The 72,089-nt window shown below is 37.3% G+C and overlaps 1 protein-coding gene across 3 annotated transcripts; it reads right to left on the reverse strand.

The window, feature by feature from the left end:
• Positions 1-7,167: 7,167 nt before the first annotated feature.
• OLFM3 (olfactomedin 3) lies at positions 7,168-32,187 on the reverse strand. 3 transcript variants are annotated; one of them, XM_026067325.1, is made up of 7 exons: positions 32,055-32,187; positions 30,356-30,365; positions 27,309-27,444; positions 24,438-24,593; positions 20,253-20,472; positions 9,513-9,619; positions 7,197-7,874 (listed from the first exon to the last, which is right to left on the reverse strand). In XM_026067325.1, the coding sequence occupies exons 1-7, from the start codon at positions 32,185-32,187 to the stop codon at positions 7,197-7,199; spliced, it is 1,440 nt and encodes a 479-aa protein (XP_025923110.1). The 3 variants fall into 3 exon arrangements, with proteins under 3 accessions (XP_025923109.1, XP_025923110.1, XP_025923108.1); XM_026067324.1 differs by lacking the exon at positions 30,356-30,365 and having other exon boundaries at positions 7,168-7,874; positions 27,309-27,455; positions 32,059-32,187; XM_026067323.1 differs by lacking the exon at positions 30,356-30,365 and having other exon boundaries at positions 27,309-27,449; positions 32,035-32,187.
• Between the last annotated feature and the right edge of the window lie 39,902 nt (positions 32,188-72,089).

Raw genomic sequence — 72,089 nt, forward strand, 5'->3', positions numbered from 1 at the left:
CTATAAACTCATCTCTTGCAATCTCTTGACATCCCTGCTCAAGGTAGAAAGGCTGCAATACTTATAGGCTGCTTTGCCTAATTTAAGTTCTTCCATCTGAAGATTAAGCATCAGTAGGAGAGGGTTCCCTAACAACTCTTTAGGAGGGAATAGACAAAAATGCAAATACAGTCATGTGTTGGCAGTGTTGTACAGTGCTAGGAGYGTGGGGGCCCTTAGATACTGAAGTGAGGGGAATGGACAGTTGTATAACTCCAGAACACAACTAGGTGCCTCCTCAAAACATCTGTAGAATTAGGTAAAAATAAGAAAGTAGGAACATTCTTGGAAAATGAACTGAATTTCATTAGGCAATTCAGTTGCATTCTTCTTTCTGAAAGCTTTGTCTGAAGAGAAGCAGAATAAATGTGCAGAGGAGAATGCCGCAGCAAGCAGGTGCTCCCTTTAGGTTATGGTCTAGTAATTAAAACTCAGGCCAGGATATCAGGGTTGCTGGTTCTTTCCTGACAGTACTAGTGGGTGACCTTCTTCTGCTCATTTTAACCATTCCCATCTTCACTAAAATAAAGTGAGTTTGAAATAAGACCTTCCTAACAAAAGTGTCATGAGTCCTAATTCACTGTCGAGCTATTTAAAGTTTTTTAATAGATGCTTGAATAAAAGGTACTACATGCTGCTTACCATAATTTCAGACAGTGTTCTCCTTTCCTGTCCTTATAAGTACAGTGACTTATGCTTTCTCTTTCCTCTTTCATCTAGAAATATATTGTGTTGCCTAGTGGACATCTCAGGAAGCAAACTGAAGGATCAGTATGAGAACTCCRGAGAGGTAATCTAAATATTTTAATGGGAAAGAGGTAAATGATCTTTGGGGAATAAAAGAGTCACAGTTCTATTGCCTGAATGAAAACATTTTTATATAATTAACAATATTTCCCTTATCATGCAGGCAATTTTTTTTTTCTGGATTATTAGGAGCTTGTCTATACTAGAAGTCAGTACAGTTAAAATTGTATAGATATGCCATTGTAAGTACAGTTTTGGTAGTGTGAATTCTTTCAGATGAAGAACAAAAATAATCCCGAATGATGTGAAGCATATTTAACTATTGGTAACTGTATTTGGCAGTAGAACTTTTTTGGGTGTAACAGTGCTTGAAGATACTTGACTCACCAATGAATAGGCAGTTGCAGCAATGTGGRGGCTTACATGAGCTCCTTCAGTCTTCTTCAATGGAAAGCTTGGGCTGTAAGTGTGTGTACCCCAAAGTACTCTGGCACATTGTGATCACCAGAGTGAGAAGAGTCTTTGTCTTACCTTTGTGACACTGTGTTAGCTGTTGTAAATACTAAGCAAAAACGAGAGAAGAACTGTTAGTGAGAAACATTTCATGAGCTTCATAAAGATGTAACTGCTGTTGAGAGTTAGTGCGAGCTTTGATGAGGAGAGTTACTGCAAGCTTTTTTGGGGAGATGTCAACTGCATTCTCTGCAGGGGGCCAAAGGCTGGGAATATCTGTTTGGGGTCCAGAGCCTGCAACGTGAAGCAACATGAACACTGTATTATATCTCTGCAAGTTGAAGTAAAGTGAGTATTTCTGACCCAGTGGATTCCTACTGTTCACAGGGTAGGTGAGAAATATATACTGTGTAAATATGAATTCAAACGTCTATGTGAAAAGCTCAGTAAAATGGACTGTGAGTTAAGATGCAGAATCTGACCTTTTAGCTATCATTCTTTCATGTATCTTTGTATACTTTTGTGTGCTGCTATGGTATATCAGTCAAACAGTTTTCAGGAAACCAGGATTTCTATACCATGAACTCAAATGTGGGGGCAGAAGGCAGCTAATCTGAATATTATCTGCATTTATAGTGGGCTGTGCTTCAAACTCTACCTTTTTTAAAGRAAATAATCCTGAGCAAGTCCAAGTTTCACTTGGACTGCTGAAATGTTTCTTCAATGTAGTTATTTTAATTGAGTGATCTGGAGCAATAGATACAGGCAAAGCTCCACAGGCTCTGCTGCTGGTGCTCAGCTGACAAGCTGCATGTGAGTCTAACAAAAATTTCTGATTCTAAAGAAAATGTGAATTTTCCTCCCTCCCTCTGTTTCAGAGATACAAACCAACATCTTCCTTAGTCTTTAAGAGGCTGAACACTTTTATGACAAGCTGCTGCAACTCCCATTGATATAAAATCAATAAACATGATTTGTGTTTTAAGAGTGAGGATTTCCTCCATGCAGTGTTTTCAGAGGAAATATACAGATTTGATATCTGGGGCCAATCTCTACATTTATGAATAATCCCTATTGACTTGAATGAGGGCTAAGCACATGGTAGCTGCAGAGAGGATGTGTCCCTCGTGTTTATCACCCTTGCAAGCCGTTTGACACAGTGTCTGCTAGTTATGTGAGACATGTCTGAGGAAAAAGAAAAAACTGTGAAAAGGTTAGAAGTGATCTTGAAATGCTTACTAAACACAGTGACTGACAGCCACCGAAAGACTACAGGAGTTCGCAGATTATCAGAGTGGAGACTAATCATAATACTAAACTAACCAAAGCTTGATGAKCTGTTTGCAATTTGGACAAAACTTCTGAACATCTTAAGATTTGTGAATCTGTAGTAGTATCTGTCAAATGGAAGCAGTATGTGTGCTTTTGACAGCCCAGCAAAACCCATACTGAACAAAACTTTTGTTTTTGTATGGTTTCCAGAATTTGGTGCTGGATGACTCTGTGTCTTCTCAGTTGCATAGTAACTAAATGTAAACCCTTGTAATAATGATCTCTCTCTAATCTAAATGGTCTGTTGTCCATTTTCTGCTCTCTATAGGGGAAATAGCTTTATTGACTCTATGGTTAGTTTACCTTTACTTTTCAGATGGTGTCTGTTTATTCTTGGGTGGGGAAGCGAGTTTCAGGACTTGGCTCTGTGATCTGTGGGAGTTAGTCTTTGCATGCTCAAATCCTTTTGATAACTTGGAGTTTGTGGTGGAACACAGTTGTTGCAGGGTGTTGTGGAGCCAGAGTCGGTCTTTTCAGGATTAGCGCAGTGGAAAGCTTGTCAGCACAGCAGCCCGAAACGCAGCTCTGTGCCAAAGCACTGCAGGTGCAGCCCTCATCAGCCCACTGTTATCCAGACCAAATACCCMACCTTGCTTCCCAGATTCTGGGGACTTAGAGTAAGATTTGCAGCAAAAAATGTGCGAGTGATTTATAGGGAAAAATATGTCCATCCAAGTGATTTCCTTAAAGATTTTGACTAGCATAGAAATCAGAACGAATCATAACTGTTCCCTGGCAATTCTTGAACTGGAAGAGGATAAAGTTTGCCAGATGAATAATTTGCTGTGAATGGTTTGTTCATCTCTGCTCCTAGTCTTTTCTAAGCAATTAGATATCATGACAAATTACTAGGTAATGGATTTATTCAGGCTGTGGTTTGAAACATAGATCATGTCTTCCTTTGCTGTGGATCCAGCCTACTGAGCTGAGTAACAGTTAGTGCTGGGCTTGTCTGGAAATGAATATTCTCCGATCTAAGCAGTCCATGATTAAAGCATTGCATCATCCTGTCTCACTCAATACTTAATTTTTTTTTTTTTTCAAATTGATTACTATCCCCTACTAGTAGTGACTACAGTGCCAAGTAGACTACAGAGTCACCCTGCCAGTGGTCTGCTTAACACACTGTGACAGATAGGACTGGCTGAACAGCCTGTGTGCATAACAATAAACGTGATAGTTACCCACTGGAAAAATTGCTGGAAAGGACTATACGGGGCGATTACTATCCAGGAAGTGGAGGTTTGTTCTACACATTTTGTCATGGGGAGGACTAGCCCATTCCGGGGAGAAAGCGGCGGGCTTTGCAGTGTGCATCATTCCCATTCCTCTGGCCCTCAGGAGAGACATAACCAGTGGATCGGCAGACTTGTGTTTCTGTGCTGGATTTGTGGTCCTTGTGCCAGCTTTGTGAAATTTAAGAATGCAGGAATGATACGATGCTTTTACATTCTCACCCCTGCTCTCACTCTTGGAGCAGGAGTCTGTAATTCATCACTAAGATATTAAAACAGGCTCTACTATTACTTTTCCCATATTTAAAGAGAGATTATTTTTCCTACAGTGTCACTACCTCCTTGTAACAAACTGCCTACCCTTCGTCTATAAAAATAAAGCTTTACTTGCTGACATGTGCGTTTCTGCTGTATTATGAAGATATTCTGCGTAGTTATGAAGACAAAGTTTGTAACACTTAAATTTGCATGTATTGAGCGATGGTGTTTGCAGCCTTTTAAGAATATGACTTTGGAAAAGACATTCAGGTGATCAACGCCGATTCACAGAAAAATGAATACTCATCATCAAGAAGCAGTGTTATTTACTTGATAATGTCTCATGATCAGATTTTGTTGTGTTGATGCTTCATAGGCTATTATTTCACGTTTAAAGGTATTGGAATCCAACCTCGTGTTACTCATTTAGCAGGGCAGGATTTATCTATGTGTGACTTTCATGCCTTAGTGCTGTAGCTTCATCAATAAGACAAATCGCCCTTCAAAGGTGCCTATCTTTCTTACCCATCTCTGTAGCACCCTTTAGTAGCATATCTCTTTTTCTCTCCCTTGACTAATAGAAGGAGTCTAGATGATTGTCTAGTGTAGRCATGTTAGCTTTTAAATGGCTAATTTAATGGTGTAAAAAACAGGTGAGATTAATCTTATTAAAAGAACTGTTACCTGCTTGTACTAATTAATGTATTTGTACTAATTACACTGTATGAAGTTCTTATAAAAAACATGGTGGTAACCATTTTTTTTCAAATGAATTAATCCCCATGACATGAGTATTAGTTTCTGATAATAAAACAGAAAAGTTTAATTTCTCACTATAATAACTTTAAGATTAGTGTTTTTAAGAATGTTGTATTTGTGGGGAAAAAAAATACTTGGTTCAAGTTACTAGTGTGGAGGAAGAGTCAGAGTTTGTTTAAAGGCATTTGATAAAAATCTGAACCCATTTCATTTTCATAAAACATTCCTATATCACATAAAATACCTTTTAAATCAGTAGTGGCATACACTTTCCTGCGTCACAGAAGTCTCATTGTTAACACAGGAAAATGTGCAAGCTGTTGTGGGAGTGGTTTAACTGGTGTATTTACCTGAAGTTAGTGTCTCCAAATCCTGTGTAACTGATTTTAAGGAACAGCAGCTATTGTTTCAGCTAGACAGGAAGGAAAATGGAGGTAGGTCTCTGGTCCTGCTGTAGTTTTTTTTCCCCCTTATCAGTTCTTGAAACCTGTAAGTAGTTTTTTGTTTTGCAGCTGGTATGAAAAATAAGACAATTTGTTGTGCAGCTCTTCATGGGCTTAAATTGTAAAGTAAATGTTTGTAGACAGATGTATTTATAATAATGAAAACATTCCTGAGACTTAAGCTGGTATCAGCTGATTTGTTGGAAGAATAAATGAAATGGCTTCAGATAGATCTGCTAAAATGTCAGTGTCTTTAAATTTTTTTCATGTTCTTAAACAGCAACATTTTTGTAAATGTTTTTGCTTTTCTATGAGCTCAATTTCAAAGGGTTTAAAAGAGGAGAAAGGAAGARTTTGGGAGGAACAAAGCTTTAACACAGTGTATTAGATACCTGGCTTTTTCCAGTGTGTGACAGCCCAGCTGAATACAAAATCTTTACTCTTTCTTAATGTTAGCTTCTTTTCCTTTATGCCAAAACAGACAAATAAATAGCACCTCATTCTTTTTCCTCAATAAAATGTCCCCCCTGCCCACAGCGCAATTTCTAATGAAAGCCACATAGCTTTCATAAATATTTGTTTACAAAGTCATCAGTTTTGGCTGTAAGTAATGATATTATCTCTAGCAAAACCTAAACCTCTTTGCAAGAGGTTGGCCTCAGTGTTGTGGCTGCTTTCTCCCAAGTTGACTATCAGGTGTCGCACCGATCATTTTGAACTTGAACCTTTTCCTTTGTTTTTTTGTTTTTTTCCACCTAATTACTGCCATCCCAGAGAAGCCCTTTGTCAACAGATACCTGTTTTTGTATTATGGGTGAGAAGATAGGTAGATTTAGTAAAGCAGTTTGCCTTATAACTCTGTTCCTTGCTGCCCCAGAACAGAAGCAAATACAGAACCTGCTTGGACATTCAGGCTGGAGGCACAGGTGGCAGCCCACGTTCAGAGTCTCTCTCCTGCAGCCCCCATCAGGGAGTGAGCTTAAACAAGGGAAAGAAAATGATGGGAGGAAAGAGAGTAAGAAAGGGAGAAGAAGGGGCATGAGATAGAAGTTGGGCAGGGTGAACAATTGTAAAGTTGGAACTGGCATGAGGCTTCAGGGTTGCAGATTTGCCAGTAAGTACCAAGGGTGAATGAGAAAGTGTCTACCAACCACAGCTGAGAACAGGGCTCACGCATCTAACAAACTATTGATCCGTCTTTCTCAGAAGTAACAGCCATTTTCAGATTTACCACTTTCAATTGACCCATAGCCAGAACTTCAATTAAGCTTCAATATATTTTATAAAAAATAGTACTTAGTTTACTTTCACATAAGTGAAGAGATACAATTGCACAATGGTGGTTACAATGGTAGAAATACATATTGTCAATAAAATGTTTGCAAGAGATTTAAAAACATACTGTACAGCACCACATCTGAAATTGGGTGATGGCAAAATGAATCATACTCCATGTTTAAGTAAATTAAATGTTTAAGTCTTTCATTTGGAATAAATAAAAAATATGGTGTGCAATTTGTGTCAGATTGCAACCAAGAAATTTCCTGAAGTTGAGCAATATATAGATGGAAAAAAAATGATGAGGTAAAAAAGACATTCATGCATTTAAGCCACCATTAGTCTCTGACTCTAATATAAGGCAGATCATAATCTTTTTAAAACTATGTCTTTAGCCACTTAAACTCTCTTTAGTGCTTTTCATGACAAGGCCTTGACAGACCTTGTAGAATCATGAGTTAAGATGCTTTTATTTCCAACAGGTCTTTTTTGACAGGCTCAGCCATGTTAGAAATGTATTGTATGGTAGAAAATGTTTTTCCTTGATGGAAAAAAAAGTAAATTAAAAGAAACCCAGAGGGATGGATGCTTTAGAGTTATCACAAATGACACTGTTCAGGAGTGGGGTGAGGAGAGGGAAAGGGGAAGAAAATTATGTGTCATCTTCAGTCTTAATGACGTGGAAAAGAGTGACATTAAACAGGACTTGGTGTCCATTATTCCAGGCATAGAGAGCTCTATCTCTTGCATTGTAGTCAAGCATGGATATATGAAAATATTGATTATGGAACGGAATGTCTGTATACTCGTAAGTGGAGGTTTTTGTGGAATAAGAGTAGTAGACCTTGGCTCCTGTTAAGTGAGAGTTAGTAACATATAAGGTGCCACAGATCATGAAGGATTCTCCAGCACTTCTCTTTGGATAGCCTGTACTCCAGCTCTTCAGCACTTCCAGTGTATCCTGGTTTAGCTGGCTGATGACAATGTTGCCTGCATTCTGGTTGGTGGCATACACAGCCCATAGCCCAATTTCATCTGCCATCAGGTCAATATCAGAAAAGCCACCCCAGGTATAGGGGTAGACATTGTGAAAGCCAGCATACTCAAGGCTACGCTGTGCAAGCACCCGCCCAGTGTCAAAGCTGTATTTGATGATGATGTTGCTCTGATACTTGTTGAAATAGAGGGAGCCRTTGTAGACAACATGGTTGGTTCCTGCCCATTTGAATGGAAGGTTGTATGTCCTTGATTCAGCCCCGCTGACAAAGTCTGCAATTGATTTATATTCACGAACAATTTTATTGTTAGTATAACTATCCATGTACCAGACCTGGAAAGAAAACAAAGATTGGGAGTGAACACCTGGAACACAATCCGTGATACACGGTCATGAGACTGCATGACCGATACATTACCAAGAAAGAAAGGAAAGGCTTTTAGGCATGCAGAAGGCTACCAAGTACAATATTGTTCATGTTTCTGTTACAAAGCCATGAGGAACTCGTGAATTTCTAAATCAGAATTTACCTATAAAAAATGGACTCTCTAGGAAACTATTAAAACCACAATGTCTACAATTTCAGATAAATTCAATTTTGGATTATTTAATGTTTAGGTCTCTGCTATATGGGGCTTGCTTAAAGATATTCCAGACACTAATAATCTAAGAGAGAGATAGAAAATGTTGTGTGAGCTAAGCTTGGTCTTATGCTTATGAATAGATTTGGTTGAATTTTTTCAGCTGAACCTCTAATCAATGAAAACCAGTGAATTTTGAGGAAAGAAACCAAATATAGTAGTGATGAAAACAGTGGAATTTTAGGAATCATTCTTCCCCTTAAAACAAAAGAAAACAAAATCAATTGATTTTTTCATTTTTGTGTGCCAGCTACCATTTTCCTCTATTTTTCTTTCATGTCTTTTGCCTTTTCTCCCTTTAGTTTATCTCAGAGGAAAATCAAATCCTGACTAATAAAAGAACAGATTAATTTTTGGAGTTGTTTGGTCTGCTGATTTGAAAAGTGTTGACAAAATATTTGTTCAGATGCCAGTTCAGCTCCCCATGTTTCTAGCAGCTGAGATCCTGTGCGGGATATGATTTAATTTGCATGCACACGGGAGTGCATGTTGCTCCGAGAGGGTGGCTGTGAGGGGGATGTGGAGCATCCCTGGTGAGGGCATTGCAGGGCTGCAAGTGTGCGGGAGGGGGCCGCAGCGGGGAGCAGAAGAGACGTCCTCAGGACCGATGGGGCTGGGCAGTTTGCTGCGCTCCAGAAYGTAACCGAGATGGCTGGGACCTAGGCGAACCTGCAGGGACTCAGTGGGCAGGGGAGAGCTGCACACAAACCTTTAGTAATTACTATTTCTATGTTGCCTACCCTAGTTGCTTTGGTCTTTTTCTTTATTTAAAAAGTTTCTGGATCTTATACAAATGAAACCTAGTGTTTTGACTTCAAAAGCCCTTTGGTGTAAGGAACACCTCCACACAGCTCTGGCCAATTTGGGATCCTATCACAGATCCAAATGATAACAAAACTTGGATCTGAGCAAGTACATGATCTGAATACAGCTCAAATTGGGCCTAATCCTGCAAATTTTGATTGCCCTGGGTTATGGATTGTGTTCATTGGTAAAATTATTCATGTTGGTGTTAAATTACTTGAGTTCTTAAAGATGGTCATTAAAATATAATGTAAGGAAGAAAAAATTTGTATAGTGATTTCAGACAAGCATGCATCATCCATGAAACAGTTTAAGGAAATGGCACAGTAAGCTTAGCTAACTTTTGTCTTTGAATAYTTTTGCACAAATGCTTTTAGTTTTTTTTCTAAAAATATTAAACAGTGAAAATGACGGAAGTACAAGAAACTTGCTTGCAAGTGTGACCTAAGGGAAAAATCTCTCTTTATAGATTAAAATAATGCAAGTAAAACTCCAGGACACAAAGGTATTTAGTGCTTTAACATACTCGGTTATTTTTCTCAGATGCTAATGGATCTGTCATCCAGGCTCCAAATCGAGTTCCGGATATCTTGACTGTAATGGGGCCTGTAATTTTCATCAATTTGCCACATGCTGAAATTAGAAAAACAAATGCATTAATGCAAACAATTACACAACTCTCCTTGACATCACTCAGAGCACAAGACCAATTGCTCTAAACTAAATAGTGGCTCCAGGGGATTCAGGCTTAGGTTGAAGATGAATTGTCATCTTCACAGTATGATCTTTTCTGTATTGAGTAACACAGATATGTAAAAACATAAAAAAACCTAATAAAATGTATTTGTTTATATATTTTTTGTATATTTTAAAGCGCAGATACATTTTCTGGGCATAGATACAACTTAATAAAATATCTTTCCAGATGCAGTTAATAAAATTTAATAATAATTAAAAAGAAGACATAACCCCCCCTAATTTTAGGTCTCCAGWGGGTAAGAGAAATGTTTCTCTGAGTTGATGAGTGTTTGAGTTTTCCATTGACCAGGATAACAAGAAGGTTAGAAGGTTAGGGGTAGACCAGGAAAAAATGGTTTGATGTGGGAATAGGTACCCACATGCCCGTGTCTGACTCTTCGCCACARTTACACACACGTAGCTCTTCCATGCCCACATACAGTATTATGGGCCTGTTTGATGCTGAGAACGCAAATGTGAGAATTATTCAGGAACTGTGGCTGTATCAGTTGGCTTCTAATCCATTAGGCTGTCTCGTAGTAGACTGTCTGGGAGGAAATAATGAGAGTCGATATGATCTTGAATGCTGACCTTCCTAACAATCCAAAAATCTATATTTTAGGGGACATTAATAACATACCCATTAGCAGCAAGCCCAAGGTGGAATTCATATGTTTGCCTAGGGGCTTAATATCACACAGTGGTGTAGGTGATTAAGTGAGATAGCATGTTGTTGAAGAAAAGATTTTCCATATGAATGTAAAAAAGTGACGCATTTCATTTCTTTTAATTTAAAAATAAGTACTTCTCCATGATACATAGTTGTGCTATAGTGTATAACGCAATCTATCTAGGAAATGTGACAGACAAACTGTATATAATTTTGAGAGTGAATTTATTCAGTTCAGAGGAGAAGGTCACATCATGCCTGGATTTTCTACTTTATGTAGCTGACAGGGAATGTATTGTACCAGGCTGCTTCAGTCGATTAGCATGGGGTGATGCTGCGGGAACAGCTCAGGGACCGCTCGTGGGCATTTCGTTCACGGCCAGGGAAATGGGCTGTAATGAAGCTGACTGAGTACATGCTGAGACCTCAGTGAGCAGTGGGGGTTGGGCCTATTTTCTGGGTCAATTTAAAGGCATTATTATTTACGTCTCTTGATWTATGTATCTTAGAATCTTTTGTTAATATTTTGGAGTTTAGCATTTTGAAGAATCTTACGTGTTTTTCCCCAGTTACTTATCATATTACAAGAGATTTTTGTTTAGGACTTTTTTGAAGATAATGCTGCTAGTGTTGCATGCTGAGTGCTGTTTTTCTACCATGCTGCTAGTATTCTGTGCTGCGTGCTGTTTTTCTACAGCAATAAACTGCAGTTAGTCAGTTTGGGAAGCTGAGGGCTATATTCTAGCAAGGTGTCTGTCTGTCTGTCTGTCTGTCTCTCTTTATTTTTAGGTGGTATGTTAGTAAATAATCTCAGAAATGGGCATGAGATAAACTCAAACCTTTGAAGAGGGCTGAAACAGTTTCTAATAAGATTATTAAAAAACTAACAGTGCATAGAAAGAAATCAGAAAAAAATCACTTGTGAATTTGTAGTTTTTAAGGTAATTAAAATACAAATTGAGTGAATGTGTGAGTTAGGAGGGTACACTAATTAGTATCTTTAAAACATTGCATTGAAATTAGTAGTAAAACTGAAAGTGGCAAAGAATTTGGAATTCTAAAACATCTTGTTTTTTTCATAAAAAAACAAMAAAAAAATCCGGGAAGCTAGATATGGAACCAAAAATGAGCCTTGAAATTTTGCTCCTGGACTGCCAAAACGTAAAGAGCCCACGGCGGAGCTGCGGGGTGCTTGCACAGCCCACCGGCAGCCTGGGTGACACCCTGCTTGGGCAAGCCTGGGCGCGCGCAAAGCTGTCTGTGAGGGTGGCTGTCCAAAGTGCAGCTTGGCGAGGAGGAAGATGCAATAAGCAGTAACAGGGAAATTACAGAGAGACAGCAGCAGTGCAAACCTGGTGTGACGCTGCCACTGAGAGCAGTCGCCCCACTGGCAGCACAGCTTTTGCCCAGGCCAGGCAAAGCAGCCCCGTGGGACACCCCAAGCAGCTGCTTTTGGCTTGCTGCAGGAGCCGGGGCAGGGGCTGCGCACAGGGAGCCCTGGGGGCTTTCGCAAAGGCTTGCACGGTGCTGACTTGTAGGGGGCAACAGAGAGAGCTCAAAGCCCCCTATCTCCAGCAGGAGGGGGGTCAAAGTATGGGGGTGCTTGTAGCCCCCACTGTCCGTGGGAGGGGGGTGCACTCATAACTCTTGTGTGCGCCTGTGTGTGTCACTGGAACTTTTTGAGATTAGTTAGAGAAGGCTGAAAATTCAGAAATTTGTAGGTTTATTATCATTTTGTAAGTGTCTAGTACTGTGGTTTATCTGTTGTATTACTTGTATTGATCCTGAGTGTATAGTACACTGATTGCCATTTAATTACTTGTCATTAATAAATCAATAAAACTCTTCAATCCTGATTTAGTTTAAACTATGTGAACTGAGCAGTTTCCACCTGTGACAGGAGTTAGATGTTGCTAGAGAATGGTCTTTCAAAATGTATTGAGATATTGTTCAATGGGAAAGAAGAGATGGCATTGTACTTCAAGGGCTAAATGATCAGCAGTTTATGAGTCCAGGACATATTTATGTGATTAAATATTTATTCCTAGAGAGAAGGTAGTAGTGTCAAGAAAGGAAGACTGTACGCAGAGTTACTGTTTAGCTGAGGGGCAGATGACTGAAAAAGTGACAAAACCTCTCTTTTTCAGCCTAATAAAACAGAGCATCTTCTGAGACACACAAGGATTTTTCTTTCTCCTGCGCTATAGCATGTCCCATTTTTCCCTTGTTCATTAAACAAAAACGCACAAATCTGCTGATGTGATATAACCTGATGGAATAGGTATTTAGAACTAAATAGTRATATTATGTATACTTTTTCTGCCTATGGTAAGTCAGTCCAATTGTAGTGATGATTTGTATCCCATCAGCAGGTTTGTGCAGTAAACCTCAGCAGTACACAAGGGACTTTTGGCTTGCTTAGGACAGCATGGGCTAGAGCGTTCTCTTCTGTGATTTAGAAGGAAGTGGTAGAGCAGTCAGTGCCCACCTCCAGTGACTAAAGGCTCTGATCCTTTCATGTCCTTCAGAATAAGTCTTGTCATCACAGCCCTCTTACAGCTGGGAGATACTCAGGAACAAGAACTTAACATATGACGTCTCCTACAAAGTTCTAGGCCAAGTAAGTCTAGTCCCCTCTTATTGCAAACAGTATATTTATGTCTTGCTCTTCGTAAAATTAGTAACATGATTGTAAAATTGGGGAAACATTTTTTGCCCTTGCCCACCCTCACCCTTACTCCAGCTGATTATTGTTTCAGAACTTCACTCTTCTCTTCGTTTGAAAACTTGTCAGGGCCAAGTGTATGGCTGGTGTCAGTCTTCTCTTGTTTTGAGCAGTCCGATCTCAAACCTTTGCTTTTAGAAGCCTGTGGACCAGAATCCCCTCTGAGTTGAGATAGAACTCCTTGGAAGAACAGCACAGGCCCCAACGCATGTCTCAGCTGGATGGTCAACTTGATAAATCAGCTTATATTATTTCGAACTGTTTAAGGCTGCCACAGGTAACCTTTGTAGAAGAAAATTACCCCAAGTATTCCACAGATGAACTGGCTTGCTAAATACTGGTCTTGAGAACAGAGTGAACGTATGGACTGTTTGATGATTAGAAGGGAATTGTAAGACTAGGAAAAGGTAATTGAGGCCAAATCCTCCTCCCCTTCTCATTGAAATCCCTCTGAAATTCATTTCAGATTTTATTCTGTCAAACCCTGAGACAGCCCTCTAATGCAGTGCTGCTTCTTCCAATATTTGAAGGTAAGAGAATCAAGTGAATGCAATTAAGGAAACACTAAAACTAAGTTATTCTTTTTCTTAGAGACAAAGGTATCATTGTTTTCTTCAGTTTTGTCTTTTGGAGCTTCACCTTCAAATACGTTTACCCATTTGTTAAAGCAGAACTATAAAATATTGGCAGAATCGGGGTCGTTTATGGTTTAGCTCATTATAAAGTTGCAAGTGTGCTGTCTGCACTAAAGTCTTATTGAATTACTATTACAAGTAAATAATTTATTCTAAATGCGCAGCATTTTGATGACATGTTGCTACAAAATGCAGTTTATTGATCTTTTTAACACTGAAATAATTAGTGATACTGACTTTAAAAAGATAACAATTTCCTTATAGCTTGGCCAAGCCTGGGCTTGCATTTGGTACAGAAGTTAAATGAGAGCTCTTTCAAGACTAAAACTTAATATAACATTTAACAGTTCACTAACAAAGCAAGGTGAGTTTTCTGGGTGGTTGTAAGCACTTTGAATTTTGCATTCAGTGCAAGAAGTTTCCTTCACCCCTCGTCTAGTGTTGGAAACAGCTTCTTCTTGCCTACTTAAGTGTAAAAAGTGTTGCTCTAATGCCAGCCTATACTCTCATCTGCAGCACAGACCCTATAATTGTTCGTGTGGCTGTATTAGAATTCACCTTGCATGCTGAGGTTTTTTGCTAGGGAATGGTGACACTAATGTACTGAAAAAGCAGTAACATCTACGTAAAMGTTCTGTGACATGGCATGTTCAGGTTACTTTCAGAGTTTCACTTTGCAAATAAAATACAATTCTATGTTGTGTCATACCTTGTAGCTAACATAGGAGAATAACAACRACTGGATAGGTATTAAGAGAATGGGAGTCTAAAATAAAAGAATTCCTAATAATTTCCAATTAAGAATTTTCTTTAGCTCATTTTGTATCTGGGGAAATGGAACATAGACAAATGTCATGTGAAATGTGCAGCATTCTGCCCTAGCATGTGTTAAGCCTGTTAGGAATTCACTTTGCCAGTCTGGGAATTCCCAGCTGCCTTGGTACCTTGGTAACCCTTTGGAGGTGACTCTCAAAACATCTTTAAAGGAGAATTTCTGCCTAGGAGATGGGAACTGTGGAACAGTTCTGTCAGCTTCAGGCTTTGTTCCCCTTCAGGTTGTTTTCTATGGTCCTTGGAGAGGGAGTCTTCAGTGCATCTTCAAACAGATGCAAATACTTTACTGCCATAGACTTTGTGTTCACAGGACCTTCCTGCCACACAACACAGGGCGGCAGAGTTTGCTCTTCTATCTAAAGCCCCTGTGACATGTTATCAGGCAACAGGACGTTGCTGGTAGATGTTCTTCTCACATTTAGTATGGGAGATGTTAGTCGGATGTGTGACTTCCAGTGAGTTTTCCAGTTTTCCAGTTTGTCTGGACCTCATTAAATCAAAAGGAAATTTGAGGTACAGTAACTGGGGCACTTGCAATGCCTTTTTTGAACCAGAATGGCACCCCATGAAAAAAAAAMCAAACAAAAATTCTTGAATTATTTGGCTCAAAATTACAAAAAGATAGAATTTTGCTACTCTCTCTGTTTTTCTCTTGCAGTGAGCATAAATAAAGGAGCTCTTGCTTCTGAAACTCATCAGATACAAAAGATAGGCTTCTTGTTTCCTTTAGAAAYAATATAGAAAATGTTTTTTCTAAAAACAGCCCTGGAAGGCAGACCTGGTGGCCAGTGTGTGTGCAGTAGAGGAGATGGTAAAATTATTCTCTACTATGCCCTTCTGCCAACCCAAAAATGAGTAACACATTTGCAGTGATTACCCTATTTGAGATGCATGACTTTTTTTCGTTGAATCTTTGTATCTACAATCCCTCGTTATTAAGCAATTTATGACAGGGGTCTTTTATAAGCAAGGTATTACTATTTTTCCCATACCAGTATTTACTGGTTGTGAATTTGGAAATATAGTTGGGATAGATCTCAGTGAAGCAGAGAAACCATCTGCCACATGAATTTTCCATAACAGTGAAATGGCTGAGAATTAAAACTGGCCTGTGCATTTCTTTACATGGCCAAAAGCTCCCTTTTTGTTTACTTTTTTTTTTCCCCTCTGGCAGAAGGGAATGTATGAGGATGTGGAGATGACTCCTGTCATGGCTGGAAAGCTTTTTTTTTTACTGGTGGAAAAATTCTGGCTATAGCAAGCCTCTGCTCTTTAATTCCATGACAAGGGAAGGACTAGATGGTAATGAGAAGGTAGGTCATATGCATTTCCATACTAACAAATGTCAGAGAGTTCGGAAATGTTTAAAAAACAAATAAAAAAACTTTTCTGAGTTTTTTAGATTTTTTTTCCAGCACAGAAAGATTCGGATGGGATTACACACTCTTTTAGGGYGGGGTGATTTGAAGTTCTCAGTGATGACCTCTTTCTCTTGACTTCAAAAGAAGCAGCTCACCAGGTTAGAAAATCCCAACCATTACTGCTTAGAGTAATTGGGAAATCAAACCTCTTGAGTGTTCATCCATCCTAAATGAAACTGTACAAAGAGCATCATATAGTGCACAATCTGGATGTTTATTGCTTGATTCTATCTTAYAACAGTTTTCCACCATGGACTTAGTAAGTCTGCTTGTGCTTTCCTGTACTGATATTAAGGAAGAAGTGGAGGAGCATGTGGTCGCCATTAAAAAAAAAAAAAAAAAAAGCAGAGGTACTACTTCTGTAGTCTGGGAAAGTCTGTGGGGCAGAACGCATCTGAAAATTAGCTCCAAAGTGAACAAATACCAGGAGAAGGTTGTGAAGACCAATTGGACAGAGAACTATTTTGAAAATAGGTAGGAAWGGGTAGTTGGTATTCCCAGTTTCTGTGATGTCGGTGAATATGGGTAGCTGCTATATATACCAAGCAAGTGTATGAATTATTGAAGGGCTTGCAAGTGAAATAAAATCCATCWCAACCAAAACATCCTCCTGTAATGATCTCAAGCATTATTATTCTATTTATTGTAGCTAATAAACAGGGGAAAATGAAGTGAGTATTTTTTTTCAGTGTGCACAAGCCATTTCCATGTGCTTCACTTCTTTCACTTTGCTACTTATAATCAAATTTGTCACAACATTACTTTATAATGTGAGGGAATGAAGAGTTACTTCTTACTTAATGGCTGTATTTCTATTCTCCTACATAATGCAAATCCAGGAAACATTGCCTACTTATTAGAGCTTGCTAAGAGGAAGCCTGTGGATTCTACTTTAAGCGTGCAATGTCTTGCTCTGTAATCTTTGAGAAAGTGACTTCTTCTTGCCTTTTTGTTTCTTTATGTACAAAATGGAGATAATATTTATCTCCTTTGAAGAGTTTTGTATTAAAAGATATTTGTAAAGCTCTTCAAATCCTGAAGGGAAAGATGCTTTGGAAGTGCAAGTGTCACTACARTCAATAAATGCCTGCACTAATACCTCTTTTGCCATGATGTAACAGCATTTCTTTGGCTAAATACGATATTCTACTTTTCAAGTCCTAAGGAAAAATGTTAATGTAAAGTGTTGTTTAGATTCTACATTATAATTAGATGTAGCTACAAATGAATCCAATGTGTATCTACTCTAATTACTTTTTCATGTTTCATAAGCAATGGTTGGCAGAGAGTATTGGCCTCCATGAATGCTAGCCATATCTTTTTTTCCCAATTTGTTAAACATATTATTACAAAAATAAGAGAGTCCCAAACATGTGCATTTTCTTATGCATGCACATACCTCACATGTCTGCCTGCTAAAGATTTACATGTGCATAAGTGCATGCAAATTTGTAGTACGGGCAATTATATTCCTACACTCTATTCCTACATGTTTAATAGCATGCACCCTTTCAAAGTTCTGTGGCCAAATATTTTAGCAACTTCAACTTGAATTTTCTCCTATTCCAGGGAGAGGGAACAAGTCTGACTCATCACAACTGCTATAGTAATCATTAAACTTCAGTGAAAGTAAGAAAACTGYTCACTGTATGCTAATGACTGTTGCAGGGGTTGCCAGTGCAAATGGAAGATCCCTTTTAAGTGGCCATGACCAAATAAATAATGCATTATATAGCAGCTATATTGCTGAATAACACCTGCTAGGGAGAAGAATGGCAAAATAGCTATTATACATACTGGTTATATAATTATATTGTGAAACTCACCAAAAATCTTTGACAATTCAAGACAGAACCTGTGGCACATTGTGGCCAGTCTGCCTTCTCCTGCCATAGGTTTCTGGTTATCAGATTGGCATGGATAGCCTTAATTGGATCATCTCCAGTGTGGTGAATGCGGCTGGGGAGAGGGGGTAGCCATGAAAGCCTATATGCTCGCTGATCTGTACGCACACTACCAGCTTTCAAGAGTTACTCACCGTAAGCCTGACCTAAGGTGTTTTTAGAAGAGKCAGATGGGTGGACCAGAAATGCAGCCAGTTGCTTATTAGGAGAACATAAAAGTCATTTAAGCATCTAAGCCCAGAGAATAATACCAAAAAAGATGAATAAATCTGTATTAGAGCTTGAGAAGGCCAAAACCCTTTTAATAATTGGTCGGAAGCCCTGCTTTTGACCACTAAAACATGTGAAGAAGCTCTAACCCTATTATGAAATATCAGATTGGTAGTAGTTCTCCTAAGTAACGCTGTCTACCATTGTTGTAACTTCAAATTGCACTTGTATGGGGTGTTGGAAAATGTACTTTGTTATAAGACTTTAGAAAGTTAATGGGGAAAGGAAGATGCCCAGGGAGGCATCAACATGYTAGAAAAAGGGTATCATGTTTATTTGAGTGCACTAGGGGCATGGATGTGTAGAGTAATCCGTTTTGTGCAAATATTTTCTCTCTGTTGTTAATATGCATTATTTTTATAGATTTTTTTTTTACATTAACATATTGAGAGAAATAACATGTTTTGCAGGATAGAGAGGAGGGGAGACATGGATAAAAAAATGAGGGAAATAATTAGGAAATAAAAGGCGAACATCTATCTGAATACACCTGGTCATTCTGATGTTTAGAATGTATCCTGTACTGTAGATACTTTACTGATCAGTGTTACAAGTACACGCCATAAAAGCAAGGAAAAATGAGATACTCATTAAAGATGAGATGATGATCTTTTGGTGCCTAATACACTTACTGGAACATTCAGAAAATATTGGCTATTTATACCATTTTTCTTGTTTGCTGCAGTATTGTAATGCAGCCATTTTCTTTGACTGCAAGTGTGCCTCCAGTCAATGCAGTAATGTGCTATTATGTCTGTGTACTGAGGGGAAAATAGGATCATAAGAGATTTCTGTTTGAAGAATTCTTTCATGTCTTTTTGCCCATCATTGGTATGCTATTTCTAATGGAAAATAAGGAAATTAAAAAAAAATAATTTAAGAGGATAACCCAGCCCAGATTTTTCTTATTCTATTGCCTCAGAAAAACAAAGAGGCACTGCTTATTACCTTAAAAACATGTTTCGTGTCATGTGCAGCCTTTAAAAGTRAAACCCCCAACCTGGTAACTAAGACATTGATCACAGGGTTGAACTTTGTAATTTCTATTTTATTCAAGTTCAGTTTGAACTTATAAAATATTTATTTCTCACAGAAGGGGCTGCAGTGTTGGCTGTAGAAGTCAARATTTTACTAGTAATCCATTGCGGTTTCTCAGAATGGATGGAATGATTGATTTCCTAGTGAACTAGTCTGCACCTGTGAGCTGGTGTGTGCTTTGTCCCTGCCTTTAAAGGAGACCAGGCTAAGGGGTAGACTTTGCATCATGGTTGTAGAGTAGGTACTTACTGATCACCCCTATTTGGGAAATGGAAATTAAGGTTGGCATTTAATAATGATAGTTATGGCTTCTAATTTTGGTAACTGATACAGAGCTGGTGCTGATTTTCAGAGAATGTTCATGCTGAACATTCACTTTTCCTAAATAAGTCAGCATGAGAACAACCAAGGTGGAGACTGATGGTCCTGCAGTAGTAAATCTGTTGCATTGCTCAAARTGGATCATTGCTGTGCTTCCCGCAGAGACTGTGCTTCGTTACTCTGAGTTAGGTGTCATGCTAATTATGCTGTATTGCAAATTGCAGAACAGCACATCTCTGCTAAATGCTAATGTTACAGGTCTACAGACAGCACAGTCTAAAAGGCCTCTCAGATGTTGTAGCGGCATTTGAATCAAGGTTGTGATGTGGACACCTCTAAACTGATCCCAGTCTACTTTCCACTAAATTTTTTTCATGCCGACATCCCAAAGATGACCTGAGTAGCAAGCCTGACAGCTCCCTGATGAGTTGTAAATCTCTCAGGGTTTAAAGTTGCTGTCTTTTATAATTTTCCATCTTAATTTCTCCTGTATATAGTAGGGCAGATTCTCCTCTATGATACAATGGTGTAAACTTAGAATGATATGGTTGACCTTGGTGGAGTTACTCTTGATTTTTATTAGAGTAGCACAGATCAGAATAGAGTGTAGTCTTTCTTCAGACAAGAGAATAGAAAACTTCATCTTTCTACAAAGCCTACTAAAAATACACAGCTGAGGGACCAAATTTGACAAGAAATTGTTAACTTACTGAGCTTTTTCATGCAGTCTCGAAGCCTGGTTTCTAAACTGAGTACCCGCTGATGTAGTTCCTCATAGTCATAGGCACCAATTTCTTCCTGAATCCCAGTGAGAACGGTAGACAGATTCCTAATTTCCTCCTTGAATTGGATGATTAATTTGGCATCAGTTTTGTATTGTTCCAGAACTGGGATCAGTGGTAAGAGCTCATCCATCTTTTCCTTCAACTCCTGTAACAGGCAATCATATGTGCATTAGAGCAGTTTAAAGGAGTTCAATCCTCTAACTCCCATTAATGTAATATTTATGCATGATTATTAAAATGACTTGAAAATGCTTATTGATTGTAGTTACAGATCTATTATTAGCATATTGTGAAAGTCTTAGAAACCTCGGGATTAATGGCAGTAAGCAGTGGATAAAATGCATGAGAGAACAGTCAGTTTTTCCTGAAAGTATGCAATTACCTTCAAGAGGCTCGAACCAAACCTCTTGAAGGTCTGACTTTCCATTGGCAGGGTGTAAGAGCCCCAGTATATTTCAGGAGAGAAGGTGATTAGGCCTGAACACACAGTGACAGTCAAAGATGTCATACCTGTTTTACAGTGCTGTCATAGTTGGTGAACTGTTATTTTCTTTTTCATGCCTTAAAAATACTGAGTTCGCTTTTTCCGTAATGGCTGTTAAACTCTGTTTAGTGCTGATCTGGCCACAGTGATATATACATCTTTCTTCTGAAGTAATAAATTCAGAACCTATTGTGCATATGTATAGTTCAAAATGTACTTTTCTTAACCATGAGTTGTATTTGTCATCCTGCTATATCACTACATGCCTTTGAACTTCCTCAATTGTTCTTTGAGCTTGACTATCCCAGATCATTTTATTGTCACATGCAGTTGGTGCTGCCTTGCCAATCCTATTCTTAAACGTTGATTAAACAAAATAAGGCTCTATTTTGCAATCTTGGGTTGCARTCTCTTCGCAATCTCAGATTTCTGCTATGTCATACACTTTGAGAATTTGTCTCAATCAGTTTGTAACCTATAATGGCTGCTCATCTTTTGTCTTGTAATTATTTTTTTAAATGTGCAAATCTTAGAGACTTTGTTAAATTAATTTGGATAGTTAGAGGGTCTTTTTTTTAAATTTGTTTGGTTATTATTCTGTAGTACCATCAAAGTATCCTTGCAATCAAAAGGTTTTGCTTTATGAAAAGCGTGCAGGTTTGCCTTGATGTATCATCTGTATATAARGATTTGCAAATCTGTTTGCAATTTGASGGAACAGCAGGACTTCCGTGAGCAAATGCCAGAGGGACCAGAGGAGATGCAAGCCTGGGCAGAACAAGAAAAAGCTGGAAATAGAGATCTGTTAGGTGCTAGCATTTGGTGATAATAGACACTGGGAGCAGATGAGGACACCCAGGGAGAGGCTTTTGAAGGGATTAGAAAATCAAGTCCTAAAGAGTAGATGGAACAGTCAGCAGATAGAAGGGAAAGCAGGAGAGAACTAAAATGGAAGCCCAAGCAAGAGAAAGAGGTGCAGAAGCAAATGTGGTCAGAGATGAGCGGAGACATGCACATAGTTTATTATGTCATGTGTATTAAAGGGTGTAATAAACTATAAAACATTTCCAAAATAAATAATATTATGATGCCAAACAGAATACTTCTCTGCTAAGATATGAAAGAAGCTGATAGGCATGGTCACTATTAGAGCTGCTTGAAGATCTGTCTCTGAATTTTTCCCTCTCAGACATGTTCTATAGACAGTTTGAGAGTTCAGCAGTATCAGTTCATCACCTAGCGAATATATTCATATAGTTTTAAGAAATGCTTTCATATGGGAATTATTCTTTACTCAAAATGAAGACTTGCATGTTTTGTTAGGAAGTGTATTTTACACACAGGTCATCTTAATAGCTAGAAAACTGCATTTTAAATTACAAGCAGATATGTTGTTATAAATGGATCTAAGAGTATCAGGAGTTCTCTTTGTACCTTTGGTTCTATTTTCAAGGGGCTTTCCAATTATGGTAGGTTAGCAGAATTACTGAATTGAACAGAAAGAAGTGGAGACTCATTTTTGTCTGCTGTTAAAACTATTTTTATTTGACTGTTCTTATTGAAAACTTAACTTGAGCCTAATTTATACCTGTTAAAAAGAACAGTTATTTTGTGTGTGATGATAATGAGAGTAGGTTTCATGATTTAGAAAGCAGAGCTCCAGAACCCAATATTTTTGGTATTTAATTTTGAAATGAACTTAGGCTTTGGTTCTGTGAAGCAGTAAGCTATCAAAAATCATGGTTAAACCGTGATGGGAAAAAAGAACAAAGCCTGTAAAAATTCAGCAAGATAAAATGTATTTAAGAGAATTAGTAAAGGTAACTTATTCCTAGTAGGATTTATGCCAAATAAGGTATCTTTTGACCAAACTGCTCTAACTTTTGGGGGGATCAGGTATCTTGTGCCTGGCATAAATGCTGATTTGACAGAAGTATAACCATATGCTCAAGTGTGATCTGGATCAAATTTGTACTCTTTGGTTCTCATAAACATGGAACCACAGTGTTGGAACATTTCACTTTGGTAAAGGACATACAGATGTTTCTGGTATTTTCATGACAAAGACAATAATTTTCTTGGAATCTGCTGGCACTCTTAGCTTGTTGTTATGATAATGATGCAAGAGCTAATTTGCATTGCAACACTAGTAGGTGGTAGATGTATTTTGGCACTTCACGCCTGGTGGTATGAGGGGTAATGCTATATCTAGAATGAGTTGCTTTGTCTCAGGAAAGATAGAGCACTGGGATTTTAGTAAATCAAATTTCAGAAAGCCAGCAGCATATTGTATTGTGTTGACCTTTTAAATTACTCTGTAATTTGATTGGTTGGAAATCGGTTTTATACTCCTGCCAAATTGTCAAACTGAAGTTAAATGACTGGCCAATACAAATATCGAATGTTTGAAAGGTTAGAGTAGTGCTGAAAGCTGCTACCTTTGACATCCTATATCAGACATTCAAATTTTGATATTTTGTTTCCAAGGAAAACTATAATGGGAATGCAGAATATATAATGGCACTATACAAATGTGTTGTTACTGTAGCGAAGAGTGCTAAAGAAAGTTGGAGACATTTCTTACTGTCTGAAAATGGCTGGGACTATATACTCAAACTCTAAGCTAAACTAAGAATGATAACACAGACAATAAAGTTTTGTAGTCAGATCATTAGTATACTTAATTCCTGGCATTATTAAGACCCRTTGGATCTGAATGGATCTGAAGAATAAATTAGACCCCTCGTTATGTACTTGCTGATTTAGGTATCTAACTTCAGCACTGATGAGAAAATTAAGTCCATAATTGTGTGAGCTTTCATGAAACACTTCAAAAGTATATRTTAGGTTAACATAATTTAGTCCTCAGAATATATTTTCTAGATCCTATCTGGCTTTCTTGCAGGCTTGAAATATCCATTTATCAGACTTGATATTTAAAGTACTTGAATATGCTCTTGTAACATTTTCTCCTTAAGAGTACTTCARATAGCTTTTTCAGAATACACAATGCTATTTTGTAATCTCTGCAACCCCTCTTCTTTGCAAAAAGATTGGCTTGTGGTTTCTCTTGTCATTAAAATTCTTTGGAAGTCTTTTTTTAATCACACAAATATGACTGGGGTTGATTTCCCTCCTCCCCTATCCCAAACCCAAAATAGCAAACCCTCAAACATGAAATTAGTTCTTAATTGTACTGGGTAAARATTACAATAACCTGATTTATTACAGGCTTTCTTCCCTTCAACTGCACTAAATGTCAGGCAACAGTAAAATTGCAGAACTCTCTAGTTGTTTGCTATTAATTCCATTGGATCTCCACATTAATCACTGGTGCTTGCGTGAATATAAATTTCTCAGTATGACATGCACATTGGTACAGAAGAAAACAGGAATCTGTTTATAGTGACATTTCTGTAATGTCTTAATAATTAATGGTTACTCCCTATTACAATTAAATTAAACGGAGCAAAAGATTATCATCATAAAGGAAGCTTTATTACGCTTTTCTTTTTAATGTTGCCTTTGTGTGAGCATTTCAAGCTGAAATCTTAGCAGTCCATGCATTGCCGCCTAGTACATTGCTTCCAGCAGGCTTTCAAAGTTATTGTTAAAATAAAACCTACTTGAAAATGCTTTGTCATTAATGTCTTCCGATCATCTTCAATTTGCCGAAACTTGGCCTTCAGCCCTTTCATTTGTGTTTCCATTTTTAAAACATACTGGAAATCCCTCTGAGTCCGTAGATTTAAAACTTCAATAGATTGGGACATATTCTGAACCTGTTAAAGAAGAACACTCTCTAAATGCACTTTTTGTTGCTTTACTTTTTTTCCTGGTTAGGTAGTTAAATGTCAGGCAATAAAATGTGCTTATGTCAGTGCTTTACTTGTGAGTCATTTATACCACAGCATAGTTTTAAATTCCATAACCGCATGACAGTACAAAAACTGAGCCACAGGGCTAACAGAGGACTAGCAGGAATAAGACCTTAAAGGCAGAGAGGGAGAGGGAGGGAGAGAGAAAAGGAGAGAGGGAGAGGTCCTTTCAGTCCTGTTATAAAGACAGGATCAACAGAGGCTATTAAGCACTAGAATCTACTTTGTCCTCCTGRTCCTGACTGTCCTTCAGGATGTGCTCTGTAGCACGACTTTTCTCTCAAGCCCTTCAGGAGGGCGGGCACTGAGAGCTGGAGATACTTTCTTGGTTAGTATGAAGAGCATGATTTTTATTGCTAGTAGGCATTTGTATAGTAATTCAGTACAAGCAATCCATGAGACTGTTCAGAGATAAGATTGGATGGTCCCATCATTGGACAGGTGTTTGGCTATGATTTCATAAGGACATAGAAAATTAGAAATTTTATAAAATTGTCTCACTGGTACAAAAATGCATGAAGTGAGTGTTCAAGTAACTGTTGTAGAGCAAGTGAATTTGTAGCTATAGGTAGCACTTTTGCTACAGTGAGACATGAATAGAAAAAATAATACATGAAGAATAGTTTACTCTTATATCTAGAGTAGATTATATGTATTTTTAACTGTACCTGATATAAAGGCAATTCTTTTGTCAGTCATAAAACCAACACGATATTTTGCAAGTGCAGTTATTCTGTTTCAAAAGGTGTTTCGTCTTCCCAAAACAGGAAGAGGAGGGGAGTACTGTAAAAATATTGGGCATTACGTTGAAGTTTTGTCTCAAGCCAAAAAAAAAAAAGTACACCTTCCTAATATAGGACAAAACCAGTAGTATTCCTGCTGTTTACAAAATGTAAACATGTAATGTTTGAACTTACATTTGTGACTGTAGTTATATATTTTGATAAGGACTATAGCACATTGCACCTACTTGTTAAGAGAACGTGTGGATTTAGTATAATGTGATTCTCTATGATCTGGAGCTCTTAAAATAGTATAGATTAGCTATTAGACAATTGCCATTGGCAGTTCTTAGAAAGTATTTTTAATGGAAAAAATTATTGTTTCTCTTTGCTCTGCTTTATAATTGTTGAAAGCAAGCAAATAAAGTCCTTCAGGGCTTGGAAGAACTTTGAATGTTTCCTTTTGACAGAAGCTGCATTTGCAGAGAGGCTCTAATTAAATGACTCTTTGGATTTATTGGACTAATAATATGGCACTACATACCCATGTTTACCACAGTTCTAATCATAAGTAAATAACTTTTAGAGACTGATGATTTAGRTTCCTCTGTGACAGCTCAAAAGCTGTGTTGTGAACTTAACCTCTCCCCCTGCCCAAGAGAAAGTTTTATTCATTATTATTTTAGTGTTTGGGAAATATGGTAGAGCAAAGRCTCTGGGCCCTGAAGTCTCCCTGTGTTTTGTTAACTAAACAGGTACAATATGAGGGGTAGCACATCCTCTGTGCTGTCCCTGGGMCCTGAAGGGACGTCATGTGGTGACAAAAGCCATAGCTTTTTCTCTGAGTTTTCTGACACAACATTTTATACCAGTTCCAAAACTACATCTGCTGAATGCCATGAAACTGTTAGGAATGGTGAGTCTACCCAGGCGTTCAGAGGGCTTGTGGTTAAAGATAAAGAGCATAAACTTGGCTTAAGAATTAAAACCAGGCTGATTGTCATTTATTCTGGAATTCAGTGATCACCCAGGTTGACTTCAGTGATAGAGTTACAGGTGAGATAAGAACCTGGCTCTGATTTTGTAAGAGTAGCATGTTAGCTTGATTTGGTTTGGAAACTTGATGTGCAGGCAGACATATTTAGAAATGTAAGGATTTAATTTTTAACTTTGGCAGTCATAGCTGAAACATTTCTGAATCAGATCTAATCCTGGCTTCTCTCTACTGTCATGCATAGTAAGTGGAAAGCCAACTAATTCAATTTGGTTGAGACTTTTCTCAAGTTTAGAATACTACTCAGGTGATGTAAACCCTGTGTAGAAGATTCTACCCTCACCGAGTCAGAACACAGAAGAAATATAATGTATTTAGCTGGGAAAAGGAGGAGGATGTATTATTTCCCAGGGATTCTGAGATTATAAAATGGTTCATTAAGACCTGTTAATAGTCTGTAGACAAGAGGAGAGGGCAAGGAGAAGTGATTGAAGTTTTGTGCCAGGAGCAAACATGCCCCCTGATCTTTACACTTCAACTTTCATTTGAGACAGGGATTGTTTGTATTTGAAATGTTTCCAAATTAGCTGAATCTCATGCTATGGACTCCTTTACAAGCTGAAACTAAGCCTCTGCTGAAGTTCACAGAGGTTTATGGAGGAAAAACTTGCAGGATCTGGCACTATATTAGCACTGGCATGATTTTTCTGTGGATAGAAAAGTATTGAAAAATGTATGCTGAAAAATAGATTTTTAGGTCTACATTTTATAACAGATAACTCTTGAATAACTAGTTAGATAACTCTTGTATCCTCCATTATGTATTAAATTTCAAGAGCAAAAGGAGTAGACTTCCATGGGAAGCTTAATGATCAAATGGAGGAATTTGTTGGGAAGACTTACCTTCTCTAGCAGTTGTCTAAGTTGCCTGCTTTTGGCATCTCTTGAACATAGGTTTTGTTCAGGTGCAACAACAGTACAAATGCATCGGCCGTCAGGATCCTGGGCTGAACTATAAACTTGCCACCCTTCCTTGGGGCTAATCTGAGTCTGTAACAACACAATAATAATAACAAAAATAAAGGGAATTGAATTGATGTTTTTGTTTGAAGAAAACCCCCTCAGAATATTTTTGTTTATTTTTGCAGTATATGTTTGGAATGCAGTTCCTCCTGTTTATCATTTATTATTAACTAATTAGACTGGTGATTTCACACAGTTTTGTCATATCTCACACCCTTGTATTACTTCTCTAGAAGTGTCCTGCAAACATTGTTGCTGGTGGAGATGAAAACAGTTTTCTGCTTGTGATTCAGCACAAGTTGGTTGATATAATTCTTTGCAGAGGGATGTTATGTTTTTCATCAACAGAGAACAAATATGTCCTTTCAGCCTGAATGACTTTTACTTTAGACTAATGGAAACAACAAAGACAGAAAAGAACAAATATGAAAACCCAAAGAGAGAGCACAGTGTATGTGACTGAAGCCATAGGGACTTGGCTCAGAAGCAATTCTGAACATGGGTTAGCAGGTTTGCTCTTAAAGATGCAGAACGCAGTAAGCTCTTCTCCATTGACTTTAACTATAGATACAAGAAAGGGAAGGGAGGCTTGCTGCTGGGTAGTACTGAAAAGTGTCTGGGGGCCCAGGGCAAAATAATGGCCTTTGCACTGTCCTTCTCTGGGACAGAAGAAGGCTAGCCCTGTTCTTTTTTGAGCAACCAACAACAGCAAGAAAAAAAAGCAAAAAAATCATGTTTGCTTGTGGAGCAGGCCAATACCTCACTGCCTTTAAAGTTTGTGTGATTCCTTGTGAGACTAGGTACGTGTATGTTTAATGGGTTGTATAAAAATACACAAGACTAGAATAAGAAAAGCAATATAATTAGATGACTGAACAGATTCAGATGATGGAATTAAATCTAATGGATACCAGGAGTATATTTTTTTTACTTTCTCAATCTGTAATTTAATATTATGCATTATTCTTTTATATCTAATAATATAGTATTGACCACTGAATTTCATAGTACAGATGCTAATGGATTACCACTGAAATAATTTTGCTCTRGACACAGTTGAAGTCAATTACTAGCTATATTATAAAATTGTATTCAGCATCAGGACAAAGAGTGATTATTAAACCTTGCAAGCTTTGATATCRATGCTTTACTGGGTTAGAATATGCAGTTGCACAGTTCCTCTCCTCAGGAGAGATGCAGTATCTCTATAGACTGAGGTTAGATGAAAAGGTGGCAATTTTTTCCTGCGTGTCAACTCAATGTTAGAAGAAGAGCACAGACTTTTTTCCCACAAAGACTCTTCTGAAGAAGTCACTGAAGATAGCAGTGACCTCTTCTACTGTGGAGTTAATTGAAAAATCAAAACTGTATTGTTGCSCGGTTTTGCAAGGAAAACTAAAGGATCATAATCTCGATGACTGTAAAAAGAAGATAGCTGAACTTGCCTTAGGCTTCGCTACAAAGGCAAATCCAAAGTTCAGTGCTAAATTATACCACTTCTGTGATGTTCTTAGCTTTATTTTTAGGGCAAAAGGAATCTAGTTTAAGAGGTGGAGAACAAAAAAAAAACCCAAAATTTGCAGCTGCAGGGACAATTTAAATTGGTTTTGAGTAGCTACTAAAATTGTGAGCTTGAACAACTGAAGCCTCTCAAGACTGGTAATCCTTGCAAAGTGTAAGCTCTGTTTACTCCAGCAGTTTCCTTGTGCCTCTGTAGACCTTATGCCAGGACAGCGATGTCGTGCAATAGGAAGGAAAGTTTATCTTGAAGTTCAGGAACATCTATAGACCTAGTGTTTGTGATTATAATTCTTTTAGGACAGAAAAAGTTAGTCTGCGTTTATGAACAAATTGTGAAATTTGGGCCTTGCACCTGGTATGTTTAGATTGGTAGCAACYGATTGAACTGCATTCAAGCAAGTGGCATTGTGTTAGTCCTAATGATAAATATGTCTCTCTCGATTTTTCTAGAAAAAAATGTTTATTGATTAATTTGGCAGATTTTSTTATGATGCCTAATGTACTGCTAGATTTTTATTACTTCTCTCTGAGAGAGACCTTCTGGCGCAATATGAGTGCACTGGGACTGGCTGCCCGTGCACAAACGCGTGCTAAGATAGTATCCCACCGCTCAGGCTACTGCTCTTTGCAGTATTCTGTGTTTCCCTATATTTGGGCCATTAGGGTTCCTCCATCAATTAGAAGGGCAGTGTGAGTGAATATAGATAGAGAAAAACAAGCAGGTGTGTATAGGTGCATTTCTTTGCCTTTTTTTTCTTTCTGTTATTTTTTTACTTTGACATTTAATGCTTACCTCAAGCGGAAACTGCTGTGCCACCCAGGAAAAGAGCTAGAAGGCATCAAAACCTTATGAAAGCTACTGAATCTAATCTTCAAATGCAGGCTTACTGCTGACAGGCCTTAGTAAACAAACAAGAAAAGAAATAACCAAGTGGAGAAGAAGAATGATGATAATAAATTATGCTAGTTCTTAAGAATCTGGGGAAAAAAGAAAGAACCCCTACAAAAAACAATATTTATTACTCTCTTGGCAGGCAGCTGGGCTACAGACTCACTTCACTTACCTCAAAAAGATTTATTTTTTAACTTGCACTTCTGTATATTCTGATAAAACTATTATAGCTGCCTCCATTGTTACTAGGGGCAGGGCAAATGGCAGTGCATATACTTAATATGATTGCTTAATATAAACAATATTTTTCTGTTTGTCTTGYGATTTCAATCCTGGGGCTGTAATAGAGCTGAAAAGACCAGATGCTGCAGAAGAGCAGCCACTCTTTCCCCCGACCCCACCTCATYGTACAGTTCTTCCAGCTGAGAGGCAGAGAAAGATAACAGAGAGCTGGAGTTCTTACTCTTTTTTCCTTTTTTTTAATTTTTGAGCTGTGTGAGTGCTAGGAGAGAGCTTTTGGAGAACTGTATGTGCTGCACTGTTCACTGGGGCAAGTGGCCCACAGATGATGGTACCTCGGAGATCCCTTGCTGGCAGGTAACAGTCCGTTACTGATGACCAGAGTATTACTGAACACCAGGGACAGAAAGCCTCTCCGCCAGCATCAAAGGTTTAGAAAAAAGTAGCAGTTTTGGGATGCTCAGTAGTTTAATGCAAAAGAAACACATGATTGAAGATGATGTTTTTTTCAGTAAGTGGATGTKGCCAAGCTCAGATACCACCTTTTCGTGATTGTGTCCCCAGCTCTGCAGACGCTCCTGTTACCCTCTTGAAACAAGAAATGTGCAAGTAACTCCAATTTAATGAGTGCAAATGGCACTATTGAAATAATTCTTAGGAGGCATTTATATCATCAGTGCTCTGTTGAAGCCAAGGGAGGCATGACAGTTTACTCAGAAACTGGTGCTGTTGATATAAATAAATATATATATATGTATATATATACTCGCATACTTGTTATTATAACTAGTGTGGGCTTCTTAGCTACTCAGTTACAAGTTTAAACTTGGACTTAAATGAGATAGGGAACTTTATTACTTGTGACATATTGCCACAAGAACTAGTAATATGTTCTGTAGTTCAATGGGAAAAGCAGTTACACTTAAAACGAAATAGAGCTTTTCCTTGTCTCCTCACATTCTTGCTGGTCTAAAACACGGCAGAATTCTTTCTCATGACCAAATTTAATTTATTTAAAAGTAGCAGTGTTTAATCATCTTAATGCAGTGACTTTTTGCAGTAATGTTTTTCCTGCATACATGTATTCAATTAATTAAATAGTGATTAGTAAATTCATCATTTTAGTTAAAAAATTAAGTTCCGAGAGTAACGAGCTATTATACAAGTAGTGAACATTGTAGTTTACATAACATACTATTATATAAACATCTGATTGCAGTTACACTAAAAGTACAGGTATTAGAGTTTATTTTACTAAGCATGAATACCAGTATAATGTTGCCTGTTGTCCAATTAAACTGCTACTTTAAGTTTACACTTCTCAGGAATAGTTAATCTCATGATTTCTTTATCTCTTCATTAACAGAGGCTGCTGTATATGAGCATCAACCATACAAAGTGGTATTTGTGTCATTTACACTGCTTCCATATCAGCCTTTCTAGAAGTCTGGTATTCAGTCTTCTAGTACCAATTTTATTCAGTTTCTAACAGCTATTTATTTGCTTAACTGTACTTCAATAGAGAAGAATAAGAAAGAAACAGAGTCTTTGCATATTGTAGAGACTAGCTAATATACAGTATTCTTCAGACAAAAATTAAAAAGAAATCTACGGTCTGATCTCAAATTGTTTTTCTTAATACTATATATTTTTCTGGAGCAGTAAGCACAGGAAAAAAGTCTAGGCAAATGAAACAACATTGCTGTACTATTTTTAGCATTTCATTCTCAAGATGAAGGCATTTGTTCTTAAATATTTAAGGATGCTATTTTAAAATCTTCCCTTTCATAGTAAGACCACAACATGCTCACCAATGTGCAGTTTTATAATGCCCAAAGAGAAGCATGCATTAAGTGATGATAGGAAGATTAGTAGCTTAAAAAGAGATTTACAAAGAGGCAACAAACTAAAGCTTTTGCTGTCACTTAAATACTAGTTCAGCATTAGGATGGCTTGCAACACATCACAGCTACTTACTAGAGTATCTGAAGTGGAAAGTCTGGTGATATTTAGTCCTACCAGAGATGGGAGAGTTTGGGACATCCAGTTAGAGATCATTGCCATGGTACTAAGAACAGCACCAAGCTTCAGCAGTGGAGGACTCATTGCTGTGGAGCTAATGAGTTTTCATAGTGACTGATTATCATCCCAGTGCAAGCTGGCAGGGAGAGGCGTGACTGCAGCACACAGCAGCCACAGCGGGAGAGGAGATCAAGCTACCCAGATTTAATCATCCATTAAAAACACTCATATCCTTATTTGCTCTCTTTCTTCTTTTACTAACAAATACTTACGCAGACTACCTTATGATGCTGACCACTAAATAAGCAGTCCTTTATATGCTAATAGTCATTGCAGCTTTCCAGTGGGAGATGGGATGGGTGAGTTGCTTCTTTATAGGTGCTACGGAGTCAATTAACATTTAGTTAGATCAGTTCTTGCAGAGTGGTATGAGTTATTGTCTAAAACGCAAAAACCCCATTGCAAAACCAAACACAAATAACCCCCATCTTCTCCCCATCGCTACTTTAGTAGAAATATGCTCGAGTGTATTTCTAAATACAACACTATACTTGTCCAAGTGGCATGGGGAAGAGGGAGGATTCTCAGCATGGCCACAAAAACACAAAAGCTGTCATTCTCACAGACCTTTCCAGCCTTCTCAGTGTCAGTGACTTTATAATTTGCAAAGCTTGCTATTAACATATATGTTGTTCATGAAAGAACACCGAAGTAGTAACAGTTCACGTTTCTGAGCATTCTTGTTAGTCTGCATGTTTTCATACTGAGAGTTATTGCATTACACACCCTGCTGGCAGGCTGAGTGTGTCTTCATTGCCTTTTGGATGGGAACAGAAAACAAATTGTAGGTGGCTCAAATAGCATTTTGGCTCTAATCTGCTGTTAAATCTACTGTTCTCTAAYGCTGTAGTATGATCTCTGGGTTCAGCGGCAACTTAGGTTTTTTGTAAATTCAGTATTTAAATGTAGATGAATCCACTAATTTCCTTGGTACAAGATATACCAAGTTAATGTGCAAATAACAGAAAAAAGAGTGTACAAATCATTGTGCAGTTGGGGTAGCTTTACTTTTTAAGATTATTTTTAAAAGAAGAAAGGCAGATCAAGAATTTCTAACACCAGTTATTTTAGAGAGCACTTGCTTAAAAGCTCTCTAAGAGGGAGAGAGTATTGTATTTGTTCCCAAACACAATTCTGGATTTTATTTGTTTCTGAATTTGCTTCCAAAGAAGTATATTTTTCTTAAAGAATTCTGGTAGTTCATATGAAAGAAAACTATAATGAAATTGAAAGGGATGCGTATTTATAGGAGTGTGTGTGATTGGAATGCATTTATTAAACTTACTAAAACCCTGCAGAATATTTTTCAGGTTCTCAGAGCTTSTATACCAAATTCAGGTTAGACCTCTCTCTTCCAACATTCAGTAAGAATTATTTCAGTCATCTCTGCTGTTTAGTCAAGATGTAYGGAAAATTTCTTGATTTTTAAAAATYAAGAAATACAAAAAAACCACAATGAGAGCTAAAGTATAATCTTATAAGGGGTCTTCCAGCAAAAAGATTCAGCAATAGGAGAGAAGTTCTGTGTGTCCAAATATTAAACATTTTCCTGGAATTGCACATTAATGTGAGCTGCAAAATATTTCAAATTTTCAAAAGATATAATTCATTGAAAAGTGCATTTGAAAACAGTATTAGAATATGAGTTTATTTGCTTGTATACCAATTCTGCACACCAAACTGTGCTTTAATTACTTACTGGGCCAGAGGTTTGTGTTCAACAGCTTTTCTTGAACGTTTTTCAAGTCACTTTTAACCCATCTTTACTTTTGGGATGCACAACATCCACTGGCATGGAGTTCCACAGTTTGATTATGTCTTGTCTTAAAAATGTACTTACCAGAAGTCATGGCTAGACTGAAAATTTAAGAAATGCTATGTTCAATCCAAATTTGCAATTTTCTAGTGAAAGGCATTTCTTGAAAATTATAACCTTGATCTATTTCCTGTAATCTGGATTCCTTTCAGCTACTTAACAGAAAAAAAAAAAATCCCTCACCAATGCATTTGGCTACTGCAAATACGGTATTCAAGCCCACCAAAGAACTCAGTTTTGTTAAATCTAATAACACGGTTGACACCTTTCCAGAGCTAATGGTGACTCTTTCTGTTGTTCCATTGACTTCAAAGGGCTGGTGCAGTGTATGGAAGCAGAATTAGATTTCATAAATCACCTTTTGTAGTGGTGGCTGCGCTTACCCTCTGGGATGTGTTCCAGGGCCCTGGCCAGCTGTCTGTCCGGAGTGAGCAAGTGTTGCAATGTGCTAAAGCTTCCACCAGGCCCCTGCGTTTCCTTACTGTGAAAACCACAATTCAGTGGTGGCTGGTGCGTGCCAGATTTCAGCCTAGTGAGGGCTTGTGGTGGTGTTGGGATGTGCTGCTAGATCCAGAGCTTCAGAAACACTCCCCTGTTCAATGGTCCTTTAACGGCAACTGCTGTGTKTTTTCTGTATTTCAAAAAATAGCTTTCTTAGTAGCTTACCTTAACATGAACATAAATATTGATGGGTTGTGCGATGGGAGCTGTTACAGCTTTCTCTGGGGACAGGGACCCTGTAGCAAGACACTCTTGCAGTGTTTGTTCCATCTTAAGACAGAGAGGCTGCCCAGACATTGCCTTGGCACGCGGCAGGGCACAGCATGTGGAGGTGGTTTGAGTTCATGCGTCCGTGGAGCTGGGCTCAAAGTTGGCTTCTGTGCTGAGGTGCAGATGGGTGTGTGCACACAGGCTCTTGGGTTTTTCCTCAGTACATGAGGTCACTGTATAACTAGTATCATACCAGAAGTACACATATGTTCTTCTTATACCACCACTTGAAGAATCAACCATTACTTCTTCTTAGGGCAGCAAGAAAGATGCAGAAAATGTAATGAAACATCGCTGAGTTCAGCTTTCAGCATTGATGTATTTCTTTTTCCTCTTTAGGCTCACACGTAAGTTACATTAAATGTTAATGAAGAAATCTAAGACTATAGAGTACATATGAGAAGGCCATGTCACCAAAATGCTGAAGACTAGGTGAGACAGTAGCAAGTTTGGTCCTTTCAAGACCTTTAAAGCTCTAAGTCGTGTTAGAAAGGGGGGGGGGGGGAATTTGGAGCCAGTGACACAGATGCATCCGCTATTGCTAATGGTGTATTAGAGGGCCTCCTCTGTGGTCAGTGCACATTGCAGACCACTTCAGAAATACTTGCTTCCTTAGTTTAAATTAATTCTTTTGCTCTTATTAACTGCTCTAGTGTGTCACACAAGATGGCACCATACCTAACGGTGTACAATCAAGTGTAGACAGCTCAGTGTTTTAGAAGGCAGGTGAGAATAGGGCATTACCAAGGGTCTTCAGGTTATAGGGAGCAAAGAAATGACATTGCTTCAAATTTTAGGCTGACTTTTATCTATGGAGAGTTCTTCCAGGCCCCTGGCCTGTTTTGCTTTTAGCCTGCTCAGTGTGCCAATAAGGTAAGCGGGGTGAAAACTGTGCAGAGGAGCTCAGCTTAGGTGTATAAGGGCAGCTGCTCCGTACCTTGTTTATGATCTCCTGAGGCAGTTGTGTAGTATAAGGAAGAAGTATAGAAGGAAATGCACTGATCAGTTTTGCCTTTAATATGGTTATGKGTGTGAGACCCAAATTATGATATCCAGGACCTAAAAATGGGAGGAAAATATCCCAGACTTTTTTCAGTAAACAAATAGTATGTTCCTCAATGAGAAAACTTTACGGACAATTTAAAATCATTAAGATTACTGAGTGGTAGGGAAAAGATTTGTTCTCAAAAAAGTCTCCCCAGCATGCAAAAGTATTTGCCAACTTTGCTGTGTTAGTTTACTGTTACAACAAATGATCCAAGGCTGGATGTTTGGCAGACAATAAGACARCATATTCTAAATGCTTGATAATCCGAGATACCAAGAGCATAAGAGAAGCCAAGACAAAGCCCTTATGGTGTGATGTGTATGTATATATAGACGCATTAATATGTCCATATATTTAGACATAATAATTGCAGCCCTTATTTTTATCCACAAAAACAGAATATCATTAAAATTTTCTCTCCCCTCCCCCCRAAAATAAGTGAATGATTCAGCATGGTAATGAAATTCACAGGTCAGTTACTTAAAAAAAAATCCTTACTTATGTTTTTTTTCACATCAGTATTACTTTTATGTTTCGTAAAGTGTGGAATTCTAATTTTTTTTTAAAACTTCCTTTCAAATCTCTGGATATTTTGGTTTTTTTTGGGGAGATCTTTTAAATTGTTCTGGTTAAAGAGAATATTTGGATACTGTGAGGGACTTTATTCATGATGAAGGAATGTCATTACTTTATTGCACAAATTATCATATTATGCCATTATCATTTTATTTTACACCTTGTCTGTGGCCATCACTAACCACGGAACGGACGTGCTTCGTGACCTGTCCAGGCTGACGTGACAAGTCAGTCTTTTTGCTGAACTGTTGCGCTCGATTGGTAATCTGTCAATGTCCTGAGTAATTCAATGTATTATTTCCAATATGAATTACCTATCATTTGGCATTGCATTGCATAATTTTCTAGTTTTACTGGGTTCTTCTGAAGTGCCTAGGYATCCTCTTTAGTCCTGACTAACATAATGAAATTCTGTCATTCACGAGTTTTATCACCTTTCTTTTCCCTCTCTTCTTTTAGAAGGTTAATAAGTACATAAATTCCATTAGTTCCAACACATTTCTTTGGAGAGTCATGTTATATTTCTTTTTACCACACTGAGCTGTGGCTGTTTATATTTTTGGTTTTCTTCCCTTAAATGTTTTCTAACCCACAACAGAACATAATTGTCCTCTCCTGATTGTTTTAACCTTTGACAAAGGTTAAGGACAAATTCCAAAGACAATAAAAGGCCCTTCAAAAGTCCAAACAAATTATTACTGCTGTTTATCCTTTATCCAGTGTATTGTTGAGTCCCACAAAGAATGCTCTTTGTTTGGGGGCGCAGGATTATTCCTGACAGATGCCATGCCAGTTGATTCTTGTTCTGGAATATTCATTAAGGTATTTGAGAACCTGATTGTTTTCCAGCTAGCTTACCTACTGAAGTAAAACTTGCTGATGTGTGATTCATGGTATTTCACTAGGCACATCCTCAAAGATATCATAGCAGGAAATGTCCCTCTAGTATTCTTGGTTGGTTATATAATTTATTAAACACCATATAGGTGGTATCTGCGTTCTCTGTGGCGCTGGCATTAGTTCTACTACACTCCAAAATAAATGCCTAAGGGCTTTCAAGCTCACTTGTGCTGCAGTGCAGGGACGTGCCTGTGGCTTTGAGAGGCACAGGCGAGCCTGCTAATGCAGCCCTAGCCCATGTGCGGGCAGTAGTGCAGCTCCAGTGAAGCTGCAGGAAAGCCCTCCTAGGGTTTTGGCAGCCTTGTCCAGTGGTGCTGCAAGTTTAATACTAAACTTGGGTTTGTTTACACAGGCTACGCCTTTCTTCTAGACAGGGACCTCATCTTTTCAGTGTAACATTCAATATTCAGTGTATCTAATAATCTTCATTTCATGCATCCATTTGTCAAATAGATGCTTTGGAGTAGTATTGCAAGAGAATGTATCACTGAGAACATTATATGTCTCTGAAAACAATTTTTTCCCGAGCAGTGGAGATACTAACTGGAACTGTATTTTGTTTCTATTAGAACTGCAGAAATGTCCAAAAAACCTTTCTGCTAAGGAAATAAAGCTTCAAAATCATTTTAGCTGGTTTTATGCCATAAATATATTGGGAAATAAAAAAATGGCAAGCATATGTTAGAAAATTATAGTGAGAAATATACCTGAAACAGAAATACAAAGATGTTACCAGAAACCAAAGAATAACTGAAGAGTTATTCTCATGTAGTTAGAAGTAGAAAACCTTACGATGTTTTATGTCTGCTCTGTGTTAAAAAGCAAAAATTTACAGTTTCATGTTTCCAGTTCATTATATGCTGCTAAGACATAACTTTATGAACAAAAACTAGAAAGCAACAGCAGTTCTAATATATGAACATTATTCTTTTAAAATAAATTACACTGAAATTTTCACTGGCATGGTAACTTCCTGTTTTCATAGTTAAATTCTCTTAAAGTCAGTGAGAGGTAAAATATTCATATAGAAGGACTATAGAAGCAATATTTTGATCTCATGTACACAAATTTGTAACAATTTCAGTGTTTTCAGTAGAGTTGCTCTATACCAGCACTGTGATATTCAACTATTATATTTTCAGTTGTTATCAAGGTTGTTATATAAATGTCCTTWCTCATTGTGATTACATGAGATGAGTCTCTGATATTTACTTTCACTTTGAGACCCCGTTAGACTTTCATAAGGGTTAAATGAAGTCTAATGTAAGTGAGAATAAGGCCCAACATTATGTTATCACAACTGATGTATGATAACCTCCRTATTATAAAAAGTAATTAACCTCAGTATTACGAATCTCAATAAAGTAAATATCTTGAGAGTAAGCAATATGCGAACATGCACACATAGAGGTATTAAAAATGCATAAGTGCCTCCTAGTTGGGGAAGAAGGGACAGCAATTGTAAGGAAAAGGAAATAGTGAAGATCCACAGCAGTCATTTAACCCTGATGTCAGTTTATGTAATTTGTGCAAAAAAATGTGAGCCCACTCCCAAATATTTCTTAGAATTCAAAAACATATTCATGGGTAAATGCTACAAAACTGGTTTGATTTGGTAGGAAAACATATTAACTCTCTGTAAAGCCTTTGCCTAAAAGCTTGCATTTTGTGCAGATGGAGATCAAAGCAATGACACACTCTCGGCTCAGATGTCTTAAACAGTTTCTTTTGAAGCAGTGCATGGACAGGAATCTTAAGCCTCAGTARGTTTGTGTGTTGACAGGTTAGGTTTTGAAAGTAAGCTCGTGCGTAGAAGTCAAAGCTTCACTTGTTATAGTGCTCTTTTTCTTCTATCGTGTCTATAGTTTTCTTTTTATTCATGTGATATATTCTAGTGATGACTCAGTAAATTGGTTTCAGAAATGTTTGTTGGTGCATTAGTCATGTTCCTGAGCATTATTATTTATTCAGGTAAGTTTAATGTGTGTGTAAAGCAATTTTTGAGAATCTGAGTTACAATTAAATTTCACAGAGCTGAGTGTGGACTGTGCAAATGCAACTTTGCCTTTTCAGTTATCTTCATCTACTTCTACATTTTTGTTCAACAAAAACCTCTGGCTTTGCAGTGTTACCTGATAATAGTAATATCCAGGTTCTCTTGTAACAGCAGATTGAGAGGAATGTGCCCATTCTGTAGAATATCCTTTTACCAGCTCATCTTTGTATATATTACAACATTCTCCAATGAGGCATCTCCACTGATAGAAAAAGTATCAGGCAAGGGATTATTTTAAATCTGTGGTCCRTTACACGCTTCTAGTCTTACTGTGCTGTTGAGGTGACATTCTTCCTGAAGTGGTCTTAGCTATCTCCCTGTTCATTTTACAGGCTTCAGGGAGCTCTAGGTCCCTTTGAATGGAAGAAGACATTGTTCTTAGAGAGCATTTCCATGTTTTCTTCCCACTTATCCTCTTGGGTTCGGTTGCTGGCAGTTCCCGAGTGTAAAGAGTAACCAATAAAGTAATGTGTCTGCAGTGGATTTAGTTCATGATGTGAATTGTCTGGAACTAGAAGGAGGCTGAGCAGTGTGCTTTTAGGAAAGTCTGCAGCTAATTGAACAGCTGAAATTGAAAAAAAAAATAAAGGGCAAGGAAGGACTAACTGAAATGAAACAAGATCTTGTTTTTTCAGTTATTTTCCTGCCATTTTAATTTTCAATAATATTTTTATCAAATTCTCAGTAAAACTTCACAATTTCATTTCCTCAKATGTACAATATAATGATGGATCTAGTGGGAGAAAAGAGAGTTTAGTAGAAATATCCTTTTCCCTTCTGTTTTCTTTATTTCTCTGGGTGATCAAGGTTACTCATGCTTATTCTAAAAGCTTCTATTCTAAAATATAAGGAGACATTTAATTATTTGTTAGACAATGACTAAAGATTGTGCAAACAAACCCCTCCTGGAATACTTCTCATGCTTTTTCTGTTGAGGGAATGAAGAAAGCCTCGTTCATGCTGGCAGGATAAATTAAAAAAAAAGGAACTTGGTTCTTCTAAGGTATTCAGAAGCTGAAATTCACCATCAAGGTAGATCATATATAATCCTGGAGTAGGGCTTGAGCCATGAAAATCAATGAGTTCTGTTGTGGTTTGATAAACTGAGAGGTTTCAAAGGGCTCTGAATGCAAATATGTGTCATAAAACAGAGAAATTCCTTACTCAGAACAGAGGTCCATCTAGACCCTGTGCAAATGGCCATTATAACTGAACTTTCTTTTGGTTGATGTATGCTTCAAACTTTTGGCAGTCAGTGGTTACGGACCCCTAAACTGGAGGTTGCTTGTGGACCGTCATGTTTAATGGTAGATTTGTGTGATCCCTATTTAAAATCTCCTTGAATCTTTGCAACTGAGAACAAAAACAGAAATGAGATTGAGAAACAAGTGGAAAAGTTTGAAAAGCAAAGACTACACTTGTAAAAGTGTGATTTTGGCTTTTGGATAAGACTAAGGGATTATGTCTCTCCGTGTAAATGAAACAGGCTCATGGGATGGGGTTGGGCACCAGCTCATAACTAACTGTACTGTTCATTATTAACACACTCCCTGATWACTTTTTCTTTTTATGCCTGGGCATGGTTCAGAAGTTGGACAGGTTGGACATGGTGACCATGTTTCAGGAAGGAAGAGAGTAGTCTTGGTGTGTGGAAAGGAACTGTGCTGTGCCTTGGGGTCAAGAGAGAAGTCCATGGCCTTTTTTATTTAGTAGTTAGGGATGTAATCACATTTTGCCAAGTGCTGTCTTTCGTAACTGTCAGCAAGGAAACCATCTCCCGTTGTTTGATTTCTACTCTATGTCGAGGAACAGGTCTTTGTCTGTTCTTTGTAAATAAACAGGTTTGCATTATAGAAACACTTGGCTTCATCCTCTGTTTATTTCCTGATGCAGATAATTGTCAAGACTCTATAAGGTGTCTGACTAATGAAAAAGTGAAAGGGGAGAGTTATCCTTTGACTTGCCCTTCACCCTCCCATGTTTCATTTGTGGTCATATCCTCCATAAGGATGAAATATGGAAATTTATCCAGAAGTCTAAACAAGGGCTTATTTCTAGCAGTCTGGAGTCCCAAAGGCTATGCTACCTTTAGATACTACCCAAATTTTATAGGTTTAACTAGCATGGCACTGGTAACAGCATTTAAATGTTGTAGCATGTTCCTGTTGGAATTTTCTAACAGTAGCATTAACAACATCGCCTGTCTTGAGATATGAATCTCTCTTTCAGCAGGCAGAAAGACAGAAGGAAAATTATGTGGCTTTTCAGAAAGCACTGCATGTTTCCTGCAAAATCCTCAGCRAATCAGATTTTGAGAAGGTGTCTCATTATAAGTGACTCCATTTTTATTATATACTGCTTCTCAGCACCAGTCTGGAAGGACTTCTTTACTTTTGGACAGGGATGAAAGCATACAAGGAGTATAGGTGAATATTGAAAGATCCCACGGGCATTCTTTCCTGCAAGACAGAGGTGTTAATCTGAGCACAGTGGACAAATTCTAATAATTCCAGTTAATTATGTTCTGTCTAGCAAGCGGCTTCCTGCAGTTTCAGCTGGATACTGTAATCTGTCCTAAAGTGTTGTGTAGTGCTTTGAATACAATTAAACAGCTGCAGTGTTTCACCTCAGAGATGGCTATATTGCAGCAGTGGGTAAAATGAGCCGTGTATAATACCACAAAGCATGATCTGAGATCAAAGACACTATAAAATACTTTTATTTCTAAATAGGTGTATAGAAAGCAAGCACTTATTATTTTGCAAGGCTGACAAAATCACGAAGGTTTCTGATTTAAACAACACTAAGAAGAGCTAACCATATTTATTTGGACATGTATCAAAGTTGTATTGCAGAAAAATAATACCAACCTCATTGAAATTTTGACATTCTATTTAGATAGTAGCCATTTTTATTTTCCTATTTATCTTTTACTGAACAGAAATAAAAGTTGTAAAACATACTTCATTTTAAAGGATTTACCTGCTCATTTTTTGACGTTTGCCCTTTACCCTGTTTTTGGTCTTAATGAGATCACCAAACCAGGCATTTACTGCTCCGGGTGGTTGAACTAGTTTTGTGGATATATATGTGAGTGGTTGATACTGCCCTCTGCAGGCCTGCCAAAGGCCATAATACTAACAGGAACTGAAGACGTTTTTCAGGGATGAGGAATTTGTTTTTCAAGTTTGAGTTCCGAGGCTCTATTCCCAGCCCTTAGTGAGCCAAAGAGAAATTTATAAAATTGTGGCTGTTGTCTTGAAGTTATTACTTTATGAGAAATACACTTCTGTAATGCACAGCAGTGAGCAAAAGCAAATGTAAACATGAAAAGCATAGAAATGCGTCCCAAATTTTGTGAAGATTAGCGCTCTTATCTCTCATGCAGTAATGCTGCCTTGTACCAATAAATACAAAGCTAAATAAAATGTATTTTTATCTTGGCTACCAATTTCCTGCAACAACAAAATGTCAACTTTGTAATATTTGATATGAATGACTGAGGTGTCTGCACATGGGTGAGAGGTAAGACTGTAAAAGCCAGTTTGAACATGAATAGTTTACAGCAACTTTGTAAAAGGAGTAAGAGGAAGAGAAAGACAGCTGAAGGGAGGAAGGCAGAGGCAAAAATGGAGCTATACATACTGAGAAATACTTAATGGTGAGATATTGGGGATTGCTGCCTCTTGGCTCCTAACATATCACTTGAATGCAACAAAAGAAAGATACCTAGAGGAAAGACAATCGAAAGCGCCTTTTATAAACTTCGTGATTGTTCATGGGACAGCGCAGTCATGCCTGTGCCTACGCTCACGCCAGTACTTCTGTCTTGTCAGGAATACTGGTTGCTGTGTGCGGGTTGATTCCCTTGAGACTTAACAAAAGCCTGAAGTGCTAAGAGTTGATTTTAAAGAAGAGCATGAGATTCYCATCTACTGCAAAAACAGATCTTTGAAAAACTCAATATTTGCTATTCAAAAACAGTGGTTTAACTGTGTTTAAAGAGTTCCTARCTAATGGTCTGACCAAGTGTCTGCTAAAGCCACCAGAAAACTATCTGTTGACTCCCTTAAGCTCTGAGTCAGGTTGTAGATGTATGTCCAAACAACCAGGGCAAGTATTCAATTCCAAAAGTTTAAAATGAGGTTTCCTAGGTTACTCACACTTCAGCTGCGAATTCTCAAGACTAACTCTTTGAGCATTTTTGTTGATAAACACATTTTTTGCAGAAAGTAAACAGAGCTCATTAGCACRATGTAAGCAAATGCATTCATGTGCCTGAGTCAGCATTGGGAGAAATATTGAACAGTATTTTTGCTTCTGTATTTCAGAATAGGTACCTACTATATACTGTGGAGTTGTCAGTGTTGATTCATATGCGTATATGTTTTCCAGATGATTTCGTCGGTTACCTACAAACAGATGAGCTATGCAGGATGTTGTGTAGCACAAGATGAACTGGTTAAAATTCTTAGTATTAGAAGTTGCCTCTTTTCCTGGACTAATAGGGCCTCTCTAGTTCATACGGCTTACGATTTGCCAAGATTCCAGGCTCAGCAAGGGAACTCAACAACTATAGATGTCCACATTGTTTTGAAAGAAATCATTCATGATCTGACTCCCCTTCCTCTCCATTTCTACCATCACTTCGCTTTAGATGTGATTGACATACCACTTTGCAGAGGTTTAGCGTTTTGAACATTAGCTCAGTGCTCAGAAAAATCTRTATGTGCAATAGGTAGCAATTCAGGAGAGACCATTTCATATTGATTAGAAAAGAGGTGTATACACTGGAAGTTCTCTTAAAATTAAGCACAGAAAATTAAGAGACCCAAGGTAAACACTGAGATRAATGTGGACCATTTCTTCAAACTTGCAGAAAATAAAATCTGGAGAGAGAGTCTAAACTATTATGTTCATGATAAGGTTATTTATTTATAACTATGTGGCTTGCATGGTGGTACTTAAAATAATTACATTAATATTGCATTAATCATTAATTTTTAACACAATGTTAGATAAGGCCTCTTATATTTGCATTTCACACTGTGTTTGTAAGAAATACGTAAGAAAGATTATGTCAAGAAATACCCAAGTGATAAATAACTCTGGAAGATTCAGAGTTTGATAGAGCTGCTTTGGTGAATATGGTATATTCAAAACAAATTTCCAGTAGACATAATCTCAACTGCCTGCTTTATTATTAAAGCCGAACATTTAAAGTTTTGACTTGGCAAGCACATTGCCTGCTATGAGTGGAATATAATTCTGTCTCACCTCTCACATTGTCTTTTAGTTCTTTTTTATCCTAAAGTTTTGAACTGGTTGTGATTCCTGTGACTCACACTTATAAAAGCAAAATACAGTGGGTATCTGTATTCTTCATTACCATGTTGGTAGGAGAGGCTAGTCTGTCAAAGCTTGTGATTCCTCACCCTACAATGTGTTATTCTTTCCCCCCTTTTTAATGCATCTCTAAAGCAGGTATTAAATGCCGTTCTTTGAGTTGGGAAGCTGTGGTCTCAGACTAATGCTGAGTGATTCTTCAGTTGTTGCAGAAAACGGTTGCAGCAGCTAGGGAGGCAGGGGAGGTGGTTAGGCTTGGTGGTGGTTTGCAGAGAAGCAGTGGAATATCTGATACAGGCTATGGCAGTGGAAGAGAACAAACCTTTTATAACATAGTAAACAGTTCTGACATCAAACTGATGAATGACTTTTCCCGTACAAAAGGCTCACATCTGAGCTTTCAAATGCAAAACAGTCTTAAAAAAAAACTGTGTACACATCATGTCACATTACAGGCATTCTTTTAAAGTGGCATTTTATGACCAAGGAAAGGAAACAAGGTCATTCATACTCAGAAATGATTGGAATTTCACAGAGTTTTGGGGGATTCAGTAAGCCGACAACCAAAGGATATAAATGATGAATGATGAAGACTTGGATGATACCACATGCAAAGCGTTCTGTTTACTGACATTCTCCACACAGAGTGTAACCTGTATTTTTWAAATTTCTTTTCAACAGTTTAATACTCAGGCTATTTTTTATCATCTCCAGCTGCTTATTCCTCATGTGCAGTCTTAATCCTCTGTTTATAATAAAAATAAAAATAAAAATGGCAAAGAAGAATATTGTAAGAGAAATATGAAATGTGTGAAGAGCAGGTATTGATGAATAGTTTAGCACCAAAGATTTCACATCCAGAGAAAAATGTTTCTGTTCAAAAAAAGTTTAATGCAGGCATTTTCATTCCTAACTAGAATTAGGGGGAATTCACCAAGAATCACCAAGTCAGTGAATCTTTAAATGACTGTTGGGCTATGTGGTTGTGAAGAATTAAATTCACAAGCAAAACTTGTGAAGTTTTACATGCAGTTTTAGATCTAATAAAACAATTTGTAAGCACCAAGATTTTGGTTAATGAGGTTGTTTACAGAACTTTCTAGATTTGGTGTTAATTTTATAGTGAGGATTACTGCTAATTCATTAGCAACTGATAGAGAAATTTAATAAAAGATTTCTACAAATCTTGTAATTCACTTCTGCAGCCCAGCTAACATAGTAATGCAGAATGTGAAGAAACTATTTGCTCAAGGGCAAATGATTGTTTTGGACACAAAATTTGTGCTGGAGTTTCTGAAAGGTCTTTTCAATCCAAACCACTATAAAGGTCATGAGGTGAGACCTCTTAATGTCGAACAATACACAACATTTTGAAGGTAAAATCACTGTATCCTTCAGTTCTGTTGAAACCCGAATGTTTGCAGAGGAAAAGAAATTTGAACTCATTTCTGTGATCACCATATCTTTAAACTAAACTAAACTATAGCCAATTAATGTGACTGCCTCTAAGCAACTCACTTGAGTTACCTGGATTTCATAGAAGTCTCATGCTCTCTGGTATATACTTTTCTGTAATTTAAAAGGAAGAAACCCAGTCATAGGGTAGAGTATAGAATATAGTATTCAAGATCCAGATACATAAGTATAGTCTCCTTACAGCCAAACCATACATATATCAGTCCTTCATACACTGAAAGTATCTGGGAATAGAAATAGTCCTTATGGTAAGAAGAGGAATGGCTTGATGTCCATATTGATGCTTTGGTTGTCAGCAGAGAAAATCTCYTAAACTGTGTCATCACCATTGCTGGAGCTAAAGTAGAACTTCTTTAACTGTGGGAAAGCATTTTGCTGTAAGATTTCTGTGAACTGTCCTCAAGTATTATGAGTCATAATCCTGCCTTTCATAAACAAATAAGACATCGTAATTTTGGTTTTCTCAGTGAGCAGGAACACTTTAATTTTCACCTGGAAACCCATTATGCCCTTGCTTATAAACACATCAGAGACACAGTGTGTGCTCTATGTGACGTGTTACTTAATGGGGTGAAACTGTCTTTTTTCAGCACCTTGATAATAAGAGAGAGGTAGAAAATGCTGTACAGAAGTAGATCTTGTATTTTCARATTTAGTTTGGGGGAGACTTTTTATTTAAGTATTTAATGGTTGCAGTGAAACCTAGGTGAATCTTCTGGCTGCTTTTCTCTTTGTTCAAAATCTTAAACCCAGTTGAGAACACTGGAGATGGTTCACTTTTCTTCTGAGATCTGACCTGTACCGTATCTGGAATGCTATTTGTTACCTTTTATCCTGAGCTGAGTAAAAACATATTAGGATTATATTTTTGAATCATATATGTGAACCACTGAGTACTTCCAAAATGTCCCATAGTGAAATGATTCAAGAACAGAATGAAATACATCTTTTCAGGCACTTCTAAATGTAAGGGGGTTGTTGATTGCTGGTGGGTTTAAAATATTTAGTATTTGAAACCTAATAAAATTATCATAGCTTTCCTTGCCTAACCTGCATTTATTTTTAAAAAGTTCAATGTTTATTTTTAAACTATTCAATGTCAGCAGAGGGAACAAAAAAAACCTTTGAACATCTAGGGTATAGAATAAATACATAGTTTTTCCTCCAACCTGCATTGCAGATTTCAGTTTCATTTTCTGCAGTCATAGATTCCAGTAGATCCCTGTTTCATATTATATGCTTGTTATGCACACAGAATTTTTATTGGAAATAGTGGAAACTCCACTCATGAAACAAGTGCAGAAAATAGAGTATTAATCCTGCATACAGATACCGGAGCTGCAGTGCAGCTTGCAGAAAATGCTGGTTAAACTGTAGTGGAGTATCAGCCCCGTTGTTCACGGGCAGCATTCTGTTGGGAGCCAAAGGAATTTCGTTCACATTCATTTGCAGAAGTGAGCAGTAAATTGCATGTTTAATGAATAAGCATGTGCTTAATTTTGACCACTGTAAAATATCATTTATATGACTGTTCCACCAATGGTAAAGATTTAGTTGAAGATTACTCTTTGGAAAGAAGGTGAAGAATATTTCTATATGATATGTCTTTAACTTATCAGTCACACCTGGTAATCTCTGCTTTGAAGCAGTAGATGAATACATATTCAAAGATTTTTAAGGAGCTCCGGCAGAACTGTAGCAAGACATTTTGGTGCTAAGGACAAAATGGCAGTTTGGTGCCGCTGCCGCCAGGCCCCACTGCTCTTGCTGCAGTGGCTGTGGGCAGGACCCCTGCCTCCTCCAGCCTCACGCTGCCGCCTCGGCTGCTCTCTGTGTCTTGCGCTCGGCAGGTTCCTGAGAGGGGAACGTAGCTCATCTCGCCACCGCTTTTCCCCAAAGGTATCAGCATGGGACTCTTGGCCCACAGTCAGGAGCRCGGGGGCTGAGGGGTCAAAATGGCAAATGTTTAAAGCAACTATAATCCTGTGTACTACAGGGTTATCAGCATTCAGACTGCGATAAGAGGTTAGCTGTAAAGAAGGATGGATATGAAGAAGGAACAGATACTTACTTACCCAATGTTAAGGTAACTCAGAAAACCCTGTGTACTTTGCAAGTTGTAGATAAGGTGCTCTTCCAGTTACGGGGTCTGATTTGCCATTCTGGTTTTTAATGGGTGTAATGCAGAAAGAATTAAAACTATAAAGATCTTTTCTGCATTTTACAGCCATGTGTCCTGCTCAGGTGAAAATTCTGTTCTGAGCTTTTTGTCTTGCATTAATGTCGTCTTAGACAAGGTTCAGATTCCCTGGCACTGAACACATTACCAGCTATAGAGTGACTTTTTAAAGGCACCAAGAGGTTAAACCATAAGAGCAAAGGCTATTAACGTGAAACTGAAAAAAAAATGATACATCTTAGCCAATTTGTCAAAGTACTGGCATTGTTAAGGCTATCAAATAGCAATAAGAAAGCACTAACTCCCATCATCGTTAGCCTTGGAAATCAGTTTGAATTTTATAACTAGAATAAAATGATTTAAAATCTATAAAAAAAGAGATGGTTTGACAGAAATAGCAACATGCTGAAGAAGATAATACAGAGGTCAAAACTGGAAAGCTAAAGAAACCATATTTCACAGATAATTTCTTTTTGTTAATTTTTTGCTTTTGATGGACTAGCGAATTATTGTTCATTTTCTTAGGAATATAGCACATAGTGTGTCACACATATGAAGAAAAGTGATTCCAGGTAGAATCCTCAGCCAGTGCTTACAGACAATTTTGTATTTTTTGGGCCAAATGGGACCATTTGCAAGAATTAGATTTTTTTTTCTTTAATGAAACATAATGCAAAAAAAAAAAAAGAAAAGAAAGTACTCTGAATTTAAAACATGATTGCTCCCTGTGTTCTTATTTCTCACAAGCTTTCTTGCAGTAAAGGGGGAAGAAAAGAGCCAAAGGAACAAGGAAGGTAGAGGTAATAATGCATGCATGAATTAAATTATCTGTTATGAATAACAAGAAAAAATGCATAATACCTAAACAGATAATTTCAAAGGCATTGGCTTTATCAATAGAAACAAAAGTCAATAAACCAGTAACTAGCTGTAGCAGCTTCTCTCCTATTTTAGACTGTTTAGGAAACAGACTTTTGCTGATTTTATATTTGATGCAATGGATGACCACTTCAGGCCGAAGGCTGCTAATAGTATTTTTCTAAATTATCTCCACTGGGAGCTCTATTTCTTTTACTGCCACACATACATTTTCCAGATAATGTAAGCCATTTCCTGAAGGACACTTCAGCAAAACTCAGCTTGAATTTATGCCACATTTTTCCTGGAAAAATATAAGTGGAGTTTTAAAATAATGTACTAAATTTTAGCTCTGGAGTAACTTAATTAAATGACAGTCACTTTGTAAATGTTTTTTGCTCATTATAGTGAAATAATCAAAATCATTTTAAAGGCAAAGTGTGACTTGCATGATTTGCACAAGACGTTTATCACAATTCTTTTTGGCTTGGATAGATTATTTTTGCTCACGTTAACCTCTGCCTTTGGACTATGAGATTTTTGGTTAATTTCTAAGTGTGCTAAGGAAGCAGATGAGTTATTGTCACAAATGAGGAGATGATGCTGGTAAAGGGAAGCTCAACAGATAAAGTTAGTGAGGTGCATGTTTTTTCTTCTGTAGTATGATATCCATATTCTGGATTGATACTGACCAAAAGCTGTTCAGTTCTGTCAGCTGCCTAATGGCTGTTAACACTGTACCTGCTGTAGGTGTACAAATATTAGCAACATAAATGTGTGAAAGGAGAGCTTTGGGCAGTGCCCAAGTGTATGTGTTATAGCCTCTGTTTGTGCTGCTGTTCTGCTCCAGCATGAAGTAGTAGTTACCTTTGATTAGGTATCTGTATTTTAAAATAAGAATCGTAACACTATTCTTACAGCTTCTGAAAATCTCAGCAAAAGCCAAGAAAAAAGATTGAATAATCTAGTTACAAAATTTTAATCAGAACTAATGGTTTTATTGGAAAAGTTTAGCTTCTGATTATGTTTTCAGCATTTAACAAAATAGATTTTCAAAAGACAAAGTATTTCAGCTGGGAGAAACAGTCAAGTTTTGGATTACAAAAGCTGTTCTTTAAGGTCTGAAAAGCAGTAGCAATCTTCAGAATCTCAACTGGTTTTTAATTTTGGAGATTGTTGTTGCTACTTCAGACCTGAAAAAGAGCTTGTATTCCCAAGGAACAGCTTTTATATATATATATATATATATATTTTTTTTTTCAGTGATATCAAAGAGTGAGTCTAGTAAAAGATACCAGATCTCCCCGTAAACTCTACAGTGCAATCATGTCTCTATACATGAGTATAGACATCATAGCTGCAGGAACAGTACTGCTACAACGTGGAAGCTGGAGTGACACTCACTGCTGTTCCTTAATTATGACTGTAGTGGACTTCAAGTTACTTCCTTTAAAGTTTCAAAATGCAAATAATTAAAAGTCGTATTTAGAAAATAAGCTGTTTTAAAATTATGGTACACATTTGCAAAATAAAGGCAAAAAATGGGAGACTTGAGACTGAGTATTGCTTCTTAATATAAGAGATTGAGAAGTTTACATCTCTCAGTAGCAGAATACAGAGTAACTCTGCTCAGCAAGTTTAGCACAAGTGAAAATGTCATATTAATTTATACTGCCTGAAGGAATGTGGCATGGCAGGATTTTATAGAAAAAAAAGACAAATTTTTTTTCTTATGTGAAAAAAATACATATGTGGTAGCCTAGAAAATGCTGCACTGTTATGTTTAGGTGTATGTTTATGCACCAGATGTTGTTTCCTAAATACCAGGCATCACATCTTACAACAATTGTTCTTTTAAAAAGGATAATCAGTGCATGGTCACAGTATGTAGCTATAGTTTAAGCAGGGTAACAAAAACTATGCCACAATAGATGCAGCATCTATGATTTTGTTTAAAAACAGTCAGTCAGCTCCATCCTCAACAATATTCTCCAATAAATATAGAATATTGAATATAGAAACATTGAAGGAYAAAGCTCAGCCATTTGGAAACACATTGAAAGAGAACTATACTTTATTGGGACTGGTTATATGATTTCTATTATGCAAATAGAGGTCATAATTAAACAAGGACTGTATTTCAAATTAATAGAACATAGAAATATGGAATTTTAGAGAGCAGTATAAATATAATTTGCAAGGATATGCAGATCATTTAAAAAACACGTAAAAAACTCATCTCTTAAGGATCACAAAATAAGAAAAGGAGATTTGTGTTATCATGGAGACACAAAAGTCCGTGGTCCCATGTCCCATGGTGACCCAGTTGTACCCGAATTTCTTCCAGGCAAGAGGAAATTCAAGAAGAGATAAGGTGATGTAGAACTTGTGATGAACATTAATATAAATGCCATAGACATAGATGTGAAAATGGATGAGGAATTACACTTGCTAGTAAAAAAAAAAAGATCTGACAGCAAGAGAAGAAAAACTAGTGGTGATTGTCAGAAACCAGTAAAGGTGAAATACCAGATGGCCTATGCAAATTTTTATGTGATAGTTGATCATATGGAATGTGGATGGGTGTTTATTCAAAGTAACTATCACTGGACATTTTGTTGAACAAGTTGGATATGAGAAGAAACATTTTGGAAAGCTACCTTTTAATTAAATGTTAATATTTTAACAAAACAAGTCCYTAGGTTGCAAATGACACTCTGATCAGCAGAAAGCTTGCAAATCATGTCACTGCACATATAGTCAGTGGTTTATTAGTAACGAATGGATATTTAGGGCTGCAAAACAAATTCTCATTTCAAAGGGTTTAGAATAAATACCAGCTTAGACACTTTAATACTTCTGAAAAATTGGTAGAGGCTTGAAAAGTATTTAGTTCATTGTTAAGAAGGTATTGGATATTGCCACGTTCTAAAGCAAAAGTGATCCTATGGGAGTAATTCAGAGTCTTGGAAAGCAGACCTTGCAAACATGCTTAACTAGGGACATTCATGCAGACTTGTTTTATCCTGGAATCTAACTGCAGGTTTTACTGCCGCCCATTTTCATGTTTATTTATTGTTAAGATATATGTGTATGAACTGTACAGAAGATGCTGTTTGCACTACATGTTTTCTGATTCTTCAGAAGTTATGGGTATAGTTTCTTAAGCAGTACAGATTGCCAACTTTATCCCTTACCAAACTGTTTTCTTGATCTGTATCAGTTGGCTTAATAAACGATACAACCTCTTTGTACAACTTTTGCATGATTTATTTACATAGAAACACTCCCTTAACAGATATTAGTTGTTTGTGTTACAGCTTGCTTTCTGGGTTTAGAACAATTGATTGCAGAATCCGATTCCCAGATCTAGACCTCTTTTAGGTGAATTCTGGGAAATTCAGATCTGGCTCCAGATCCAGATTTTTCTTTTTTGCTAGCAAGGTTCAATACCTAGTTTGAACTGCAAGAGTTGTAGTGTGAGGATACCTGTATTAAGAAATTCAGGCATCTGAGCATGGACTTGGATTTGTTAAATCCTTCTTAGTAGAGACTCTCCTAGTAGTCCCTTGGAGGTATGATTAATTGCCTTTAAATAAAGGGTTGGACTGTGCAGTATGTTCAGAACCATCGGCAAAACATAAAGCAGTATCCCATAGCCCACAGGGACCTTTGAAGAGATACTGTTCCTCAGTAACTTTCATTCCTTCTGTGAAATCTCAGGTGTACAGGAAAATGTCATGGCTCTAAATCCCTTGGGCAAATCAGCAGTCTCAGAGACGCACAGAATATAAGGAATTTGTAAATATTTCTTTAAAAATATAATAATGAGATAGCCTATATAAGTGAGYAGGATTGGGTGATATTATCCCTTCTCAATGCATACAGTTAACTTGAAGCACACAGGAAATGAAATGGTGGTAACGGTAAGGCCAAGGTAAACGGCTTCAAGTGGGTTAATATAACAACAGCTTGATCATGGGTGAGAAAGAAAGTATGTCTTTGACTCCTGCAGACTGGGATGGAGTACTTTTCTCAAGTCTGACATGTGGGATCACAGACAGTTTACATCTGAGACAGCATCAGAGCAAGGAGGTGGAGTGGAGGAGCTAGGCAAGGACTGGCTTATGCAGGAGATGAGAGAGAGAAGCTTCAGCAGAAGTGCTCTTTTTGTTGTGCTCTAGACATAAAGTTGGAAAGCTAAAGTTGAATGTATAAAGGTTACCAATACTACTAGACACAAASGCCATTTATTGTTTTTACTCTTTCTTTCTGTACTTTGTGCCTTGGAGGAACTAGTATTTAATTCGGCAGGTGTTGTTCCTGTGTTGTTGCAAGTTTATACTGTCCTGGACTCAGCGAGAGTGCTGGAACCAAGTGAAACCAGTATGAGAATTAAGGTTGGGAATCAGGAGAYGCAGGCAAGAGATTCACCACAAGAATAGGTAGATCTCTTGCTTTGACTCAAAGTAAGGTATTAGAAGTCAGAGGCATTAAGGATGCATTCAGGAGGGATTGAATGGAGTCTCTAGTGCAGCTGGCTTGGCAGTCATAAGAATGCAATAAGGGCTTTTTAGTGGGGTGGAAATGTCCAATTTCCCCAAAGACCAATCTGGTTTAGCARTGCAGACTTTCTGACTTCCTATTCTAATGCTTACTTCACAAGATACCTTGTTTCTCCATATGTAATGAATTGGAAACAATTGTGTTTCAGTGCATAAAATGCAACACTGATCCATTACACAAAACAATTCTCCAGGAATTTACTGAATAGAAGAAGAGAGAACAGGCCCTACAATCTATAATGAAGAATTTCAAGTTTTAAATATTAGGTAACTAGAGAGAAGATAATTAAACATATTACCCATCACAGTCTGGATGGGCAACCTGGATAAAATGGCTTGGCTGAGATGACTGTATAGACCCTTTAAAAATGAAATAGGAATGGAAAGGACTGACAGTTGGGAATAGGATGATCAGTATCTTCAAAAATAATACCTGCAGGAGAATGTGGCTTATTAGATGTTGAAGGATAGAAGATGTTAAAGGCATTGCTTATGCCAAAAGCATATGAACTATGATGCAACTGTAACACATGATACATATTATATGCCTATTATATTACACTGTTTTATGTGTGTAAACGCATTATGCAGGTAGCCAATAGGATAAGACTGTTTCAGTGTTCTATGCAGACAGTTATGTTACTGCACAAAGTCAGTCAGTTTTTAGTAATTAGGAAGAATCTAGGATAATTCATAGTCTATATTCATAGTGTAACTTAAATCTTCTGGGTTAGGACACAGTAGTGTGCAATTTGTTGTATAAAGAGGAAAAAAATCTATGTAGGATAAAACTTAAAACATGAAACAAATTGATTTAACAATTTAGAGRAGATAAAGGAAAACAGAATTATACCAATAAAAATAACAGAAGATATTGAAACATATGGAAATACATGCAGTAAAAGAACAATCACAGACTTCAGGTATAATTCTGTCTCTTTTAGACTAGATGCAGTCAAAGTAAAGAAACAACAGAGGAGGTAGGTTTAACAATCAGTCTTGAATGTAATTATGGAAAGCCAAATAAGGTAGTATTCTTTATTCCTTATTCTAGAGACCCTTTTTAGTAAGATTTTTCCTGAATCTGGTATAATGTTCCTACCAGATAATATGTTAACAGTCAAGCAAAAGAAAACTTCTGCAGCTGAAGACTGAGCCCTTTCACAGGGAGAACAAAACAGAAGACTAAGAACTAAGGCTGACCTAGTTCAAGAAACAGGCACTTGCTAGTTTAGGTTAGGATGCTGGGGATTGTTAAGCTGGCCTGAGCTGGCTGAGATCAATATGAAGAGATCTCTGGGTTATATAATTTGACTCCTTTGCTCACTGTCTTCCTGGACCTCTCAGACAAACACGGCTTGGCATCGTAGGCTTCAGTCAGCTCTGATTTATGTTATGATGAGCAGGTTCTCCTGGCAACACTGAAGACTGGAGTAGTGCAAGTGATTTATGATCATGTTAGCCCTTCTGCTCCAGTCTTTTACTGGGTACATGTCAGCAGTTCCTGAAAAATGAACCTGTAATCTTTAGGAAATTGCAGCAAAAATGCCAGGCTCTAGTGTTACAGTACAGTTTTAAAATAAAAAGAAAAGGTTTGGCATGTTACTAYTTCTTCTTTCTTAGCAATAGTAAAGGAATGTGCAAATATCACTAAAAGACCTTGTATCCATCCAGTGATGCTTTCTGATGGTTTCTATTCCATGCATGAATTAACTACCCTGCTCAAGTCTGATTTAGTTTTATTGAAGCACAAAGGAATTTAAATATGAATGAAAATTCCTACAACTAGTCCCCAGTGAAACCTCTTTCATTTCAATCAACAGTTGGGGAGAATTTCTTGCTACAAACTGACTGTATTTCATCAATGAAATTCTGGTAGAAAACCTCGTCTCACCATATGGAGCCACTGATTATTTATGCAGCATCATAATATTGCCTTTTAATATTGTTTTTTTTCTTCTTGTGATACAGATTCATGGATATCTTGTAATTAACGGAATATGCTTAAGAATGCTAATATGTTTTCTGCCTCTGCCCCTGAAGTGGTATATATAAATTACTAGTTACTCATAGGAAATGGAAAGAGAACATGGAGTTGAGAACACTGTACTGTAACTTTTTAAAGAGTTTTGTAAAATATAATGTGAATATCTAAAAATATGTGGCATCATTTCCATCAAGATTTGGTCACATGACCAAATATCACTGACTTCAAAGATATTTACTTACATTTTAGTGGGTCCCTGAAATAAGAGCACTGAGGGAAGGCTTTCCAGGAAAATATGTGTCCTGTCCTGTGCAAAAGAGAAGAGCACTTCCAGAGGGCAGCAACACCCTAACTTGCTGCCCACTGCTTGCACAGTGCTAGAAGAGGGAGGATGCTGAGGTTGTTTTGATACAAGTAGCATCTATCACTTGAAATATAAGTAGCCTAAGAAACTGTTATGGAAAACAGATGGAAATTCACTGCTTTGTATTATGATTTTTTAAGTACAGTATAAGCTTTCTTCTTTTGTAATTGAGGTAATACTAACAAAGAAACTAATGAAGTGAAAGTGATTACACTAAAGTCCTAAAGTGAACATAAGGTATGCCAGTTGTGTGTGTTCAAAGTATCATTTTTGAACTTCAGGCCACACATAGTTTACTGCAGTTTTCACAGAGCTGACTTGATCACTTTTTTCTTTTCTCTTCCATAACACGGTAGTGTAAGTCTGCTCAATTGCACTGGGGTACTTCATCAGGTACCCCCATGCATAGTTGCAAGTTATGGGTGAGAACTCTGTAATATTTAGATGATGAATTCAATAAGGTGATATCTGAGAGTCCAGAGCAAAAGGGAAGAGATGCAGGGCCTGAAGTCTTTATTAGTTTGAGGCAGATTTTGTTCATTTCAATTTTAAGAAAAAAGTCTTACAACATCCTCTGTAAACATAAAGCACTCAAAGGTAATTCATTTCAACCATGTTTCTAGGACTGTGCAGGCCTGAAAGTTTATGAGAAAATGTACCTCCATTTTTTTTTAGATCAACTAGAAATAACATTGCAATATCTGTTTCTTCTCAACTGATATTCCATGGTTTTGAAAATATATTAATTTATTTTGTTAACATTATTGAAAATTGGATTCTTTGTGGACATGATTATGAAGGACTCCTAGATTGTTATAGAGCTGGAGAAGATTTTGATCAAAAGGTTTTTGATGAGAAGTGGAATATTTAACACTATAGAATATATGTTGACTGGCAGTGTTTGATTCCTCAGAACACTTTCAGTCGTTATTGGAAAATCAGAATCCCCAAAGCAAGTCTTTTTCATGCTTCTGCTATTTAAACAGCCTTTTGGCCAAACATTGAAAATATTTTCAGCATTCACGTGGAAGAATAAACTGATTTTAGAACTATTTCTGCCTACCTGATAGTTCAGATATAGCTAACCTTGAGTTGGTACAGAGGATGGACTGAACAAATTCTTCTCCTTTGATTTAATTTTGCATTGCAGAAAAATTATGTTACACATCAGGAATAAACTGAGAGATTTTTTCTCCTTTCAAACGAGATAAAAGGGGGGGAAAAACCCAAAGCTTCTTTTAATGAGCTTTGTTCTTAGAGGACAGCAGAATTTATAGGAGTGACAGAAAGTGAGCTCTTCTGATAAAGCTGACAAGAAACCAAGACGTGAAAATCAGAAACTAAAGACTAGCCTCTGGTCCAGTAAAAACAATCACACAGAAGAACTGTTGTATCTGAGTATATAAGCTAGCTGTACCTCTTAGCTTCTCCTTAACTGGTTGCTCCTTTGATACATTTTTTTCCCATTTTAAAGACTTTCTTGTTCAAATGTATTTCTTTTTTGTCTTTGTGTGTGAGGTTACACTCCGAAATGCAGAGATGGCATAATGAAGGTTAATGCAGTTCTGAGATTCATGTAACTCATATGAATTAGAAATAACTTACTAAAACAGAGGAGATTCAACAGACTCAGATCTAAAAATACTTCATGCAGGGTTCATAACAGACTAAATAACAGTTCCAAACAGCTGCAACATAGTTTTGCCAAACGGAGGTAAAATAAATGCCAAGGAAGTGTCAGAGTGAATATAGGAGCCATCAGTTTACAAATATTTTTTCTACATTATTCCTGTAGAAAACAGGAATGGAAGAAGACTGGGAAGAGGAAAAAACATCAGAAAACAAACAGCTTTGGACCACTCCATTCTTCTTCCAGTTGATAGTGGAGTATATGTTCCAGAAATTTCTCATCACTTGAAGTGAAACTGCAACGGCATTCTCTCCCTTACTTTGGTATACATTGCAAGCGTTACAAACTCCGCATTATATTGTGAAATCAATATAATGTGCCTGCTGAGGAGAATAAGGAAGAATGAGTCCTGCTTCTTCGTTCTTCCCACAGAGAGCTATGCAGAATTTCAGGGCAAGGAGGAAAACAAACATGCATACAGCTTTGCCTCTCCTCCTCCCAAGATACCTGCCACTGCAAATAAGCCAGTGTGACAAGAATAGTAAATTCTTACTTATATTAATAACAGTAATTAATATCTCTAGGAGGAAAGGGGGAACCATTTTTTTCTTTGCTGTTCACATAATAGCAAAACAATCTAATGCTCATTAAGAATCGTATCCTTAGGGCATAATTTAGGTGTGGAAGACCTACATGGTTTTCAAAGGTTTAATCTTATAAAGAGAGGAAGAATGCTCTTACATCATCGGAAAGTGAATTGGACCCTACACACTGGAAAAGCTTGAAGGGTTTGGAACACAATTTTTATTAAGGACAAGGGACCAAGYTGTGTCACTTGGCAAATAACTATACTGCACTTTCCTCTTTTCAGGTTCAGGCAGTAAAGGGTAAACTAATTTTACAGTAAGGGTTTTCTGATAAGGCTCTCTGTGGAAAATCTACAGAGGTGGAAGCTGTCCCAACAGCCCAGTGGATCAGCCAACTCCCAGCTGCCATCGGAGCTCCTCAGAGCACCTGAAACACTTTCTGGACTCTGCAAAACTACTCCACATGGGTAAACTGTAGGTTATCCAATCTCAGTTTCTTTCTTCAGCCAAATTTTAATTTACAGAAAGGCAGTAAGTATTTAATTCCTTAAGGAGTCTCATTGAACTCTTATCATTTCATTTTCTTACACTTTCAAATTGTTCCTTTATTTCTCTTTGGTAATAATAATGATTTTCATTTAGATAGAGACTTTAATCTAAGGATCTCATAGTATTTTAACATGGTTAATTCATAGCCCAGCAAAAATAAGGAGTTCTAAAAGCCTGTTACTTCCCATACAATATGAACAGTGTGTATTCTTGGGATGGATATGAAGCTACAGTTAAACTTCTAAAACACTGGAGTGACTGCAAGAGGTGCAGAACTTGCAGAATTGTTTGCATATTGTGCTTGAATACTTCTGTGGTGAAATCTAGCCACTAAGCTGTTGGTTTGGATTAGAAAGGATATCTTGTATATCCTGTATATGACTCTCACTAGCATGCTTATTTCATGATGTGTGGAGAACGTACGTGAATGTGGGATATCACATGCCACCTAAACACACTTTGTTTCTACATTACATACAACAAATACTAAACACTAGGTGACAACAGATTATCTCATCATTAAAAATGATAGTAGTCATACATTTCTAACATGAAACACTTCTTATGTACAGATAAATACTTAAATTTTTATTCCATTTGACTGATTAAGGATTGAAGATTTTGCTCCATATTGTCTGTTCACCAAACATATTTTATTGCAAGTGTGCATGGTAAGAGAAATTGTGTTGTCTCTCACTGTGTTTGAAAACAAAAAATATTAATCTATTTTCACACCCTGCACTGTTCTCAAAATAGTCCTTAGCAATAGAGCTGAGAAAAAACAGTCAAGGACTCTAAACTAACATCATTGTATTTTGTAGATTCACACTCCTGATATTAGCAGATAATGAAACAGCATCTGCATGCAACTAATAGAAAAATGATGGGAAAAATCCTCAGCCAGTATAAAACAGCTTAGCTCCATAGGCTATACTGTGTATGAAATGCAACTCTGAGATTGCCTAAAGGTGATCATCAGTGTTGCTGAGTAGTAAGTGGCAGTGGATTATGCAAGTTTAGGTATCTTCTCTAAAGTACAGAACCCTGTTGTGTCTTTAGATATCTATGAACAAACCTGAAGTGACTCAGTAGGTGTCACTGGAATAGTGCCTTGTTTATACCAGTTTAAGGGATGTCAGAATTTTGTTCTCTGGACATTGCTGTTGCTCAGCAGTTCACCAGATAAACAGACTGAAAAGGCTCAGGGTGATTTGTCCTTGCCAAAGTGTAATGATTCTGTTTATTGTCTGGGGGGAAATTTTTTTTATACAAACCTGGTCAGCTCAGAGCAACCTGTAGTAATGGACAAGTGTTGGAGTATACTGATTTATTCAAATATCAAGGTCTTACCACAATAAAATATTTATGTGGCAGTTTTATTTAGCTAATGATGAATAGGGAGTAAATAGTAGCATGACTTCCTTTGTTAAAAACCTTTCAAGTGGAAGAGAAATGACAGTTGAGAATTTCACTCTTTAGCACTAGAATGGGACCAGCTCCTAACTCAGACTAACCTCTCTGAGAAGCTCTGGTGACAGAGATGACTCCAAAAAATTTCAGCTTGGCATTCCTTTAGTGAGGACAAGGGAAGGAAGGAAATGGGGGCAAGGAGGCTAAATAATGGTGGCCGGATTCTGTATCGTCCCCACAGTTCTGTAGTGCTGTGTGGGTGGCAGTCCCAGGCATGGCCAGTGATCACTGGCTGGGGGATGGCAGGATCTCCTCAGGACTAAGCAAGGCTGCAAAATTATGGCAAAGAGTTTAGTTAGGGACAGATCCTCAGCGGATATAACTCTGGCCCCTGGATATTCCTAACAATGCCCAGGGGCTGGGGCRTCTCCCAGGTAAAAGTAGAGACAAGAGATGAGGTGATTTTGTGTTATTCTCATGCATGCTGTACAGCCTGAATGGCCAAAGCAAAATGACTGATCCGAGGGGTGACAAGTTCTGGCATCCTCGGTGCAATTCTGTTCTGCTCTGTGGAAATACCTGAGCCACAGAATCATCCCAGCAATGCGCTGTCTGCACTGATCTGCGCTGGCTACATCCTCCACTTAAGGTACAATCATTTTGTCTGGTGAAAAGCTTAACTTTTATTCCCATTTTCTTTTTCCTGTAGCTCATATATTGATTTTACAGTTCTCAGCATCAGAGGTTTTTTTTTTTCTTTCCTTTCTTGAATCTTTGGAAATGGCAGAACAGAAAAATCTAAGAAACMCAGAGTTTGAGAAACTTTCAAAAAGTCTTTTTTTTTTTTCAGGCAGTAAAAGACAAAGTGTTCTGAAATAGGAAAATAAGAGCATTCTTTTCCCCAGGGACTTCCTTTGGAGTGCAGTATGTTTCTATTTTTCTGATACAATGTCTTTATAACTTTGTAGTATGAATAAATAAAAACTGTAAAACAGCTCAGGCTCCTGCCTCCCCCAGGTAGACATGACTTTTAGGAACAGATGCCTCTCTGATGTTCTTTGGTCCTAAGTCACTTCTAAGTCTTTACTCTTTATTTAACTACTGCAGTGCAGATATCATTTGCCTTTATAGTGATCCTTCAGCAGAAACACTGGCCTAGGTGAGCTAATGCTTTATAATTGTACCTCAAACTAATTTAACTCACAAACATCCCTATTTTAGCTATAGAATAAGGGAATTTATGGCATTGAAAATTTATTTACAAGTCCCCTGTGGACCCCAAAATAAGAGTCTTGTTGTTTGCTCTGTTTACTCTCTCCCATACTGAAGTTACTGGTTGTTTTCTTCTGCCTACTGTATGATTTCCTCTAGAGGAAAAATGACGGGACAGAAAGCAGAAGAGGATGGCATAGCAGCTCCCAGGAACATGATGAAAGATTTACTGAATAGCAGAGTTCAAAGCAAACCTATATGCTGAATCTGTTCGTAATTATTTATTTATAGTAGGCCTACAGCATGATATTTTTTTCCCAGATAAACAGGAAGACATGGACACTACCTTGAGAAGCTTTAGTAACATTTTTATGTTACTAAAATGCTGTTAGGTCTCATGAAGTTGTGCAAAGTGCCTCTTGGAGCTGGCTGGACTGTTTGCAAAAAATAACATCTGATGGGGTTTCACTGTCTAACCACAAAGTAACTGCCGTCAGACTGATGTCCTCAGGTGTCTTCGTCTGGCAAAAGCTGTGGTGTCAGCCCAGCTGTAAGCTTGTATTAAAGCTTTATTACAAATCCATTCCTGAAAGCATCCAGTATTCCATTTTACATGGTTAATTCTGACTGGTCAGATTAGTCGTATGTGCTTATTTCTGTATCCTGACTGGACAAGTATTTCTAGTGTAAATACCTGTCTGTATTTAAGAATATGTGTTTCTGCAAATACTCAAGGTTGTAACTTAGAAATTATACATATATCGATGCTATTAAAAAATCTAATAGCAAAGATGGTCTTGAATAATGAATGAAATGAAAGTGTAAGTATGGATTATATTAGTTTTTTTCATAGTTTTAGTTAGTTTTTTCATGAATATCTCCATAATATTTGCTTAAGTCTTAGTACAATGTGACTAAAATGTGAGAGAATACTAAGAGTCAGAAGTGCTATTTCCCATCTTTGTAGCAGCATAGAAAATGCCATCTCACCTTAAAATATTATTGGTATTCTCATTTATGATGACATCTAATAAGACTTTGTTCTTTCTGTTCATGTGCGTCCATCTTTCTGTCTATGTTTCTAGACATCTCCCCCTCTTTCAAAGATTTATTTACTTTTACAGTTATTTTACAGTAGGAAAAAAAAGCAAACAAAACAGAGAAACTGTTTTAAAATCCAAGCAGCTATTTTTCCTACTTGTCCTTGAAAATGCATTTATGTAATTGTGCACATTATTTAAAGATATGAATAAATAATTAAAAAATCTAATAAATGATTGTGCATGTAATAATATAAAGCTACTAGGAAAGAGCTTTTTTCTTTGTTGCAAACTGCTTGAGACCAATGACTACTTAAGGAGAATGAGAGAACTTGGGAACAGCTGTAATTCATATCGTGTAGGATTTTGTTTCGAATATACAGTAGCCTAATCCTTGTTTTGTTAGCTTTCTTACACACTTTTTACACATATTTTGCAGGAAAATTAATATTCCCTTAGTCTTTTACTCTCCCCTTGTCACTGAATGCTACTTGTTATTTTTCTGCAAGGCTCCAGTGACTGATCCCTTTCTTTCCCTGTTTGAATCTATTCAAGGAGTCAGAGAACCCTTGCCTGTTTTCTCTACTGTTTGTCATAATTGTATGGAATGACTCGCCCCCCCCTCCCAGTAATCAGTAAACCAGACATTGCTTTGTAAGTGTTACTTAACCGATACTTATGGTTTTTGATTTTGACACAGTTAATGGAGTAGAAACAGGCATATTTGGTTCCACATCAACTTGAGGTAGCATGTGGGTGTTTTTGTTATAAGAAAAAGCTGCAGGAGGGACTGAATCTGAGTATGAAGAACTGTGAAGAAAAAAAGTGCAGTAGGGTAAATGTGGTGGGTTACTCATATTCTTCTGAGAAGTACTGAGAGCCCCATTGCTAACAGAGTTAAATAGGCTGCCCTACATACTCAGTAGTAGGGTTAAGCAGATAATTTGATCTACATAATTTAATAAAATTAGCTTCCTCTTTACTAGAGTCAGTCTACAGGTAGAGTGCTATTTTCAAAAACATTTCTATAAACGGTTCCTGATCTATAGCTATTTTATGAATAATTCACACATCTGAATGCTAAAATTTGAGCAACTTTGATTGGACTGGTAAGTCATATAATATATTGGTACTTCTTAAATGAATAGGCCAAACTTTTTATCCTCTACAAATGCAAGTTCAAATTATAAACTCATTTTCAAAAACGTTTTACAATATTCACCTAACATTCCCTTCTGTCATCAATTTTTCCTTCTTAGAAAAGGGGTGCAAACATTTCTTAAGCTACATTTATTTAAAAGTTGGAATGAGTATTTGTGGAAGATATTTTTTCTGTTTTTGTTCTTATTTGTCAAGGACAGTGCACTAGGAAACAAAGACATTGAATCACTTAATCTTTTTCTTCATAATTTTTTTCAGGCATCTTGTACTGATGTGCTTGTCCTGTAAGAGATGATCTTTGATGGGCAATGGCCTGCTCACTTTATTGTCGTCACAGACATGGTAACAGATTCAAACTCATGACTGATGTTGCACATGAGAAATGAATCTAGCTTTGCTGCTGTGGCAATTACTTTTTCTTGGAGATTTTCTGCTTTTCTCCTTGGTGGAAGGCAGACAGAGGTAGAGCCAAAGGGCTCCACCCTCTACCCCTCAGGCAAACAGTGTTTTTTAAAGAAATATATTTTTAAATGAAATAAATCCCAATCTCAATCTACTTGGATATTATTAGTCATATTTTTAATACGCTCTTTTATTAATAGGTCAGTACCTTTATGAAAGACAAATAATCCTCGAGATATTATCATGTTTTTTCAGATACTTCAGTTTTCGGTGTTTCAAGTGTGTTCCCAGTAGAACTATTTATTTTAGTTTCACACTGCATACCATCTGGGTTCCTGTTATCTTCCCTTCCTAAGCCTATTCTTTCTACTTTTCGGTGTACTTAAGTGTGCAGCCCATTCTGCTAACTCCTCCTACTTGCCATCCTTATTCCCATCAGAAGCTATCACTGCATCACAGGCTGTTCACTTGCAATAGATTTTCTATTTTACCCTATAAGGAAGATGTATCATCTCATGCATTTGGCATTTAAAATATAGGCATTGTTCTATACAGAATACTTCAGAATAAACAGTTTTCATGTGCCACACTACAAGTGAAGTAGCAAAGAAAGTATTTAGGTGCAAATATCTGCTCAATTCTGACTTTCTAAGCTTGGGTTTCTGGGAGTACTTGCATACTGTTAGCTCTGGGCGAAAGCTTTGGCTACAACTCCACATCAGACTAGTTAGGGGCATCTCAGCAGCTTCCCCCTGTAGCTTGATTTCACTGGGAGACAAACCTGAGCATGAGAGCTGGAAGGAAGTCCCAGTTTGCACTGGCTGGGTCCCTGACTGGACAATGAAAGAGAGTCAAGCTGCCAGACATCCTAGCATACATCTGATGTTCAGTCTAGAGGCAGCCTTTGTCATCTTGAGATATTTTCACTTGTAGAAAACAGATTTTTAAAGGGAAAGGTACCAGAAACAATACCTATCATGCTAATTCCCACTTCAGAATCAGTGATGCAGCTCAAAAACTTCTTGAGATAAGAATACCAGAAAAAGTGCGGAATCAATGGAAATTTTTTTCAGGATGCTTCAGTGGAACCCTAGACATGCATATAATTCCATTTTACAATGATACAAGCCTCTACCCTGATAGCTGGTTTTATACTATTTCCATATATGTAACAATTATTAACTTAGTAAAAACCCAGTAAATTAAGAAGAAAATTGCAGCGAAAGTAGTGATGTGCTTGCCTCTCAACAAAAAGAGTACTGGCCAGCTATCCAATAGAAACTTTATCCTTTCAACCACCATTATTTTTCAGTCATCCCATTCTTCAGAGCTTTTTTATATATATTTTAAGGTATGTATTTGTTTTGATTGATTCCGGGAATGTCCACGTTGCAACTAGGTTCATGACTACATGGTTTACTGGAAGGGTTTTCCTCTGGCATGCCTTGAGGTGAACAGTGTGGGTGGTCTAGAATATACCTTTGCCCTGGATTTAGAGGTTGCATTTAAAAATCGGTAGTGACATAGCCTGTATCCATATTTAGGCATTTAAGGCATTCATTCTGAAGTTCTCATTAGTTCCAGTATTACCTTTGGTCTTTCAGCCAGTTACTCTTTAAGCAAGTTAATCTTCAAGCAGAGTCTTATAGTGAATAGACACCATGGCACACACTCGCATCATGGAACTGGCCTTCTTGTTTTGTCAGGCAAGAATTCCCCCAGCATCAAGGACTGTGGTTCTGTGCACACTGGTCCTAATGAAAACAGAAGTACAAAGCCTTTTGGACTGGAAATTGGAAGGGTATGCTCTGTTCAGTGTAAAAATATCTCTAACAGGATGTTGCTGATTTTAAAATGGCATGATATTCAAAGATGAGAAAATGCCCAGATTCTGAAGTAATGTGCCTGATCTCCAAATGTGAACTGCATATGACTAGATATATTTTTTTAAATTGAAAATAATGAAGCAGATTATTTAAGACACTTCTTAAGTTCATGTTTATATTGATGGTGGTAGGTATGCTAATAATCAGTTTCTTCTGCTACAGTCAATGTTTTGTAAGAGCAGACTTGTGTTAAAAGACAGCCTCCTAAAGCAACCGATATATAAAGAAACAGGTACCTTTGGGCTACCAAACAGAAAAGTATCTTTTCCTTTTTTTTTTTGGGGGGGGGGGGTATGCCTGTCATTTTAGTTAAACTGATACTGATCAGAGTAACAACTCCAGGATTTGGATATATGCCCTTGCAAGGATAGCCCAAAGTCTTTCCAGTCTGATGAACAGGTTACCAGATCTGTCTGTGTTGGATTTTTAAGTAAAATCAGACAAGTATGGCTCATAAAGCAGAATCAGGTGAATTCTTAAAGTCCTGGGATGTTAGTAACAGGTTTTTAATATTTTTAAGATAGAAGAAACATTCCACTGACAGAAATAATTATCACTATTGTTAGTGGAAATGCTTTTATTAGCTTAACAGTGAATTTGGCTTGATATGCACTTACTTGTAGCTCAGAGGATATGTTTTTAGTTATTATTAAAAATAATAATAGTAACAAAAAATTCAGCATGTGAAGTGATATAGAGGGGACTGAAGGAATTTGTCCAAACTTAGCAAAACTCTTATAGTCTCTCAAAAGTGAAAAATATTGAAGAGAGTCCTGAAAAAAGAAGCCATTGTCTAAGGGAAATGAATATGGGAAAAGCAGATGCCTAGCAGTTAATGGGTTCTTTAAGGAAYGTGGCTAGTCAGAAAGCATTCCAAGATTGCAAACCGTGAGTATGCTGATACAGAATAGCAGCATTTTGGAGGTGGAAAAAAAAGGAGAATCGTAAGGGCTTTGGCATAAAACTAACGAATAATAGCATGTTTTCTTCAGAGGAAGCAAAAATATTAGAAAAGAAAGATATTACATATACTAATTTACTTTTTTAAAACTGTAGGTATTTGGGAAACTAATTATGGCACAACACAGCAAGTCTTCAGAACTGTACTTGAAATTTATGATAATGGATATGAAAACAGTGATATTTTAACAAGAAAAATTTTGCTTAAGTGGAAGGGGTCCAGAGAGAGAAATTAATTAATTAGAAAGTGACAGGAAAACACAGTTGGTTCTTCAGTGTTAGAAGCCATTAAAACATACAAATCAGAAGGTACAAATACCATATGTCAAAGAATACTAATGACAAGGGGAAAACAAGTGTTAGACAAAATCTACATATATGTAGTTCAGGAAAATCCCARAGGAAAAAAAATTAGAAGGTTGTTTCTATTTAACAGAAGAATTAAGGAGTTAGTTTTTATCAGAAAATTTTTCAATAATCACCAGCACTGCTACCACCCATTTAGAAAGTGGTTTGTGGAACCGTATGAGAAAACATTAACTTGTCATGTTCCTTGTAGGGAGATGGACTCAGTGACCTAATCAGTCTTAACCATACTTAATTTCTGAGGTATCCARCCTCTAACAGGAAACACAGAATGACTGAGGTTGGAAGGGACCTCTCTCCAAGGACGGAGACTCCACAAGCTCTCTGGGAAAACTTTTCCAGCGTTCAACCACCTTCACAGTGAAAAAGGAAATAAATTGCTTAATGGAGCATCATATTTCATTTTAAACAGATGTAGTGGCTTAGAGGAATGTAAGATATCATACCTGTGGACATTAAAAGGAATAAGGTTTATTGAGGTATTAGCCAGAGAGTAAATAGCCAAGAGATAGACTCTGACCCTTAGTGTTCCTAATGCTGATTCATCATTTCTGGCATGTATCAGAATTATCTTCTGTCAAATGAGCCAGAAGGTTTTGGAAGGAATCTGGTAGCTCTTGTCTTTAACAGTTGTTTTCTTTTTTAACAAGATGTTATGGGAATGATAGCCAAAGTGGAAGGAAGTTTTCAAAGTTGAATGAATCATTTGAGAATGTTTAGAAATGAACATTCAGAGGTTATTTTAATTGTATACTTTGAAATAAAGCTCATTTCTAAATGAGAGACAGCTATAAGCAAGAGCAATTTATTCTACTCCTGACAGACATCAGTGAACCTAATCAGAATACCAGTGGCATCTAGATAAATTTTTCTTCCTTATAATTAGTAGTTGTGAACTTTAGCCATCGCTGTAGCTTTCTCACTTGACAAATCTAAAACCTGGCAAATCTGAATACTACAGCTACTGCTAGTATTGCCTCAAAATACCTTTTCTTTCATTTTCTCCCAAATGCAAAATTCAAGGCTGAGTACAGTGTCCATATCAGACATCAGGGAAGCCATGTCGTCATTCTCCCTTCAGAGAGAGTCACTGAAATCTCCACAGGAAGAAGACTGTCTCTTCACTTCTCATTCCACCCAGAGGAAACACAAGTTTGGCCAACACATACATTCCCTTTCCTTGTGCATCATAGAGAACAGGGATAATTTCATTGTCCAGACCAACAAGTTGACGAACAGATCTGCCTGTGCCTCCCTCAGCACGCAGACTATGTGGAAAGGGCTGGAAGAGCAGATGGGCAGTGTTTGTGTCCTTCCTAATGTGCTGGTCTCTGGAGCTGGTAGCTCAGAGAGGGAGGAGGGAGGAATGCTAGTACAGACTGCAGTACCAATACAGGCTTTTTGGGAGGAGGGACTGTATCCATTGCAGAACTCCCTAGTCCAGTCTCTGGTGGCACTCATTAAAAATTGCCCAGGAGATGCTAGGAGTTACCTCAGTATCTAACTAACAAAATAATTAAAATTTCCAGTCACTCTGAATTGACCAATTGCATTTACTAGAGTCCATGCTTCTAGCCCTTAGTTGGGCGATGAAAATTTCTAGAAATACAAATTCAATCTTCAATGGCTTTAGGATAAGAAATGTGATGTGGAAAAATCAGTATCTGTTCTTTGAATAAAAAAGGTAATGAAACAAATAATATGATTATGTTATCCCAGTCTCAGTTGACCACTGTTATTTATGACAACATTGCACTGGGAATACATGTAGAAAATGAATTAGACTTAAATCATCATGGTGTAACCATACCAGTATTTCTTTTTGACATAGTGTTTTATAARCTTTAGTATTTACTGAAAAATGTTTTAGGAACTAATGAAAACAAACTTACAAGCAAAATTTTAAGAGCTCACAATACTCTTTGCATATACATGTGTCTGTTTTTACTCTAGTAATGGACTTCAGTTGTACCCAACAGAGCCTGATTGCAAAGTAGTAACAGAAACAAAGAAAACACTGGGCATCTCAGATTACCTGAACCCTGAGCAGAAGAAGATGTAATTTACTAAGGCTTTTGACAGGGTTTTCTACAGTGTCCTTGCTGTAGTCAAACTGGGGAGTTATGAACTGGATAAGTGGATTACAATTCTGCTCCTGGAGAATGGAGTAGAATGAAAACCAGACTGGGGGAAGTGGTTGACTGGCTGAAGGATAAGGCTGCTGTTCAGACAAGCCCTGAGATGCTGGAGGAATGGGTTGACAGAGGCTTCGGAAGTTCAGTGAAGGCAAATACAAAGTCCCGCATCAGGGGTGGAATAACTCCATGCAACAGTACCAGCTGGGAGCAGACTGGCTGGTAGGCAACCTGTAAAAAAGGACTCGTGGTGCCTAGTGGATAGCAACTTGCACCTGAGTCAGCAGTGTGTCACTGTAGTGTGAAAGCTAACTTCATACTGGGGCTGCATTAGCAAGGATGTAGCCAGCAGGTGAAGGGAAGTTTATTAGTCTCCTCTATTTGGGACTTATAAGGCTGCATCTGGAATACTGTGTCCAGTCTGGGGCTCCAAATACAAGAAAGGGATTGACATAATGGTGCGATTCTAGTGGGGGGCCACAAAGATAGTTAGGGGAATAAAGCCCATGACATACAAGGAGAGGCTGAGAGAGCAGGGTGTGTTCAGTATGGAGCAGYGGAGGCTAAAGCGGGATCTGATTCCTGCCTAGAGCTATCTAGTGGGTAGTTATAATGTAAACRAAGCCAGACTTTCCTCAGAGGTGCACAGTGAAAGAATGGAGGCAACATCTAGGAGTTGCAGTGAGGAAAATTGTGATTAGATACAAAGAAAAAAAAATCACAGTGAGAAAATATGAAAACCCTGGAACAGATTCTTTCTTGGGAGAGGTTGTGGAATCTCCATCCTTGGAGATATCCAGAACTTGACTAGGAATGGCTCTGAGCAACCTGATCAAAGTTTAAAGTTAGCCCTGCTTTGAGCAGGGTATGAACTAGAAGACCTCCAAAGGTCCCTGATTGTACTAATGATAAATTTTCATGAATTGTTTTGGATAAAACATCTTCAGACTATTCAGGTAGTTCACTAACAGGCTTTTGTCATTTATTTAAGGATGAATTTTCCATGGATGAGTAACTATCAGGTATTATTCTAATTCAGTATTGAACAACTGGCTGAAAGGTTAATATCATTCCCTTTTTCATACATTTTGGGTGATATATGCATTAATATGATGGTCAGTGAGTGTGGACTCCTAAAATATTACTACTTAAGAAAAAAATTAATGGTTTAATGAATATTTTCCCATTTTCATTCTGATTTAGAAGCAAAAGATCACATAATGGCTCCAGAATTCAAACACAAAAAGATGTAAATTCAAGGTTCCTATTTTGGTCTTTTTTGTACTACTGTCAGGATGAATTAACATTTCAGTATGCCCAGTGTGACTGAAGTTGTTTAAAAACACACAGGTAGTTAGTCTCTTAGCAGTCCTGATGAAGAAGTAACTTTGGGATGCCAGAGGCAATGGTGGTTGTTGAAATGGATGTTGGGGGGTCAAGGAGGAAACAGTAGGACTGATCTGCTATTAATGGATATATTTACTGACTTTGTTAATGATTGTATTTTAATTTAAAACAAAAGGATTTTTAAAGTAGAAGATGCCATTATTTACATTATAAATAAATAAGGGATGTGATTAATAGGAATAGCAGAGAACCAGCTGTGTTCTGTACCTTTTCTATTAGGTGCTGTCAGTATTTTGAGAACTAAGGAGTTTATGTTGCGAAAAAGGAAACAATCAACAACCAGCAAACATTATCCCTATTTTATTTATGGAAATAGAGATTAATAACATAGAGGAAACTTTGAAAAAGTCAGAGGTTTATCCTAGTTCACTTGGGATCTTAACTTCAAAACTACCTTTCAGTCCTCTTCTTTCTTCTTTATTTCTCTGAATAAGCTGACAAAAAATTAAGGCAAAGAGAATTTGGTAAAAATCCTTTGATTCCTGTCGGAAAAACAAGTTTTATTACACCACCAGCTTTAGATTTCACTGTGATTTATTTGTGAGTTGCACTCCTCATTTTATTTCATTTATTTTCTACATATGTGTATCTTGAAGTAATTACCAGTAACCTCCAAAAGGGTTACAGGAGTTATTCAAGGTTCTGATTTTGGCTGATTTCACTATTCTTTTGTGATGAAGAAGCAGTGCATCAGATTGGGAAGCCAGAGCCATAGAACAGATCTGGGAATGCATTGAGACTAACAGTGGGGGGAGATCTGTACAGCCCCTTACCCCTTCRTGGTAAATCCATTCCTGAAAACATGTTAAGTGAATGCTGTTCCATATAAATCAGTTACCAGAATAAAAATGATGTCCAGACTGAATGAAGTGAATATAATGTTGTAACCAACATCTTGAACAAGGCTTTTTGTGAATCTGAAGAATAGCTACTGATTTAATAAGTAAATCAACAAGTATATTAGGAAGGATAATTCAAAAGAAAATAATCTATTGAGTTATTTGGTCCCATACAAAATGTAATTCTACCACAATTTTGAATATCTTTTGAGCAATGAAACCCATATTTTAAACTAATTCCTTAGCAAAGTTGAGGTGGCAAAAGTAAATTTCAGTCTCAAATCTATTTTGTAGAAATCTTTTTCTCCGAATAAAGTATATCCAAAAAAGCTCTCAATTCATTGTCAGTTTGAGTACAATTTGTGCAATGTCAGAACTTAGCAATTCTGATTTTGTTAAC

Source organism: Apteryx rowi, unplaced genomic scaffold, assembly GCF_003343035.1.
Source record: "Apteryx rowi isolate R43461 unplaced genomic scaffold, aptRow1 scaffold_258, whole genome shotgun sequence".
Lineage (NCBI taxonomy): Eukaryota > Metazoa > Chordata > Aves > Apterygiformes > Apterygidae > Apteryx > Apteryx rowi.